Source organism: Thermobia domestica, chromosome 15 (assembly GCF_964235325.1).
Source record: "Thermobia domestica chromosome 15, izTheDome1.hap1.1, whole genome shotgun sequence".
NCBI lineage: Eukaryota > Metazoa > Arthropoda > Insecta > Zygentoma > Lepismatidae > Thermobia > Thermobia domestica.
Window position 1 is genome coordinate 177,927,074 of NC_137468.1, and position 72,089 is coordinate 177,999,162.

Here is a 72,089-nt window from a genome sequence, read left to right on the forward strand (position 1 = left end):
TCTTCGTCACGGAATCGTTGCCTTCATTCTTGAGCCTGCATAAAAACCCAAATATTTCATGATGGTGGTTTAGATGACAAGACCATTCTTCTATTTAGCTTATGGCTTGATCCAAAACATGAACAGAAAAGCCACTTTGAAAGAAATTTTTGTATCCGCAATGCTCTCATCAGTGGCCTCATATTCAAAGTGACGTTAGGTTTCCCATAGCCGTAGGAAGTAGGAGCTCGATTTCGAGAGTCTCTGCTACTTTTTTTGCGTCCACTAGTAGCTCTTCAAACCCTCTACCCCTTTCCTTCAGAATGACGTTTCACTTTTGCGATCATTTCATCAGCTTTTGAAATGTCCATTTTTTTTTCTTTTTGAAGCATTTTGCTCACAAGATTGATTCTAAGTAGGATTGTATGACAAAGTACGAGACAGCAAGTAAACCTGGCAGTTTAGTTTCTAAGAAATCAAAAGTAAGTGATGTATATACTGTTCCCCCACTACCACTTTAAAAAAAGTAACGTATATAAAATTTAATAACATTCATTGAATGGGAAAAGTTCACAAAGAACATGGCTTATTATAAACAATACCATGTCCCTCTCCACTCCTTTTTCTACATACCATGTCTTCATTTGTTGATACAGCCCCCCCCCCCGTAATACTATGAAACTCTCTTCTTACATGGTGGAATGGAAAAAGATAATGTAATTAAAACCACTTTACAAGAATATAAATAGAAGTCAGTAGAAAATACGTTATAAAATATATTTTTAAAGCTCGTTTTGGTGACCCTGGCTGTGGAGTCTCGGGCAACTGCCCAGGTTGCCCGGCCCTTGGTCCACCCCGGGTTCATCTATTTTGCGCATTAATACGGTACCGGATAGAGAATAATAAAGCAAATCAACATATATTTGGGAAATACAGTTACAAGTTAAATAGAGAAATGTGAAATGAACACAATTGAGTAATGCATATTAACGTAAGAATACGTAATTAGGAAAACGTTTAAAAATGCTTCTTCGATACGGTGAGCAATCATCAGAACCTTAGCCTAGTTAAGCAGTAAATTGTACTTGAATTCGTATCCATAACTACCTTACCATGGCCCATGCTGTGCCTTCAATTCCAACGTTAATCGTTGTATAATAATGTAGCACATAGGTGGGTATAAGAATTTATTAAATGTATGATCAAACTTAAAAGCACATTTCAAGGATTTAAAGCTGTAGTCGTATCAACAATTTTAACACAAAATTAAAGTATTTACCATTTAGTATAGCCTATATTTTAACTACTATACAAAATGAGTATTTATTTTTCCTTTTACTGCCAACACCTACCAAACCAAAAGAAATATAAATTAATATCTACGTTGTCAATAACGTCGAAATAGCAATGTAATATTTTTATCTCACATATGCTGATGAGGACGAATGATATTTTCTCGGAAACCATTCTGTTGTCCTGAAAAAAGAAGAGTTGACGATGGACTTGTTACTCAGGAACTATTGTTTTATAAGTTTAAAACGGAGCCAGCGCCCGCATTGGACAAGTGATGGATAAAAGGCGGTCATCGCACCAGATTTGGACCGTTACAAAATTATGATATTATTTTTTTTTATCTTTTCCTATTTACATTAAACAAGTAGGAGTGCATATACCAATCATAAAATATTAGAGTGAATATTGCACTTTGAATTATAACACCTATTTTTTGTTCTCTTACCAAGGCCATTCGGCAAAATAAGGCTGCTGATATCTGCAAAATCTTAAAGAAATGCAGTGTTTTCAATTATTAGTATTTTGGGCGCTATTTTGATTTCATACATTATGGATGAAGCAGGTTACCAACAACAGATGAATGATTTACGCACATTTGTGAATTGCTCGTTTAGGTTGAAGGTGATAATCATACCAAAGTATGGTTATTATTTTACCAGGGATAAAAATTTAGCAATTTGTGATTAAGATCTGGCTTATGTTTCTACATTACAAATGATATGTTACTAAATGTGACAAATGATGGCTAAATGGTAAAACTCATATCTTTGGTAAGAGGTGTCCCTTGGGTTTATTTATTTAATAATTTTAAAGAAGGAAAGGGAAGGGAAAAAGAACATGAAACCAAAATAAGGGATTGGACAAAAAATAGATAACATAAAAAAACGAACCAATAAGACGTAAAAATAGCACCTTAATATTTGCTTAATTTTACTCTCATTTCTAGTCATGAGATTTTGTGCTTTTTCGAGTTTGTTGCGTATGTGTTGTTTTGTATGTCGTATGTTTTATGTTCTTGTGTTTACCTTTTGGTCATCTTCTTCTTTCTACTTTTCTTCAGGTTTCTCTGATTTCTGCCTGCATTTCTCCCCTGTGTGTTCTATTTCACATTTGCACTGTTTACACTGGCTTTTCACTTGTATATTGTACCTCTGTTCATTATCCTGTATCAACATTACACTATACTCACTACAGATATTGACACTGACTGCTTCTGATGATATATACAGGGGTAGCCAAAAAAATCTAATACTTTTGCAAAAGTATGAAAATCATACCTAGTATTATGTGAGGCCTCGTTTTGCGTCTAAAACAGCTTGGATCCGACGTGGAATGGAGGTATACCGCTCCTGAATCATGGTGTGTGAAGTTTTGTACCATTATTCCTCCAAAACATGCTCCAGTTTCTTTATGGATGTTGGTGGAGGGTAATGAGTCCAAACACGCCATTCTTACTCAGACCACAATGGGTCAATGATAATCTGATCCGGTGATTGTGGGACCCAGGGGAGGTGTGATAGCTCCTGGTCATGCTCCTCAAACCATTATTTCACGGTTTTGCAGCGTGACAGGGTGCCATATCATCTTGGTAGGTGGGGTCACCAAAAGGAAACAATATTTGGGCCATGCGTAGAACCTGGTCCCCCAAAATGGCCTTATACGCCTTAGCATTTGTCCTTCCATGCAGGGCTATGATGCGGCCTGCAAAAAAACACAATATCTGCCCATACTGTAACAGAACCAAACCCATGCCTTAAAGTTGGGAGCAGTCAGTCTGTATCATAGGCCTGCGACGGTGTTCTCCATACGTAAACACGACCTCGACACCTAAACACCTGTTGAAAACAAAGTGAAGGTCGATTCATCGGACCACATTACATGTTTCCACTGCTCATGAGTCCACCAGTTATAGTCATTGTACTACTGGATACTCCTCTTCGCATTTACTGCTGTGACCAGGGGGTTGGTGTTAGCGGCCCTGCATGAATGTTCCTTTTATGAAGTTCGCGTCGCACTGTTTTCGATGAAACCGCGTTCTGAAGGCCGGAATTCAGTTCAGACGTAATTTTCATTGCAGTGGTAATCTTTTTTAGCACTACAATCCGTTTTAATGCCCTCCGGTCCCTCTCTGACAGTATTGTCTATCGACCACTGTTGTGCTTTGCAGACATCGTTTGCCCATGAATTGTGTATGCCCTCATGACATTGGACACAGTGTCTTTCGATACCCCCACAATGTTCGCACTGTTGCCACTGAAGCTCCAACTAGACGGGCACCAACGATCATGCCTCCTTGGAAGTCTGTCAGGTGGCCCATTTTATCGCACCACTTTCACACCACGACACGCACAGGTGAACTGTTTACTGCTGACGGAAGAGGGAAGCTCAAATGACACATTGAAGACAAAAAACGATTGGCAACCGCAACACGTGTTGTACAGTGGAGGACCAAACTTAGGTGTCCTGTATGAAGTATTTATATTTGTTGTCTATCTCCTGTCTATATATATATTATAATCTATTATAATTCCTATTATTATTGAACTTAATAATTGTAAATAAATTGTTAGTAGTTGAAAAGAAGCTCATTGGTATATCGTTCACCTCCGGTGCTTGTGGTCCCTGGTCCGATTCCACCTTGCGCCATGCGCACTTTGTGGTGGACAAACACCGTGCTGGTAGGTTTTCTCGGGCTTTTCCTGTTTCCTCCCACTTTCTTAATTCCACAATTTCACTCATTAGCCTAACCGGCTTAACATGTGGGATGTAAAACTTAGAGATTTCTTTTCATTTTTATTTAAAAAACAGCGAGAGTTAAGAAACTATGGTATATGATTTTCTTCTTAAAATTGGAAAAGTTTAGAAGCCTAAGTTTTGAAGGTAAGTGGCCTTATCCTCGACGACAATGTATTTCTGCAAAGTGTACGAAAGCTGCATTTTATAACTGAAGCATTACTGGTATGAAACCATAACAAGTGATATTGAAATATGTATGATAGAAAAGCCCACATCGTTTTACTACCCTCGGTTACGCATATACCTACCGTTCCTGACACACCTGCTCTCTTCAGCTCACCCCCCCCCCCGTGGTACTGTGCCTCGTCCCACCAGCGTCCCTGACTCAATTATATAGAATTCGTGCTTTTTAGGGGCCACTAGCTCAGGTTGGTTTGTGTTTTTCGCACTGTACTTTTTATGCCTCTAACCTAATGTAACATAATCGAACGTAACTTAATCCATCCAAACAAATATAACCGATTGGAGTACGTTTTGGTACACTTTTTTTATTTTAAAATTGGTCCTGCGATACAGCAACAATTCAGTAAATTTAGGTTTCGTTAGTTTGGATAATTTTTAGATTAAGAGCTCTTACTTACTGCTAGAGGTGATAACTTGATTTTGTCTTGTTGTGAATACTTGTTTCTTAATAAGAGTGGAAAAGTGACCCGCAACGTTTCATTATGGCAAAAATACTTAATAAAGCGAGGCGGTATACAGGCTGCACCACTATAAAACAATCAAAAGAACGCTATTTGCAAGCAGAAATCTGTACTCCATGGGAAGAACGTCAGCGCGGAGAGACGTAGACCCAGTTTGAAACTTTTCGTCACCACATACATTTTATTACAACATTTATATTTATAATTGTTATTTCATTAATTTTTACTTATGAAAGTTCTGAAAGTATATAATACTTGCATGTTCCATTCAATTTCTTATTTTTTTGGTTTAGAGTGCTGGAATAAGGCAAAAAGAAAAATAAACTTTTGTAGTGGGTCACACTAGAAATGCAAGTATTATACTTCAAGAACTTACAATTGTACTCCTTGTCGAGAAATCATAGCATTGTGGAGGACTTAGGCGAGACTAATGTAAAAGGTGATGAAATTTTTTCCTTCCTCAAGGGTTTATTTCCAGTCCGCAATGGACCCATTTTCGACGGAGGCAAGAGATCGGATGCCGCCTGTGGGAGAAGCGGGAAGCGGAAATCGAAGAGAGGTCATTTCGAGCAATCGCCTAACAGCCGGAAAGTGCATAAAATGAGCTGGCGCCGACGCTTGAAAGTAAAATTTCCGAACAGTCGGCAAAAAGCAGAAAGGGTGCATAAAATGCGTTGGCGCTGCCGTCGAATTGTTGCCTTACCGAACAGTCGGCAAACAGCCGGAAATAAACTTTAAAAGCACCGGCGCCGTGGTCGGAATGTTGCCTTGCCGAGCAGTACGCAAAGAACCGGAAGTGAGCATTAAATGCGCCGCTGTCGAAAGAGGCCTTGCCGAGCACTCGGCAAACAGCCATAAAAGCTCAGTAAATGAGCCAGCGCAGCCGTGAAAATGAGGCCGGCACAAGAGGTCAGCAGAGGGTCGGAAAGAGGCATTTTAGACTGTTTTCCCGATTCTGACGGTCAGCAAGTGTTGGGAAAGGGCCTTTTTTTTACGATTTTCGACCGCTTGGCGCCTTCGCAAAAGGTTGGCAACTTTGAACAAGTAGATCATCTTGCCCCTGCGGAAGGCGAGCCGGCTACCTACCCGCAGCCTGCCACGGTCGACGACGTCAATCTGTCTTGCCGACCGCGATTTTCTGATGGGGTTAAAATGATTTATTCAAGAGATTATGTGAAATTATCTGTAATGGTTCCGTTACTTGGATTTACGAGAGAAATGGAACCTCACCGAGTAAAGTGATATACAAACAAATCATATAGTCATCGGCAACAGTTCCTCTGAAAAGTGATAGGATTCAGATTGTCAATGTTAAGTCAACTCGGCATAAACAACCTAGGCAGCTGGCTGATATTTAATTAATCAACTATGGAACAAACAAATCACCACAGTCTGGCATAGTAAGTTAATTATATTGTAATATTCCACATGGTGTTGTGTATAAACGATTCTACACTCCAGTGTTTACAAACACCAGCACGTGGTTTAGCAAGAGAGTTTCACACACCAGATGGATCTACTATAACCTGCAGAGTTCTATAAATTGGTTGGACGACGGCAATTCTGTAACCAGTACAATGGTGACCATCCTATTGTTTGCTTCGGAACATTAGGGAAGACTCAGATTTGATCTGAATACTCCCTTACCGCACAGTATTTTTATTAACTGGAAGTGAACTCATTTGCAATAGGTATTTGATTCTCTTATCTTCTAAGTTACTTACCCGTGCTTAACTGTATTTTAGTACATGCCTCATCCTAGATAAGGAAACCACTTTTCCTTAGGACGGTGCAAACATGGAACATAAATCTCACCCTTCTTCCAAAATACCACACCCCTCTAAATATTGTAACGTACCTACTACCTAACTACTTAGTCTTCGGTATCGTCACTGGGAGAGGGGTATAAAATTCCCCCTTCATGTTATTCAGTATAATAAAGGCAGGTTTTATTGGAAAGGTAGCGCATAAAAATTCCGATGTTACCTTAGTAGTGGTATTGATCCCAATAATTTTCTACAATAAGCAAATATGATGGCTCTTATCTTCGCATTCATCTATCCGTAAAATATAGTTATATTCTAGGATACAGAAGTGAAACTCAATGATTATAATGACATAATGATTTAGTAAAAACTCAACTGAATCAAAATCATGAAAAAGAAACAATTAACAAACTGAATATCGGTATTGGACCTTACATACTGCCATAAGGGCTTTAGACTACATTGATTAATCATAAGCAAATGGTCCAATAACCAAAATAAATAATTAATTCCAAATCACTAGTTTGAAAATTCCGACCCATAGACATCAAATATAGCTGGATACGACAATATATAATATATCTCACCAATATATTGATAGCACATTAACAACTTACTATTCCCTATATATGCCACTATCAATTAGACTTTTCAGACTACTTTTACAATATATTTCGGAAAATTTAAACCACTTCACCTTTTTTAAAAAAAAACTATTTGAAAAATACACGTATCTTTTCCAACTTTCGTTAATATTTTAATATCCCAGACAAAACCATTGGTATCAATCGGAATTATAACGACGTACATTCGATAAGTGACTTGAAAATTAACGTATTAGATGAACTATTCCTGTAGTTTCCAGTAGACTTATCCCCAGTTTGGCTTTCACAATGATTATGACGCTACCGCCTGTAAAGCGCTATAAGTATAAAATAATTCTACCGGTTGCCGCTAATGGCGCCACTTGTAACTAGTGCTTAACAGCTGACAAAAGTTTCCATCTTTTTCTTTTTCGAATTTTAAATAAATGTAACTCATTACAATATTCAGGACACATTACAAAGAATCCCGATAGGTTTTATGCTATTTGATCATCTTGCGTTATTGCATTCTTGGAATGCAGGTAAAAAGAAAGAGGTATTGCTTATGTATCCACAGGACATGGTCCTAGATCTAGTGTTACAGTTAAAGTCTCACAACCTATTACATTCAATCAATTATGAACAATTAAAAACTAAATTAATCAACTTCAGTAGACTAAAATTGCCTGCATATAGGACTGAGTTTGAACTTTTTCAGGTTCAACAGGGCGAAAAATAACCAATTAATGCATATTTCTTAAAGAAATTGAGAGTTATCCGAGAAGTTCTGCCTCAGACGACCGAGTAAAAGAAAATAAATTAATTAACATTAGAATTAAAGAAAAACTTCTTTTAAAAATCGCGCTAGAAATATTCACAACCGTTCATGATTTACAGACAAAATTACATAACCTGGAAACGGCGCACGACTTATGAAAAGACGTGATTATGTACAGCTACAACGAGCAATCTACTTATTTTGTGATCAAAATTCACCAGTTTGCGGTTGTAATTTTTCGGCAGTTTCTAGCGCTTCATTCCCCGTACATCATCAACAATTAAGTTATAAGTTATGTTATTCGACACCTAATCGGAATCAATACCAACAACCAGCTCCAATATTTCCTGTACATTCAGAACAACAGATATAGTGTGGCTCATAAAATCAATTACCTTTATATCCTCCTTCCCCCTAAGTTGGTAAGGCGCAATCCTCCTAGAACCTCTTGCGCCTAGCACATCTGGTACATCGAGCGCCAATTCATCATTAGACAGCAAAATCAAATGGCCGAATTATTTCTCTTGGCACCCCAAATTGCTATTAAAAGTTTACAATTAAAAGACGGGGCTTCGTAACGACCAGCACAGAAATGGAAAGAAACACATTCTAAAAATAATAATAAAAATAGTAGTATTCCAAGACCAGAGACAGTCACAGTTTGCGGTACGTACTTAAAAAGGGTCACTTTTCTAGCACATGTTATAAGAATAATAAGCAGGGAAACGTATATGGGGCCCCAGGAAAATTCTTCTCAAGAACATGTTCCGAGGGCTGAAAGTAAGGAAAGGAACAACAAAAAATTACAAGTACTAGACCTAATAAACACTTAATAACTTCACTTTATACTGTGGCTCCAGTAACCGACAGGAGAGAAAATATTAGATTGTTAAATCAAGATCATAAATTGTTAATTAATGTAATAAAAAAGAAAGAAATGTACTCTGTAATAATTGACACAGATAGGTCCCTCAGCCTATGGCAAAAATCTTGAATTCCGCCAAAAACAAACTTGATCTCTATTAGCACCAATCTATGAGAAATTGAGAATTTTACTGTAAATTTGTGTATATAGCTCAAATTCAATTCAGGATTCGCTCAAAAACTTGCTCTCACTACTTTCTATTTTTCTAATTTTTGCCTTTATTTTTGCCTTTAGAAGACATTCTAAATCGTTTACAGGCCAAAAATGATTTGCAAAGTAATACATTATCAGTATGCAAGAAGCTACGTCCACCGCCGTGTACAATTGAAGTTAACACTCAAGAAAAATTATCAGTTAGCGCAATTCATTGAATACACCACCATAAATCCGCTAATGTATTTACTACTCGAAAGGTTACCATACCAGCCATGACACATTTCTTTTTACCCATTAATGCCAAAAACCTGAAAATGGACACTGGGTATTTTGTTATGTCTCTATTAGGAAATTTATTTGAAAAAATAAGGGGCCGGTGCTGTGCCATCAGTTGTAGCTCAGAATAATCTCTAAAAATACTCATAGAATAATGTAACAATAGTGGATGGAACTGATGTACAACACGGTACTTAACAACGAAATTATGATTGAATTTAAATGAAATTCAAATGCTTCAATTTTGAAGATGACTAGTAGGGAAAAGGTGTGTGAGAGAGAGAAATAATTTATGATTGAAAGATAAAAAATGAGCACTAGTCTGATAGATCCATCAAGACTGGCGCCGTCCTAGTCATCTGGGATGATAAATGTTTTCACTTGGAGCAGCCTGTATAGCTGGACAGTCAACACCTGGATCTCTATCCTGTTGATCTGCAAGGGGCGTCAAGTTATCTCGTCTTCATGCGTTTCCAATGATGTTTTCCCACATCTTCATTCCACTAATCTCAACTGACAAAAGTATGCAGAATAGTATTCTTTAAACATGGAGTCGGTGGTCCTCCAATGGTGAGATCTCCTTGTCTCCGATGATCCTGCACCTTCCTCAACTTCGTGACGAATACCGCATGTTGTGTTCCTCGTAGTTTTGTCCAGCTCAAGAGTGATGACCTAAGAGTCCAATGAATGGGGAAGTATCAGGCTGTGCTTGAAGGTATGTTGAAAGGAAAGAAGGAAGCTAGTCGAGTTTATTAACAAAAATGTGTTTACAAAAGATGCCTAAAAATGTCAGTTCTAATCAAAGATTTCTTTCAGTAAGTTTTCAAAAGTTCATGTTTCTTTCGTTAGTAATGTAATTTAATAACATAATCGAGTTTAGTGAATTAAATTAGAGTTTATACAATTATCTCATCGTTACTTCATATCAATACACAGTTACTTCACACCCCTTCCTTGAAACTAAAAATACACGAAAATTTTAATTTTCCGTAGTAGAAAAAATACTGAAGAAATTCAAAAAAAAAATGTTTGTTGAAGATAAAAGAGTTCTTTGTATAACATTTTGTTTGTTCTGACTTAATCCTTGACTGCAAACTGCTTAGTGTGTGTTTCTGAGACAGTTCATGTAGTTCACTGGATAACCTTTGAAGATATGACGACAGAGTCTCTGGGAAGATGAAAAGTAAGAAAAATAAAAATAAATATTAGTGCTTGCATTGTGAGTGACATGTGTTTTGAGGTTATAGTGTGGAGTTCCGTTAGTGCTCAGGGAAGGGAAATAAAAGGTAGGAGTAGTACTAAATTTAATTATCAAAACTTAGATACATATAATGAAGTAAAATCATAATCAAATAAATAAATATTTCATAGATGTAAAATCGAATGTAGACCTCTATATATATATATATATGTGTGTGTGTATATGTTCGTCTAATGCAGAAAATAACTTCAATATCACGCGTGACTAATACGCGAAACAAAAAACGGTGTAATCCTATCTAGCTAACCAAAGATAGTAAAGTTAGACTGCACAAAAAGGGTACTGATTTCAGTTTGAGAAAAATGAGCTTTAAGTTATTTAGGCTTAAAGCGTCCGTAGACTGGAAAAGAATTCCAAAATATGATTATAGCCCCATATACTGGCTGTAATCGAACTATATGAAATCAGCACGACAAAACTATTCACCACATATAACCTACAACCCTAACTAACATATAAATTCTTCTTGTCTTCATCCTCTTTCTTCTTAAATTTTGTCCTTTTCGGGCATCGAATGCTGGACATCAATCATGGCATCGAATCCTAGACATATAAAAGGATGGATCATGGTTCTTGCAATCTTGACTTTAATCTTCTTAATGTATCCATTAAAACATCTATCCATATGCGTCTCGTTGATTTTCTTCATTCTTCACACACTCACATTTCAAAAAAAACTTCTGTAGTGATACGCTGTCCAATCAAATGAAATGGTACACTTCTTGAAGATACCAACATGTTCCAAATTTCGAAGTATTCCAAGTTTCAAAGTGTGCTAATCATATAACCTACAATTTATTTGAACTATTATTTCTACAGAAACCTATTTGAATATTTTTAAATATTCCACTCGTTAACACACGCATGCCGTGTCACTTGCATATGATTTCAGATTACCACTTCCTCGTTTCACAAGTGTCACCGTACAGTGTATGACCCTATTCATAGTCTCTTTAGAGTACCCGAGGAAACTCTCAAATACGATATTGCCCTCTACACAATGGCATGGCCGGGGATGGAACCAGGAACCCCATGCATCAGAGTAAGTACTGAGTATCTGTGATCCTTTACGTGCAACTAAACATGAGTTTAATAAGAAGATATACTATATATACTACCCATATTTACAAGAGAGTACTACTTACTACTCCGAGCAGTACTTCGAGATCTTACTGTATTACCTACCTAAAGAAAGCCTGCTCTACAGAAGCACGGATCAGAAATAAATATTATACATTTAACATGATTTTTTTCTTACTTTCATAATATTCTTAAATAGAGTAATACATATATAATACATAACGTTTTACTCGCTTTTTAAAGGGCGAACGAAATACTTAGATCGGTAATTGTCAATCTGACCCTATCAATATGAATTACGAGCATAGTATTTTTATTTAAAAAATAGTATTTTTCTTCTCGCCTGAAAATAACATATCAGAAGCTCTTACTGTTCTATTTCTTGGTCCTTCCCATGTTCTAAATCGCTGTGTTCTGTAAGTGTTAATAATAGCTTTTTTTTGCATTTCTACAATTCATTTTGCACAATGACATCAACTCTGAGTCGAATGACTTTGAAGGAATTTATATATACCACATTAAAATTGACAATGCTTTAAAGAGAAAGTAAATTTAAGTAAATATTTGATACGGAACTTCTTTTAGGATTGGAGACAGCTGTAAGTTCTGCACATTTACAGATCTCAATGTTCTTGAAATTATGAAGGGAAGAAACGATTACAATGGTATGAATGTCCTTTTTTTTAAATGCAAGATATTAAACGTCACGCAAAGTTACCTCATTTGGCAGAAGATAAAGTGCAATTTTTATGTAAATTTCAACTGTTAAACTTTAGGATGTATCTTATATTCCCGGCCTTATAGAATATATGACATACATAGTTTTACATATTATCATTCCGTATTGTAACGATTTCTCGTTAAATAATAAAAAAAGAGAGAGATTAAAGAGCATTTATGCGGAGAGGGATTTACTTAACTTCTGCGTATAAATATATGGTTTATTTTTGACTTATCAGGAGGCTAGCGCGCTATCAATTTTTAATACTACTTAGAGCCCCCCTTGTAGGTGCTGGTGAAATGCCGAACTAGGCTGAAAGGAAGAAGCGCGCTGGAGTTTGCCCAGCCATACAAGTGTGAAATTGGGAACGGCTAACACTTCGCCTATGAGCTCGGATAAGATTATAGTTACATTGAAGTGAACCACGAGTTTATTAAAAGTTATGGAAGTAAAATCGTATTGTGGCAATGAATACCGATATAAAGATATAGTGCAATCCGATATCTAAATGGTGTTAAATTACACTACACTCTAAATACAGTACCCACTATTTCAGAGGTACAAAACGGCCGTTTTGTACCCACTAATTTAGCAGGTACATTGTACCCAAGAGTTAGCAGGTACAATGTACCTGTGATTTCTTAGGTACAAATAATTTTATGGGTACAAAAGCTCCTAATTTCATGGGTACAAAACCTAATTTTATGAGTACATATATAGTCAGAAATAATATTAAGTATCGAATGGAGCTATCACTTCTTATATACCTCCAATCCATACTTAATATTGTTTCTGACTGTACCTATTATATTGATAAATACAAGTTGACTCAGTTAATACCTGTACATATCTCGATTACAGAAATTAACAGTACTTGCTTTCCCAGTCAACATTAAAAGTATATGGTAAAAATGTGACCGCGCTCTGCATAAAACTTAAGTGGGTGCGGGAAAACTTTCTGGCGATATAACGTGAGTCTGTTGGCCATTTTACAAGAAGAAGTATTAGTTTAATCTAAGTTTTAAAAGCTCTTAAATGGAAACAAGGGCCATGTGCATCATCTTAGGACTAGATTTGAATCTAAATTCATAGGCGAAGTCAGTTTTTCAGTATATGTACCCTGCTGCTTTTCAGCAACGAGTTTTTAAATGAGACTGAAATTAGGAACAGCATGCAGTTGGTTACAAAAACAGTAATAATGAAATACTTCTTTAATGAATTTCTCATGAAATGCTAGCACAAAATGAGTTGGGCTTTTTTTTTATTAAAATTATTTTTAAATAAATCCTACATAGCTGTCTCCAAAATGGCCTATAGAATACATTTTACTGCTAGAAATGTCGCGCATCCACCTAAACATCTTATAATTATACCTTTTTCACTTCAGAATATACAACATTCAGGGTGGTGGCTCTAACTTAGACTTACCTTGTATCATACATGGAATACTTTGTACCTAGTGACAATAATAGTCTTACCTATTGTTAAGTGCTCCACTCATTTCGGCACGGTTGTACGCATGTAATCATGTTTTGAACAATACACCATAATTCAACACAGGGATTGCAATCCATACTTTTGTGCAATAGTGTCCAAAAGATAATTGGCAAAAAAAAAAAAAATCCACACTTATTTCAAATAGGTCAACCCTATATTGCTAATTATTTTAAACACAAATATTTATTTGACCGTTATTCAACACAGGGATTGCAATCTATACTTTCGTAGTGTCCAAAAGGATAACAGCGAAAAAAGAATCCATCTTCTTTCAAATAGGTCATCCCTATATTGCTAATTATTTTAAATATATTTTTTTTATTTGAAATGTTTGCATACATTTTATATTAATGATAGCACTATACGGGTCCTACTGGAAGGACTCACCTCCTTATTATAAAACGCTGTTTTTCCGGGTTTCCTATAAGAAGTATCCAGCAAAGAATGAACAGCCATGTGATCTTACCCATCAAACATTACCTTTGGAAAGCATATCGCCTTTTGTGAACGAACAATCGTAACTTTTTTTTTTTCTTTCTTGTGCTAAGACTGGATGCCATACAGAACTGAAACGTTTTCTCCCTTACTTACGCTTTGCATTCTGCCATAAATATGCAAAGTTCTCCAGACTGTGGGAAAATAAAAGACCTTTTCGACGTTCTGCCCTTCTGGAAGGTTGTTTAAGTTACAAGTTTAGTGATCAAAATAATTAAAATACATAAAAATGCTACCCGTGATATTTTCACATCGAAGCTTTGCTTTTATCAACCCAATTAAAACAACATAATAGCTGAGCAAAGCACTACCTTTTATTAAAAGCTAAGTGTTTAGTTTTTAATAAAACGTACTTGTTTTGCTCAGCTATTATTTCATTTTATTTGGGAAATATGCCATATATTCTTCTTCAAGGTGCGCATTAGAAATGAAGAAAAAATACTTCAATTTGCGCGTGAAGACTCACCTAGATTAAAGCACCCCAAATTGAATAAAACAAATCCACAAGCTACGGGAAAGATTTCAAAAACGAGGTCGGACTGGACAGGTTTGTTGGAAGGGTGGAGGGGACGTTCTGATAGTGGAAACTTAAAGTGTTAACAGTTTATTGTTGACAACTTTTCCTGATATACATTATATAGTCTTAGTACATAATAAAAAAATATACCGTCTTAGTACATAATAAAAAAACATTATTTTAAAATGAAAGCCAAGTATATTGCTACTGTTTAATTACTAGTCCTCTTACAACCAATTACAATTTCAGTTTTTTTATAGTGTCCACAGTTCGCTGAGTTTGATACTTCTTTGGAAATTTATCATGAGTTAAAATAATGGTTTGTAATACTCCCAGAAACTGACCAAATGAACTTGGATAAGACAAATTCTTGACATAATAAACACATAGGAGCAGCAAGCAGGCCTCTTCAATATCACAGGTGTTATCAAGCTGCACTGTTTCATCACTTCCTGTCCACAGGATTTTGGACTCGGGGGCATAGAAAATGGCTGGTCCTGGAGGTTTCAAGCTTTCTTGAAACGTTTCCTATGATATATATGGAAAAGGAATGAGTTCAGATATGTTTAGTAAAACATAAGGAATAAAGTACATTTTTACATAAAAGAATAAAACCACCAAATAAAACTGCTGTGTAAAATATAGTTGTTTTATCAAGTATAACCACATCTAAATTGGAAAGTTGTTTACTATTGTTATGTAGACAAGTTAATTAAATACGACAAACAAATAGAAGCACTCCTTAGAAAGTTTAACAATATTAATTTTAAAATCGAGTTTACAAGATAATTTAAAACCAATATTATTTTTTTTCTGGGATCTGCTATGGCATAGCGCACATGTTCCAAACAACATTCTAAAGTAAAACCACTTCAAAGGAAACATACAACGTGATAGAATAATGTGTAAAACATGGAACATATGAGGTGGAAATAAGAGAAAACTTCCTTTTTAAGAAATTAATGAACATGTGTGGTTTCGGAGCTACAAACGCTCGAAGTTATGGTGGCATCGTCGCAAATGTCGTCATACCTCGACAAATAGTGGCGGCACGCGAGGTCGGTTTATAAAATCACAACTGAAATAGTACCCAATACATCTATATCAGCAATCCTTCTGATTGAGAAGTTCCGCATAGATAGGTCTTGCAATGTGAGGATTCCATTGTAAAGCAATCAAATGGTTTGATGAGATAAGCACAGAATATCTAAACAACAATTGCCGTTCACAAACACTGCTTGCTTAAATCGATGTACTGGGTTCTACTTCGAAATGAAATGAAATGAAATGAAATAAAATCTTTAAGTTTCACGTCCCACGGTTGTGCCGGTGCTGGTGTTGAGAAATGAATGAAATGGTGGAATGAAGAAAGTGGGAGGAAACGGGAAAACTGCGAGAAAACCCACGCACAAGGTGTTTATCCACCTCAAAGTTCACTTGGCGCAAGCCGGTATCGAACCAGGAACCCAATGCACCACTGAGCCACCGCAGCCCATTTTGGGTCCTACTTCGACTGTAATTTCTAAGTCGACACGATCTATATCATTATTTGTCAAGATACGACGTCTCTTGTGACGATCTCACCGTAATATTGAGAGCCTGTAACTGGGAAACTCCGTGTGTTTTGAATGTTCTGAGCTATTTTACTTTTTTTTTTTTTGCAACTCAACTACTCACACGTTTTGAGAACTCAATACAATTATCAATAAAATTATTTTTCTTTCATCTTACTTTATACATGGTATCAAATCACGATGATCCGGCAAAAAAAACTCCGAGGTATGAATTCGGATCGGAGTCCATCATTTGAGTACATACTTTAACTTCTTCAATTTTCCTTTACGCCTTAGTGGCGAACGGTGATAAAAGTATATGAAAGAAATTTCATCTTTGTGCACTATCATAGCTTCTGAAAATTTTAGATGCAGTAGTCTAGGGGAAAAATAGATCAAAATCGAATGACTTTGGAAGTTCCTTTCCCTCCTTTTCTAATAAACGGAAGTGGGCTTAAAAGTATCTTTTGTCTTAACAACGAAAAATATGGGGCATTTCTTTTCAAAAACAAGTACTGCTATTGCTACAACTGATACTATTCTTAATAAATAGGTAGTAGCGAAAATATGAAATATATATATTGTGTCCTATGCTGCATGAATCATTATCTTTCCTTAGCAGGACGGGTGAGAATGAAAATAAAGTTACATGTACTTAAGACCTTCAAATATCCCTGCTAAATTGAAAGGGACGACATTTTTAATTCCATAAGTCTTTCTGGAGGGTGGGGGGGTAATATCGAACAATCTTCAAACTGTTTTTTCTTTAAAACAAGACAAAAGGAAAGCTCATATCACTAAAAACTCAACGTACCAAATTGATACATCTGTTGGATCCCTTTGGATGGAGATATCGTTCCAAGGCCACCAAGTTCTTTTCAATATTTAAAGCATCTAGCTTATTCACTGCAGCTAGTAATTTCTTTTTCATTGCGTCCAAACATTTGCCAAATATTAATTCGGCTTCGGTTGCTAACTGAAACAAAAGATTAGTAGATTAGCACACCGTATAGAAATATTCTTTGGAAAAATAATATACTTTGATTTTTTTTTTTTAAGTTATGACATCTTTGACATTTTAGTATGCTACAAAACTGGTAATTTTACTTTAGATATTGGATACGCTTATTCTTGTTACAACTGTATTTTTGGCAGGGTTTACCGAAGTGAGCTGACCCTACTTGAAAAAAACCCGCCGCAGTTTTTGATTTTGTAAGTATATTACTTGTACAGCGGTGGACACTTCTAAATGGTACACCTTAGCCGTAAATCTCCATATGACTGTACCATTTAGAAGTATCCCCCGCTGTGCAACTAACCTGATCACATTGAAATTGACTGTACGAAATTTTGGACTTTTCTTTCGAATTAGATGCTTTAACGTTAAGGTATACTACAACATTCAATATATACTAATTAAGTCTTTTGTAAGACTTTAATAAAGATATCAATTTCACTGAATGAAAAAAAAAACTTGAGATAATTATAGGGCCTACAGGGTGGTCCTAAAGTATTTAAACATCCCTGCATTGATCAAATATAACATTCTAGCTTATAGGTTTATTTGCTTCGGCTGTTCCGAGCTTAAGATTAAGAAACTAAGTCTTTATGCAGCAGTGAGTAGAAAATTGTTGCAAAATGTAACAATGACAATCTTGAAATATAAATCATATTTCAACACTTTTACCCCAGAAACATTTAGATATACAGAAAAATTAAAAATAAAAATTACTAACAAAAGACGAGTTCGTACATTTATTGAAAAATGTAGCTGAAGTAAACACGTTTGCAAACTATTCTTACCAGTTTATGGTGGAGCAAAAAGCATGGCATTACGCTTACTTCCTTATCTTTTCTTGAAAGGAATGTCTTTCTTAGTAAAAACTGCAATCTGGTTATATTCGTTGGAGTTAAGGATTGTATTGGTGTTGCCTGGAAAATTTAGAGAAAAATAAAAATAGAGGTTTCAAAGGGAAGATAACTACAGAAGCTGCAACATCTAGTAAGAAAATGTTCCAAGTTAACTCTTATTATTGAAATTAATCTATTTACATCTAATAACATCTTGAAGCAAACTCAGAGCATGATGAAACATAATACTATAGGTGACTGATAAAGTATACACATCACAAAGGAAGATATTTCACTTCGAATTAAAAACACTAGAAGATATTTCTACAGATATTAGTTGCTTTCATGATCAATTACTTGAACACAATATATTGCAATATACTAATATCAATTCTCCTCTTCAAAGTTAGTGGTACTTGGTTTGTAATACACGTTATCTTGTACAAAAATTCAACATGTTATAGTGTTAAGTTCCTACACGTCTATTAAAAAATAAGAACTTCTATTTGTACTCCTCCCTCATGCTGTTTTCTTTTGCTGAACGAGAAACGTCTCTCGCAATATTAATAGTTCTGTCAGTGGTAAAGCAATTTGTCATAATTATTGAAATATTGTCCATCTTTACTACGATTTAAATATTAAGTCATTACAAAATTATACAACAATACAAAAATTACTATTAAATCAAATTGCGCGGTCCCAAGCACTTCTATTCCACCGAAAAATAAAACAATGAAATCTGAGTGTAACGTCCCACAATTATACCCGTTACGCTAAGGGAGACGAAGATTAAAGCAAGTGAATGATGGAAGAATTGGTGGAATGATAAAGTGGGGGGAACAAGAGAGTATCCCTAGAAAACCCACGAGCACAATGCTGTCTACCACAAATTTATTCGGCTGGGGCTCGAACCAGGCACCCCACGAACGAGAAGTGAGTGCTATATCAAAGCCACTGTACCCCCAATAAAAATTTAATAATGCACTTCTGTACCCTACTTCCATATAATCAAATTTTACTAAAATATACGGATATTGTATAAATAGGCTATTCAAAATCTCTTCCCAAATTTACTATAATTACTGATGACGATTTTAGCGATATCCGAAACATTGATGTTGCGATTCCTATTAAATTTAATTTAAAGTAATAAAATTCGCAAAAAAATAATATGAATAATAGCAAATAATAATAATAATAATAATAATAATAATAATAATAATAATAATAATAATAATAATATTCGCAAAAGATACGAAACAGTTAAAATTTCGTAGTGTTAAACTACCACAAACTATATTAAACAGGTTAAAAGAGTCAGCACTGATCTTAAGGCATCATCACAGCATTTGCGTCGTACGACTGAGAGAAACCAGTGAAAAACTTCAGTCAGGATAGGCGATTGTTGATCGCGAACCCAGGACCTTTATAATGCGAAGCCAACGCTATACCAATTGAGCTATAGTCACTCGGTAATGTAAAACAATACTTAATATGATTACCTCTAACTCTAGTAAGCAGTCACATACATTTTCTGTTGAGCTTGTTGAAGGTGAGCTAACATCAGATGCACCTGCCAGCGGTTCATTTGGTGCGACACGGATTTCTTTATATTTTGATCTCAATTTTTGTCTCTTTCTTCGCTGTGCTAATCTTCTTATGAAAATACCCTACAAAAAAGCAGAGGAGAGCATTTTTACTTTTGTTTTACCAATGATAAGCTAATTCATACTTATAAATCAAATGCTACTCCGCTTTAAAGCTGAAGCAACTCAAATCACAGTATCTACGAACAAGTAATTGGTCTATTACATGATTTTTTTCTCTGAGGTCATTACTGAGTTGATACCTCTTGCTGTTATAACAGCAGCTAGCCTTTCCGGAAGGTTCTTAACTAGGTTCTCAAGTTCGTCGGGGTTGGACAGTTGGGCACTGGAAGCTGCTCGCATCCCCCGATACCTCACCCACAGATCTCTTACCAAACGTGTTCTTTGGGATTGAGGTTGGTTTCTCAGGAGGCCGAAGAAAGTCTTGAATACTGTTCCTTTTATACCATGGCATTATTTTGAAACTAACAATAATCCATTCTTTAAAAGTGACATAATATTGAAAGCACTTCATTGCCTAAAAATTTACAGTACGAGAGTGTTTACGTTGCCCCGAACCACCAGTGGTCCTACAATGTAGTTGGTGAAACACTAAAATATTATGTCACGACCACCAACCTTGATGGGCTTTACTTACTCTGGCCTAAAATTACCTCCACCTTCCACCTACGCAGGACGAATGTCAGAATTGGTTGGGGGCCTGTTGAACTTAGCGGCTATTCCCTACTGGACAACTCACTAAGTGATATTCCACGATTACATCCTTATCGAAGTCCAATATTTGTGCATCACGCGCCATATCCTTTATAGCTCGTTGTGCAGCTTTGCGAAACATGGTTAAGATTACATGACTGCCAAACGAAGGCAATCACCAACTACCATAGTGTGATCAATAATTTTTGGTGGCTAGCTATTCGAACGTAAATGTTTTATTTTTTATTTAAAAAAAAAACTCTTAGAATTTAGTGAACCCTTACGAAGTTTAAAATTATTCCTCTCCAAAGTGTGTTAGTTCAACTTGAACTTAGTAAAGGTTATATATTGTTACCCCACGTGCGCGAATTGATGATAACATTAAAGAATAAACTGCTGTTTCATTGCTTATGCACTAACATGAACTAATCTAACCTTCATAATTCAAATAGAAACAGAAACAATTTATTTTTCCCGTGTATCAGGATATGTGGCACAGGCATGTAGAACTGTCCTTTCACTTCATAACCACACTGAATTATTCATGATTCTTGAAATACACTACTATGATCCTTATTTTCAGAGTTAAGGTATGTCACTGGATGTTCCAAGTAATAAACCGATACTTACCATCACTAGTCGTGAAATTGCTTTCACTATAAATATGGAGCAGCGGCTCCGAACTTGAAAATTCTACAAGTTAGGAGACTCGGTTTCTCCTCTCTGTTCATTAAAAAAAAAAAAAAAAAAAAAAAAAGCAAATTAACAATAGTTAAATTTTGTAATGAGATAGACGCTTAGGAATATCTATCGACTGATCTACTTAAGGTTTGGAAACATTTTAGTTTAAGCGATAAATTTTAAAACCTAACATCATACTGTAAGGGTTTTCCAATTCATTGCCTAAATGAAGTCACTTCCAAAACTGAAGTAGTTTATTCAATAGATATTCGTACGTATGATTGGAGACGTTTTTCAAAATTTCAGTATTGTTCTTCATTTCTGCCGTATTGTTAAAAATCTAAAGCAATGGGAAGGGGGAGGGGCGTAATTACAAAAACTTTTGAATCTCTATTTGATCCATAATATTTCCAAAGAGAATCAGGTTTATTGGGAAGAATTCAGGCAATTTTATTTTGAATCTAACATTCTTTAAGTTGGCGCATTTTCTAAAATACGGTAATAATAATTGAAATATACGTACAAATACTGGAGCGTTCTCATTTATTCTCTTCTGCTGTCTCTTCCCTTCAACGTCCCATTTCATATCTGGATATTTACTGGCTAAAGCTATTCCTAAGTCTCTGTAGGCCCAGCGATGTTCTTGGTGGTTGCCGTTCACAATGAGGTTGTGATCACTGAAATCAAATGTACGACATTATTCACTGAAAGGAAGGTAATAAAAACTACAACTTTAACTATGAAATAACTTATCACTCTCGAGTAAAATCGTTGTGGTAAACTTGCGGTGAACTGAACTGAAATAATAATCAATATTGAATTGAAACAATAATCATTATGATAAGTTGTCTATCAAACTGTAACTGATAAATTGTACTTTCGAGAAATGGGAATAAAATATCAATTATATGAATATGCTGAAAACCGCAAGTTACACAGTGACGTTTCAGATAGCAAAAGAAGCATTCTCGAGTGTAGTTTTTCGATTACATTTCACGCTGAAAGTAAACATATCTTTAAAGTAGAAAAGTTCGGTTGTGATCCTACTAAAAAAAAAAAAAAAAGTTATGTCTTTAAACTTATGTACATTCTACAGTACACTGGCTAGACCAAGTGTTTTCCAAGCTACTCGAATTAATAATTACGAACGTACAACAAAATCGTTGTAAATTTGTTGTGTGTAAGTGGTACTAAAATATGTTAATTATCTAAATGCGTACATAGATCTAATCACTACAGGAGAGAGAATAGTATGTATACATTTCAAATCAATGAACACCTTGGAAGCCGAACATATTTAAATCTGGAATTACGAGTTCAATGTCACGGACTTTGACTTTATAGCTTTTTGGCATCTTTCGCTCAAGTCGAGATGGATTAGATACAGTATGAGGAAGTTATCGACTGAAACGTTACATAAGCTGCCATCCCTGAATTACAAGGCATGGGTATCTGCCATGGAAATCGTAGGAGTTACAAATGTGATCTTCATGTTTCTATATTCCTGTTGGTATCTAGAGAAACGGAGTATAACTTATGAAAAATGTGAATTCTTTGTTCCCGAGTAACTGCACTATGATTTATACCTGCCGTTCTTTTTTTAAAAAATAAATAAATTAATAAAAATATGTAAGACATAAACTACTATGTTACTAGCATGCTACTGTGGAAACTGCTTGAGATAGCCATGTTTTTGATGTCTCTAAATATCCCATCACTAAATAAGCAATAAAATTCCGCTACATTTATCTTCTAGTAACCTGAACTAAATCGCAAACATTATCCACAAACAGTTCAATCTTTGCAGAAAGAACAATTTATTCCTATTATCGTTTTAAAACCGACTGAATTCTCTTACTAAGTACCTAGGTATATTATCCTTGAGTAAATATTCTAACTTAGATATAATGTAAAACAAAGGAACAAGCAACTGTACAAAATGATATTCTTATGTAAGAAGTAAATATATCTTAGAAATACATAATAGATGTAGACAAAATAGATAATATTACTTGAGTAATATTTTAAGCAAAGGTACAAACAGCTCTACATGACGAACTATTTCTAAATACGAAATTAATGTATATTTTTAGATAGCGAGTGAATTGCAAATAGGAAAAAATAGATACTTACTTCAAATGTTCAATCAATTCTGTTTTAAAGTGACTACTTCTTTCAGCATGCTCCTTTTCTGTCATCTCGTGTCCCTCAAGTAGCTGCATAACATATTTCGATGGTTTAAACGATTCCAAACGGAAGCGGTCTTCGATGGTACTACCTGGTACTGAATGTGATAGTTCATCGCATAGATTGTCTCTATTTTGCCTAATAGGCAATTGGTTGACTGAAGCTAATTCTTCATTTTCTTCTTCTTCAACTTCTTCTACTACCAAGTTGTCATCTATATACTCCATCACCTTCATACAAAAGATACAAATGCTCACATTTTAATAAATGTTAGATGGACGTTCATTAAGATTTATCACTCATGTTAACGTTTAACAGGTCATTCAATAAGTCCGTAGGATAAGTAAGAAAAAGACAAAATTTTGACAAAACTCGATTTCATTATTCAACATAGTTGCCTTCGAGGGCGATATAATGAGTATAGTGATTTCCCAACTTTTCGATACCACTTTTATAGTACGATTTCTCTTTCTCGTCAAAATAGGCCTCAGTTTCAGCGACGACTTCATCATTGGACTTAAATTTCTTTCCAGCAAGCATTCTCTTGAGATCTGAAAACAGGAAAAAGTCGCTGGGGGCTAAATCTGGAGAATATGGTGGGTGGGTAAGAAATTCGAAGCCCAATTCATTCAATTTTGCCATCGTTTTCATCGATCTGTGACACGGTGCATTGTCTTGGTGAAACAACACTTTTTTCTTTTGCAAATGTCGCCGTTTCTTTGCGATTTCAGCCTTCAATCGATCCAAAAGTGCACAGTAATAGTTGCTGTTGATGGTGGTTCCTTTTTGGAGATAGTCGATGAATATTATTCCGTTCGCATCCCAAAACACAGACGCCATCACCTTACTGGCCGATTGTTGCGTCTTTGTTCTCTTTGAATTCGGTTCGTCGACTGCTGTCCACTCAGCTGACTGTCTTTTGGATGCTGCTGTGTAATAGTTAAGCCATGTTTCATCCATTGTCACATATCGACGATAGAATTTCCTTTTATTGCTGTTTAACAGCGCCAAACACTCCTCTGAAGCATCGATACGTTGTTGTTTTTGGTCGACTGTGAGCTCACGCGGCACCCACTTTGCACAGAGCTTTCGCATACCCAAATGTTCGTGTAAAATGGTACAAACTCTACCATCTGATAGCTTTACAATGTCAGCTAGCTCGCGCATCTTCAATTTACGATCGTTCATAACCAATTTGTGGATTTTTTATGTTTTCTGGAATAACAGCCTCATTTGGGCGTCCACTACGCTCTGCATCATTTGTACGACCACGTCTAAATTCAGCAATCTACTTCTCTACCATTTGTCTTGATGGAGCAGAGTTCGAATAATGTTTATCAAGCCATTGTTTGGTTTCCACTGTAGCTTTTTCATCAAAAAGCAATGCTTTATTAAAACTCGAAATTCACTTTTGTCCATTGTTTCTGCACTAACACAAGTTGCTTCACACAAAAAGCTATAACTCACGAATCAATAGTCAGATTGCTGTCAAATGTATACACGTATTGTTTGAAGGTTAGTACTAAATAAAAATCATATGGCAAACAGTCTAGTAACGTCATCTCTGTGTCATCCTACGGACTTATTGAATGGACTGTTAGAATGAAACATTTTACAAATTCTATTCAAGGATTATTATTAAGAATGTTTATTTTTACCATTAGCACATTCCATTAACTTGGCAAACTTCAAAGATTTTTGTGATGGTTCCTTTGTTCAAACGTTTAAAAATTTCTGTGTCCAAATTTATTGCATTTATTTTTGATCCTTCGAAGCATTAAACAAGTCAGAACACTTCATTCACTGGTTTTCACCACTAACCAAATCACTATTATACAACGTTGGCAAAATGACAAACTTCTTGCTTTCGTCTGTGTAAAACAGCATTGGCCAAGGTGTATAAAGGTCTGTGCCAAGAACATTAATTTCCATAACCGAAACATCAACTTCTACAGCATTGGCCGATTTACAATACTGTTTTACATAAACAATGTTGCAAGTAAAAATCACTTTTTCTTCACAATAAATAATTCGAGATATCATACCAAACGAGTTTCTATTACTTACCATATTCCCCACGAATATTATATCACCAAGTGTGAATGGTACGTTGTTAATAAACACCTTTTTAAGATGAAGTGAACTTTTTCCAATCAATTGTTCACAATTATCAATACCGTTAACATGTTCTTCCTCAACAATAACATTTTTTGCACCTACAGTGTGAACTTTTACAGCAGGTTTAAATGCAAAAGGCTTCACTTTCCCTGTAGCATCCCAGAAATTTGCTGTAAAATTAAACTGAAAATATTCACTAACTGAAAAGGACAAATTCTTGAAATTAAAATACTTCTTATTTTTCGATACAGCATTCTTAGCCTCAAGCCTCATTGTCCAATGATGTCGTAACGGACCATATTGCCTGATTTGCTCACACACATGTAATAGCATGTGGTGTTTTGGTATGATATTGTCAGCGCCATAACACTCAACAAAATGTACATGATGTGATGCTATTAAGTTCTCCAAATATTCTAGCATATCCATATGCACTGCTGGAGACAGAACAATTTGTACAATTTGAACCAACTCCACCAAGCACTCGAGAGAAGCAGTGAAATTATTTCTAAAATATTTTCTTAATATCCACGGTAAGTGCAAAAGTAAATTCAAACAAGCGCTACCGGATAAGCTAACTTGTAAAGAGGTATCAATAGGTCTTGGATATAATGATTTACTCACTGAAGAATGGAACCTAAAGAGCTGTAACATTTCATTAACTTCAATCCTAGAGAATATTCTAGCTTCAATTGATGCTTTGAGGAATAAAGAAATTTCCCGTGGTGCCAACCCTTCTAAAAGAATATGGAAAACATCATATAATAGATCCTTGGTTAAAGAGAAATACGGTAAGTCAGCAAATATTGATTGACTATTGATGCCAAAGTCTCTTGATAACACATTTCTCTCTGCAACAGTTTCACAAGACATTAACTGGTGTACTTGGCATCTTATTTCGTCATCAGTCCTTAAGATGCATTGTCCATGATATGTAAGCTCTTTATATTGAGCAGGAGTAACCTTACATGTCCTACACGGCTGCTTTACTGAAGGGGAGAAGCCTTCCTTGAATCCTCCAATGTTATGGCAAGCAAGAGAGTCACCGGTATAAGCAAGAAGACATCCATGGAATACTTCATCTCCTTTATCTGTTTTGAAGCTCATTCCTGCAGTTCCCATAACATTTAAAAATTGAAAGAAGTCTGCCAATAGAGTTTGCTTATTCCCCAATGTTTTAATATCCAATGAATTTGATACTGCAAGTAAATGAATATGACTGAGCTTAGACCTTAAGTGGGTAGGGAGATTAAGAAACACGACATAGAACATCGTAATTTTACCCCTATTGGCACGCTTCATACCTAAAGGATTAGCTAACTCTATCTCATCATGATATAATAGCAATTGGATCACATTTTCAGGGTACTGCTGTAAAATTGGATGATTGCTATACCGCTTCCCACTAAAGAAATCAAAAAGGACACCATCACTATTTTCAGACTTAAAAGGATTACGGAAAAACTTAAGATATTCTGGCACTTTCATTAAGTTTGAAACTAGACTGTACATCTGCACAAAATATCCTTTTTTCCCTGACGATAAAACACATTCACTTGGAGGTATATATATACCACGCTTCTCATAAAATTTCTTCCTCTGATAGTTTGTTGCTAATGCTGTGAAATCTGTACTAACATTAGTCGTTTGAAACATTGCTCCTACAGTTTCTACTACACTGTTAACTAAACACTTTTGTGCTCTATATCTACCTTCCAACTCTAAACACAAATTTGCCAACATGTCATTTTGTACTGTTGAAATGTCCCTTGAATTATCTACATTTTGATTGAGATAATTTTCAACTACCTCTGATGAAGTCTCATTTGCATAAAGATTACCACACATAAGTTTTTGGAAGCAATAACCCACATGTCGCACAAATGCAGCTTTAAATTTAAATTCAGCGTTACAATAAGAACACTTTAATTTTCCATGACTCGTTACCATATGTTTGACGAAAGTTTCCAGTTTTTTTGTGTAGAACCCACATATTGAACACTGATGTCTACACTTTTCAGTGATATTCGCGACCGTCATTACCTGTTCACCAGGCAGATGAAAACTTGCTGATGTTCCCGCTACGGTGCTGTGATCAGGTATAGCTGCTGTGGAGCTCCCACCGCTTGGAAGATGTCTTTCTTCCTGATCTGAAAATTATTTAAACAAATTAGCATCATATGTAACTTGATAAACACCTGTAAAAATTTACACCTACAGAAAGTGTTTTAATTGAAGACTCCAGAAAAAAATGTATTCCCAGTACAGAGCAGGGTGGGGTTGACCGCAGCGATAGCGTTACTTTAACTTTTACAGAGTTCCACAAATTCTGTAATACCAATTTTCTCTCCAGTAGCCACTGTCTTTCCCATAGCTATCCTCACGTCTCCGTTTTATTAGTGACTTGTTCCTACTAATAATTGTTAATATTGAAACAGACTATCATATAAATACAGACTGAACACACAGAGGGTGAAAAACATAGTAAACATTATTTCAACATTCAGATGTATTTTCTTCTGGTCAGCGTGGCTATTGAACTTGCTTTCATCCCTATCGATGATACCTACAAGAATTAGCATAGCATAATATGGGAAAAGAAAAACAGTTCGAAAGAAAGAAGTATTTTTAACAACGTCGACCTGTTCCTCAAGTAGCACACAGCCTAACAGTTCGCACTGTCGCTATTCGAAAACAAAGTCTCAAATTAAAACACTTCCCACAAGTGGGAATGAGGAACATATAGCAAGAAGCACAAAATAGAAAATTTAAGACAGAATTAAATACAGTAACCGAAATAACATCATATGGCTTATTCTGTTGACTCTTTCAAGCGACAAATTTTGTGGTTCATCTTTTCATAATTTTTCTGACCATCTAAAAATATGTATGCAAATCCCTGAAGAAATTTTCAAATTCTTCCCTGGTGAAAACTGATTTATATGACGTTCTCTGACTTTCCTGATCTGCGAGAACCGTGATTTTAGTCAAATAAAAGACAGACGGTCATTAAGACATGAAAAACCACAATTTTGATTTTCCTCATTTGTTAATATGTAAAAGTAGATTATGAGACATAAGCATTGTGCAACTTTCAGTCCTCCAAAAAAATGTCTTCTTACCGGCATGTATCCCCAAAGATCAAGGTCGCGGACTCACTTGTTAGGGAAAACATGAAGGCATATATTAATGAAAGTAGAAAACAACCGATTTAAACTTACTTTTACACACCAGATCCTCTGTAAGTGTGAATTCCATAACTTACAAAGAGTGAAAAAATTTCATGGCTGGACCGGGACTTGAACCAGTGATGTTCAGCATACCGTGCCGGTGCGTTAACCACTACGCCACCCAGTCCGCTTCCTAAAACAGTCAAACAGTCTCTCACTCCTGTAGTCGGTACTCTCCACTCCGAATTAAGTTTAAATCCATTATTTCCTCCTTTTATTAATATATGAAATCACAACTGTCAAACGGTGTTCTCAATATATGGACAATGGATTGCCCAAGCACAGCAGCTAGGCTGTGATACAAGCCATCTGGTCTGAGTGGAGAGCACCGACTGCAGGAATGAGAGAGTGTTTCGCTGTTCTGGGATACGGAATGGGCAGCGTAGAGCCCCGTAGAAGAAATTGCGAGAGAAAATTTCGAAATATAGGCGAAGATAATTTCATAAGAACACCTGGAGGTGAGAAAATTTAATATTTAAAATGTGTTCTATATTCTCAATCAATAATTAAAACGAGTCTTACCTATTAGCACATGTTTTAATGGAGGATGGGCACAATCCATGCACCACCCCATGCTGAGAACTGCCGATGCTAAACAACTCCCTTCCATATCCCCTACAACAAGGCGAACGAACTGATCGCATTCGCAGTCGCAACAGCGTCCTCGTTTCTTCCCTCGTTTATCGAGGTTTGTCTCCATGTCTGAAATGTGAAGATAAATTTTACACTTGATCTAATTATGCCGTGAAAAGTTAAGCAGTAAACTGTTTTCCAAACTTTACAATAACTATTTACTACTCGCCTAGTCATGGGTGTAGTCACACATTTGAAGGAGAGTATACCCAATCAACTACTAAGAGTACCAACTACTAAGAGTTATAATCAGTCAACAGGACCTACATCCGAAGTGGTTTGTTTCCTGTCACATCAGATTTTTTTTTTTAATTTTAACAGTAATTTCGAAGCTCCCGCCATCGATAACATTGATCACTTGCACGGAGCCTGAACCCGGGGATTGTTGCAATTTCATACCTTTATCTCAAAAACACGACGAACTAATCAATTATTACTGTGTGTTTCAGATGTAAAGCATCACGGGCAGTGGCCAATGGAGCACGATATTCCGCGCGGTGTTGCCGGATTTCGGACTCCCTTTCCCTTCTTGCTCTTCCTCCAGTTGAGATAATGACACATACATTGACAACATTATTCACAATGTAAATGTACTATTCCAGCAAACTCAAGAATTTTGACTGTGCATCCTAGAAGTATATATAGCAACTAAATTACTTGCATGTTAATTTTTCCAGTGGAAATGCTAAACACTTGTCTTCAACACTACTTTCACTATCATCTATGTCAGTTAATATTTCGTCTTTGTCTGAATCTGAGTCTTGTAAATTTATTTTTATGGGTTTCAAAAACTGTAAACACAAAAAATAATTCTTCGAGCTTGACTTCGTAGCACTTGAAAGAAAAAGAAAAAAAGGAAGACAGAAAATAAAACTTTTGCTGTACTCGGTTTGCTTAAAGACATTGTCAACTACAATTTTGGAGAATAAACGAACTACCACGAAAGAAAGCAACAAGACACTGATGATTCTCTTAAGTTAGTTCCTACACAACTAGCCTCTTTGTTTCCTTCTCAGTTTTCATAACAAGTAGCAAGCTTTTGCTTGGTGTAGGTGCCACGAAAGTAATCCATATGATTCCTAAGCAACTCGATATGCTCGAGTTTGTTTTGGATTACGATAATTTATGACACCATTCAGACGCCTGATGCTTTTGATTCCTTTATAGAGGAGAAAAGGGGGTGTTAAAAGTCGCACATAATAAGGCAGTGGAACGTGAAAGAGAAAAGAAACAGAAAAAATACTGCGCCTCTTCTGTCGAATAAGAAAGGGTCTATCTTGAAGTAAATTTCAAAACAAGTTACAAACTTCCCATGTTTTATTCTTACGATGTTAGGCGAATATACAGTATATGAATCAGATTGCAAAGGTATGTAGCCACGGAGAAAAGGGGGCTCTATCTTTCCGAACTATTTCCAGCTCCAAAATGAGGTTCGTCTGGTATATGTTTAATAAACTTATTTACAAGTTAACGCAAATGAAGGACTTTATAATAAAATATGAAAATTTAGAAAAAAATCAATCATCATCAATACGGTTTCTATACCTAATTGAAGCAACTAAAATTATTCATATGCTTTATATTCTCATTTCCCTAACTGGGTGCACTGTGAACTCACTACTATATTATTGCATAATAATATCGGAGTTAATATTTTTTCGATGTTTTTTTTTCCTTTAGTATTTTAACCTACATAAACACAAAGTTAGATAAACAGACTGCTATAAACAGCATTTATTTTCTTATGAATAGCTTATTGATTCATCTTTTACACTCCGGTTTTTAACTTCAGTACTGTCAAGATCCGTCTTTTGATAAGGAAGTATTGTGAGAATATAATATGCGCATAGTATGTATGTATGTATGGTGAGTTAAAATCCTTTTATGTTGCGAAAGAGGTAATTTGTTCTGCTTTTAATATGTGAAAAGCTTGCCTCCCCCTGAAAGTAATGTTCTCCTAGAACAACCTGCTGGCTACACTCCTGATTATCCTCTAATAAAAATTGTGAGTTTTATTTGCAAATCGAAACAAAATCCACTGGAAATTAGACGCGGGACTCAACGCTCGTTTTACTAATTGTTTTATATGGAAACCTTTCAAAGCGTCTATCATGACAACCAGTTGACATAGAAAGATGTAGTTTACACGTATTTGTTCGTAATTCTTTTCTCTACTTGGTAAAGTGAGCAGTTAATGTGCTAGTACAATATTTCTAAGTAGCGCCTGTGATATTGTCAAGATTCGCAGTAGCGCGAGAAGACAGCGTGCAGAACTGCTTGTCGTGAACTATCAACACCGCTCAATGCCAATTGGACGCCGTGTGAAGCCAACTCAAGGCCATGTCGTTTCCCATCTGAAATAGTGTGTTACTGCACCATTCAACATTAAACTCTTTCAACTGCGACATCCCTTTGTGCGTGGGGCAGCCGTCACCAACAAGGAAGGAATGCAAGTACCAATTGGAAGTTCGTACTACAAGTGGCTGTAATCAACGTGGGGCATGTGTGTTTATCATCTCAGTAATTATTATTATTATTATTATTATTATTATTATTATTAATAATAATAATAATAATAATAATAATAATAATAAACTAAAATAATTTCTGTTAATAAAATGTTGGAAACGAAGTAAAAAGGGATTTATGTTCCAGCAAGGTTGGCTGGTTTAAACCAGTTGTTTTTCTCAATTGGTTTTAAGCAAAAAGTTAAATTTAAAAACAAAGATCCAAAAATCGCATGAAATTAAAAAAAAAAAAAAAAAATCTCTCAAATGCAAACTGAATAGTGGTTTGAATGTTTAAGCCAATGGTTACCAAGCTGGAAGACATGCTTCTCTGAAGGAGAGGGGCATGAAGGGAAAGTAATTTGGATGCAAGCTACTAAGAGAAATAAACTACATTTGTAATTACAAATATTACGAATGGTGAAACCAGCAGCCATTAAATACCGTAAAACACACAGTAATGAGTAAACAAAGCTTGTAATAAAAAATAATACTGCACTATAATGCTGTGCACAAGTGTTGTTGGAAATCGCTATAAATTAGTGAGATTTTTCTTAATAGCATTGAAGCTTTGAGAATTTTCAATGTTTTATCTGAAATCGCAAGAGTCAGAGAAAAAGCACGTAATAGCAACGAGCGAAAATGAGCGTTGGGAGGAGAGGGAGCAAGAAGTATGCAGGGTTGTAACAGGGATGCTAGGTAAGAAAGGTTAGGAACCAGTACTTAAAGCAGTAGGTCACGTTAGGCTTCAAGAACATTAAGCCTAAACAAACTAGACGAAACCAAATTGAATGTAGTCTATCTGCTTGCTTGAATGCCTGTTGTTTCAGGGAGGACAAGAAAGAACCTTCCTAAATCTATAGATAAAAGTTGAGAAAATTTATAGACTGCATTCGTGGCTTATCAGTTGAATTAATGCAATGTGGCGGAACGCTCGGTGTAGCTTTAGAAATGTGGGGGAACACACTCTGGGTATCAATATTAAATTAAATCCTCTAATAGATCGAAGAACAATATTAATATCTAGGATTCCGGGGAAACGCGTTTAAGACGAAATAAAGTAGGATAACGTATGTTCTATTTTCTGGAAACTGGGGAAATTTCGTCCTAATGTAGACAAAATGCAGTTGTATCTCTCCGGCATTCCTACCAATTTTACTATCAGATTTTAAATAGTACATGAGAATCGTGTCAAATTAAAACAATGTACTGTAAATAAATTACACACTACTTTGCAGGGTTAATATAGAAAAATGAAATAAAATCTTTACGTCCCACAGTTATGCCGGCTAGGTTAAAGGAGACGCGATGATAATGAATGAAATAGTGGGATAAAGAAAGTGGGAGGAAACGGGAGAACCCCGAGAAAACCCACGCTAACGGTATTTGTCGATGACAAAAGATCACTTGGCGCGAGCTGGGAACGAACCAATGACCCCATGCACTAGACGTGAACGTTCTACCACTGAGCCACCGCGGCCCAGATTTTATATAGAAAAGCATTAAAGGAACAGTCTAATATTGGATTTATTTTCTGTGAATGCACAACCGACTACATTGGTTAATAAAATCTTCAATCTTTAAATCCTTCAAGAATTTGTACCTTTATCAAGTAAAATTACATTTAATCAAATGTTTAAACTCCGGATTATCTAATTCACAAGGAGTGTGACTAGCCTATATCATGTAACTTTCAACATTAAAAAGCAACAAATACATATTATATGGAATCAAAGGAGCGCACTACTCGAAATAATTGTTGAAAAATTAAAATTCTTCCACTAATTTTCTTCTTATTGTTTCCAAAATAATTTGTGCTGGGCGACATTAAAATATCTCATATAGCATAGTTAAAATTCAAGAAAACCATAATAAGCAATTGTTGAAGAATCACAATTCTTTTACGATTTGCGTGTAAATATAGTGTTCGGATGTACACATAAAAACTAAAGTGCAAAAAACAAAAGAACCTGTGTTAGGTGGCTACTAAAAACCACAAACGCTATTTAACCCAGTTAGGGCAGAGCGAAGCTGGAAGACCTGGGCGTCAGCAAGGGTGCGTCCGAAGGGCGTAGGCGCGTCAGCGAAGGTGGGTATACGCATATACGAGGGTAGTGATAATGAGTGTGTTTTGGCATGGCAATAACGCGACTTTCAATAACACTTGCCATGGTTTCATACTAGTAGAGCTCCACTTGTAAACAAAATACAGCTTTTGTAAGCTGTGCGAAATGCACCGCTGATGGATAAAAGTTTCTAATGCAATCATCTTTCTCTTATTTTATCCGTCGTAAAGCACTTGTAATGATTTTACACTAGTAACCCTACATCTATAAACGTTATATGTAGGTGTATTACTTTGTATTTAATTCTATCGGTTGCAGAAATTTATTATTTATAAATATGTTTTGGTAATAGTATACATGAGAACGCCGTGATCTGCGTTTCTTCTGTGTTCTATTAACACTTCTACATAAAATACCATAAATTTTCTACGTAGTGGAATAGTAAGAAGTATCCGTGTGCACAAGACATGCGATATGCGTTAAATCCCCCCCCCCCTCTTCACACACACACATAGTCATAGATAAAGTACAAGGGCACTACACATGCAGATATAAAGTACAGGTACGTTCTTTTTTATTTTCGTATCAGTCGATAAGTAAATCAAAGTCGCTTTGTTACCCCCTTGGTAAGTTTGTAGATACTCAATGAATAATCCCTAAAGGTATGAGCGTCCAGTTCCTTCGGGAACTGACACGGCTTTACGTATACTATATCCTATGTTTTTTTGATGCAAAGTATTGAATTTTACCTGTACATCTTTCAAAAAATGTGATGCACCAAAAGTAAACCAGCACTCCCGATCTCATCCTATCCAACTTATCCTTACCTTACTCTACTCTACCTACCCCCTTTTAAAGCGGCCCTAAATTTGATGATTTTTAAATCTTCGTAGCTATTAGGCTTTTTGTCGAAAACCAGACGGAATACCAATTTCGTGATAAATGCCCATAAAGCATCACTCCTTATAATCTCGTACTTATTTATTTATTTTATTTATTTATTGAACAAATTCCCAGATACAGCATAACTTTGTCATTTTACACAGGGACATGCTAACAAAAGAAAGAAAAAAAATAAGACAACAATATCAACAACATAGAAAAAAAAGAGTGTAAAAGTAAAACTATTCCCTCAAAGCTCGTTTGATTGCTCTTTCAAACACTTATCCCCAATATATAAATTTGCAAACATCAAACGCAATATTGGTCACAAGACTAAACCAAGATGCACTTATTCTTTCTATGAACATAAAATAATAGGTGCCTTTTAGTGGCCACCTAGCACAATTTGTTTTGTGTTTTTGCACTGTAGTTCTTATGCATATTTCCAGTCGCCGGTATTTATATGCAAATCGTAAAAGAATTGTAATTTTTCAGTAATTGCTTCTGATGGCCCCCTTGAATTTTAACTATGCCATGTGAGATATTTTCATGTCTCTCAGTGCAAATCATTGAGGACACAATAAGAAGGAATGAGTAAAAGTATTCTAAATTTTCAGCAGTTATTTCAAGTGGTGCTCTAAAAGTAAATCTGCGTGCAATAATATTTCAATTATATCGTACGTTTCTAATTTTCGTAAGTATTTATTTTATATTGTTAGGACATGATCACACCTCGAAAAAGCAAAAAAAAAAAAAAAATCTAGATATCACCTTATGTTATTATTTTCATCACACTTATTATACTAAACGAATTAACGATACGACAAATGTGGTGCAATAATCACATGAGTTTCTAGAACATTCGAAACTCGTAAATTTGATGTAAAATGAAAAAATAATAAAATAAAAATTCTATTTTCATTTACTTAGGCCTGCATTTCGTAATCGGTTGTATTTCATAGGAACACTGTTTAACTATGAAATATTATTACTGTATAACTATAAAATACTCTGTAGATAATTAATTTACAACATCCAAATGCAACTACAAATACAGGATATTCCACTTACTTTTATAATAATCCCTTTCGTTGGTTGCAGTAATCTATAATCTTCACTCAACTAACGAATGCACACCACAACACCACACCGACTAAAGCAATATGGCGTCTGTTCAGTTGGTTATACCTTCTACTGTTGTCATGGGTACATTCTTCGGTACGAATTTACTGTACCCATAAATCTTCCATGTACCCACTAATTCATGGGTAAGAGGCTGAGATACGGTGTGTACCCACTAAAGTCTTCGGTACATTGAATTCTCATTGGTACATCAGCGAAGTACCTTCTATTTCATGGGTACTTGTACAAAATCATGGGTACTGTTTTTAGAGTGTATAATGGATTGTCCGTGGAAGTACTTTCTTAAATTATTTGGTTAGTTCATCAATATTTCCATTTTGACAATCTATGGATTGGATTGAATTTTTCCGTGAGTGGACTGTTCGTGTGGGTGATCAAGTGAAATCAGTAATTATACCGATTATGTGAAAGTTTTCGTTAATATTGCTATTTCCTCAATCTACGAGTTAAGTATGGAATTACTCTCCCACTTCGGCAAACTATTATGCTATTTAAAGACGTACCTAGGCATAAATGTGTAGTCCTATGTAACGAAGAATTGCTGTTCGTAACTTAGCCTATACAATCTATTAGGTAAGTTAAAGACTTACTTTCTAATATTGTATTTAATCTTCTCAATAAGTGCAATTCTGACTACTAGTTGTTTCAAATAATGAGGTTATATAGCATAAGATAGATATCATTGTATGTGGTTAGTTCACATTATAATTATTGAAATTACTTTCAGAAGTATAACAGAAATAGTTGTTTTGCAATAACATTACTTATACCCTAAAAATATATCTATATTATTGAGAAATTGTATATATCTATTTTGTATTCAATTGATACGATTCTTTGTTATAAAGAAGGTTCGTTTAAATTCCTAAAAATTTTATTTTTGTCTAGTATAACCCACGACATTTCATTAGATTGAGAAAAATTAGTGGTAGGAAGTCATTCGAATTGCATTACATGTATGGAAATTAGTATTTTAATATGAAATATAAACAACGTGTGTGAGATAAGATATTGGACCGGAGTTCCTCCAACATCCGCATTTCACCTTTATTTGTATTACTAAAAAATATACCCGAGAGTATTAAATAAGATTGTGTAGTGGGCATTTGAGTATTTTATTATTCTAAGCTCACTGGCCGATTCAGAATTCGTCCCTTGATGAATTTTGTTACAGTATGCTGTTAAAAATGTGATTGTTTCTCATCTTAAGTTTAAAATGCTACAATAGCTCTGAAGAAACTGGCAAGCAAACAATAGCTAGTTATCCAACAATAGCATTCATGGAAATTCATAATTTCTTGTTAACGCAATCTAAACCCATACCCATTTGGGACTCTTTTACTCCAAAACTAGTGTGGTATACGGATGCTACTCCATCCGGTTTAGCCGTAGTGGATCAAGAAGGTGCAATTGTTTTTCAGTGGACAGCCTTAAAGTGTTTTCCCATCTTTGTGATGGAATTTTTGGCAGTTGCCTTTGCAGTAATTTTAGCATACCCTAAACGTGTTTCCATATATTGTGACAACCAAGCTGTTATATATTGTTTTTCTAAACGCATTTGTAGAGTATGGTTTCTCCTTCCTATTGCCCATGTTGTTTACAATTTGCATAACTATGTATTAAACTTTGTAAACTCGGAAAATAATAAAGCTGATGAAGCTTCACGCGCCGGGGGCGCGATCCTCTTACTGCCCTCAACCAATGAGGGCGCTCCACCTGGATCCTGGGATAACAAAACCCAGGAGACAGGTGGGGACAGCTCAGTTCACGAGAATTGAGGGTAGTCGGAGGGTCGCTGCTTAGCGCGCGTGGGGACTTCGATATTGTGTTAGAATGGTGATGAGAGCAGTGAGAGTGATGGAGTAACCACCGAACGTGAAGTCAATGACAATAGCTATGGTGGTGAATATATTCGACAGTAAATATAGACTACGATTGTTTTTCACTGGTACGCTTCCCGCTTAAAGGACAGATGTGTCCCGCGTCGCGTTCTTGCCACGCCGGAGTCAAGTTACGAATTACAAAAACACTAGAAAACACAGCAAAGCGCTGGAACACAATTATTCGTGTGTGGCAACTAAACACTGCAAATGCCCGCCAAAAAGCAATGGTATCATTGATGGTCTGCTTGACAACAAATCTCACCAACACAGCAAAGGCAATAGAAGGTCTATTAGATTAAAACGATCACGTAAGTGCTAGAAAATATACTTTAAATGCCAACCAAGACACTGGCGAGAAGTGTACCAAGATAAAACAAACGTATTCTACTTAGAGCTTATTCACAGGCCAATAATATATTTGCTTTCAAAAATTCAAAAGATCACTTAACTGTGATGGATTGACAGGTATAAGGGATGTTTGGAGAAAAATTTACAGAAAAATTATCACCTTGAATGTACGTACATATTGAAAGCAGTTTCTTTCATTCACCTGATACGATTAAGAAAATGAAAGAAAATATTCTTATGTATGTCCTAATTAGAATGGACATACTTGGGGTCTCACAATTGCACTATAACCCGTGATCTCACAATTGTAAACAACAGGGTACATTACTCACCTCGTAGTTTTAATATCTCTGATTTTCTTCTATTTAACTAAGAACGGAGGAACTACTTGGTAGAAATAGTAGTAACAATTATGTTAATTACGTCGAGTAATTTCAAAGTTTGCCAAACGAATCCAATTTTGAATGAGAGGCCAACATATTTCAAAATAATAATAACTATTTCATTTAACGTGTATTTGGGAGATATTAGTTTAACGTGAAGAACGGAAATTTGATAATTGATTACTAATATATCTCGTTGGCACACCGCTTTCTCCTCGTAACATTTTTAGGTCTTAAGGATTTACCAATCAATATAGTGATTCTGCCTTGAGATCTTCTTCTAAATAAGAGTGCAAAAAAACAAATTTAAGCCTAAGATTTTCTTGAGTGTACCCTTAGCTGCTGGTTCTTTCTCACAAGCATAGGGTACGATATGAGGACAAGAGTCGTACCATACGCGTTATTTTTACTTAAAGATCATCAAGTAGTTTGATAATTACGAAGTTCTTAGCTCCAGTCTCTCAATACGGAAAACGGTTATGGGACTTCAAAATTATCATAGGAGTCTATGGCAAACACAGAAAGAAAGCGTTTCTCCCGTCTCTCCTATGTATTTGGGAAGGTAAGATACCTTTCCAAGTAACACGTTCAAGTCACACGGTTTATGTGGAGAGTAGAAGTGATCGAATGATCCAAACAAAAGGAGTTTGTACAATGTGCACATCTTACAATGGCCATCGACTCGCAGTGATAGCACAATTCAGTGCTAAGCCCAAGTCAAAGCACTACTGAATGGGTGTCTGTTGTGCTTCTGATTTGATATCCAGATATCCGATTCTCTAGAAAGTAAATCGAACTATATTGCGGAATGTGGAGCACAGGACTAATAGAGCGTAAACGATTAGAAATCAAGAACTTGTGACGCTGGCAGATGTTCATTTAATGGGAAAGTACGATTCTGTCAGAGACGAACTTGAAAAAGATCTTGTCAGGGCGGACAAAGTGCCGTCCAGTTGCTGTATTCTGTACATCCAGCCAAGATATTCGTGCATGTGACATTCGCATGAATAAATTTGTCGGAAAACTTCTTGTCTTTGTTTATTGTTGTGAGATGTGCAAATTGCAAAATCATAAACAGAAAACATACGTATGGCAAGATAGCCCGCCTTCACGTTAGAAAATTGAAAGAATGACCAGGTCATTCATTTGTACTACGTTTGTACCGTTTGTACCGAAAATATTTTCGTTTGTACTATTTACGTTTGCAATATTTTCGTTTTCGTTTGTACGGTTACATGAGAGGTCAACTGGGGGCTATCTTGGTGCCAAGATAGACCCTCCGTATCACAGCACAAAAATGTGAAATACATCATTCGAAAGCAAATAGTTTGTACCGGTTGTACCGAAAAATGTTTGTTTGTACCCTGATAGTTTTCGAGAAAGAGGGGATGATATTTGGAGGGGCAATCTTGGCGCCAAGATAGCCCCCCGTATCACAGCACAAAAAATTGTAATACACCATTCGAAAACAAATCGTTTGTACCGTTTGTACCGAGTAAAGTTTTGTTTGTACCCTGATAGTTTTTGAGAAACGGGGGATGCCATTTGGGGCGGAGGCTACCTTGGTGTCAAGGAGCCCCCGTATCACAACACAAAAAAATGAAGTACACCATTCGATATTGAATCGTTTGTACCGTTTGTACCCGAAAAAAGTTTTGTTTGTACCCTGATAGTTTTCGAGAAACAAGGGATGACATTTTGGTGGGCTATCTTCGCGCCAAGATAGCCCCCGTATCACAGCACAAAACATTGAAATACACCATTCGATATTAAATCGTTTGTTCCGTATGCACCGAAAAAAGTTTTTTGTACCCTGATAGTTTTCGAGAAACAGAGGATTTGGGGGTCTATCTTGGCGCCAAGATGGTCCTCCCGTATCACAGCACAAAAAATTGAAAAAGACGGTTGGAAAGCAAATCGTTTGTAGAGTTTGCGGCAGAAAAAAGTTTTGTTTATACTCTGATAGTTTTCGAGAAACAGGGGATGACATTTGGGGGACTTAATGTATACTTTTTCCATGCCTATTAATATGTGTTATGTGTTTATTCATGTGAATTGATATGTATTTGGAGTTGTGGTTTTGCATATCCAAATAGAAAGAAAAATGGCAATAACTCAACGTTAGAATTGAATCGGTGAGTGGGAAAACAGTGTGAGTCCAAAATAAGCTATTTTGAAGTAAAGGCAAAATTAACACAAAAGATGTAGAACTACAAGTTGTAATGAAAAGCAGTGCAATTTGCAAGACCTCGCACTTTATAACAGAATGCTATATTCGCGACTGTACTTTTGTGGCATTAACAAACGAAAGTTCTTTTTCTAAATATCTCAAAATGCATTTTGTAGACTAGTAGTGTTTTTCCACTCACCTATTCAATTAAATTTTCTCTATTTCTGCCCTTTTCCGTAAGTAAATACGTATTATTCAGCAACGACCTACTTCCTTTCGTCTATTGTGTATGAAAGCGGCAAGCTTCTCGAGACGTTAATGTGACAGATATAAACAGTTAATTTCTTCAGTTGGTGTATAGCTGAAACGTGGAAGGACGCAGTTTAGGTGAGCAAACATTTATTTTTTTATTTTTCTTTGTTTAAGATTAATTCTGTAAATCCAGTTTCTTTCTGAATTTGTACACACTTTGTTATTCTTTTTACGGTATTTATTTACGGAAAAGGACACAAATAGAGAAAATTTAATTGAATCGTTGAGTGGAAAACACTACTAATCCACAAAACACAATTTGAGATATTTCAAGAAAGAACTCTCATTTATTAATGCCACAAATGTACAGCCGACATTAGAGCATTCTGCTATAACGTGCAAGGTCTTGAAAATTGTACTGCTTTTCATTACAGCATGTAGTTCTACATCTTTAGTGTTATTTACCTGAAAATGGCTTTTACGTTTAACTCAAAATGGCTTATTTTGGACTCACAATGTTTTCCCACTAGCCGAATCAATTTTATCGTTGAGTTATTCCCAACAAGTTCTTCTTTTATTTGGATATATACAAGCAGAGCTCTAAATACACAAATTCACATGAATAAACACATAATACTTATTAATGGGCATGGAAAAAGTACACATTAGGGGGCTTATCTTGCGTACAAGATAGCCCCTGAAATGTCATCCCCTCTTTCTCGAAAACTATCAGAGTACAAACAAAACTTTTTTCGGTACAAACGGTATAATCGATTCGCTTTCAAATGGAGTATTTCAATTTTTTGTGCTATGATACGGTGGTGCCCCCAAGATAGCCGCCCCAGTTGACCTCTCAAGTAACCCTATAAGGAAAATGGTACAAACGAAAATATTTTCGGTAGAAACAGTACAAATGTAGTACAAACGAATGAGCTAGTCATTGTTTCAATTTTCTGAAATGGGGGTTTATCTTGCCATACGTAAAATAAACCTGCATCATGAGCGTGGAAGTTTATTGTGAAACGATGAAGTCTTTTGCTCTAAAACAGGTGTATAGGGAAGGACGACGCCGAGGTTTCTCCTGGCGTGATTGGTGCCAATTGGACGTTATCTTGATTCCCTCCACTGTTAGATGTAGTTTCACAATAACTCTTACGTGCTCAAGTTGCTGTTTTTTCCTGCGAGCTATACAAACTGCTTTACATTGGATCGTCCGATCCTTTCTACTCTCCATGTCAACTGTGTGGCTTGAATTTCTCACTTTCCCAAATACATAGGAGAGACGGGAGGAACCTCGTGTTTGCAATATACCTCAATATCTTACAAGTCCTATACTATTTTTTCTATTCGTGTACTGCAATTAATAACTTGGTAACTAACTAACTACTTGCTGTGTTTTAGGGACATGTAACTCTTATTGCGTAACTCGAGTCCTGATATCGTACCCTTTGCTTGGCAGCTGGGCTAATCCATACAGAGTTGGTTTAAATATTTGTTGCAAAATTATAAGTTTAAGAGGCACTCTGCATAAATGTCTATTAGTGACAACTAGAAAAGCTTTCACGATAGGTACTACACCTCCCTTTTCTTGTATTTATAGATAATAATGTAAAGCGTATGCTCCCTTTTTCTGGTTAGTCATATAGGATTAAGGGAGAAAGAGAAATATTGTGTAAGGAAATGATCCAGATTTCACCAACCGAGAAACAAAATACACAATTTTCACTTCTCCTGACACCTCTCGAATAGGTGCATGAAATGTAACTACATTTTTGGAGTAAATAGATTGAGAACCTTTGACGTAGACAAGAACAAATCTTCAAATCTCAGGAATTGTTTTCTGTGTCCAAAGTAATTATTACTATTTTTCGAGAATATGATATTTAAGTTTAGTTCATGAAAGAGAAGCACAATCGATGTGGAATAGTATTCCAGAATATTTTGCCATATTACGAAAAGTAGTTGCCACAAATCGACATGAAATGTAGAACAGGCTGGAAGTAAACGTATACCTTAAAGCTTATAGCACAGTCTTAATGAGTTCGTTACACACTGGAACAAACTCATAAAATTAAATTGACATTATATTAAAACATATTAGGCGAATCCCGAATAGTGAAGAATAATATTTATAGAGGCTTTTGTATTTTCTAATGATAGCAAAAACATTCTGTATAACAGAAGTCCTTGAAAAGTAGAATACGTATGGTATATATTTTTACGGTCTGGTAAGCGTACAGCAAATAAATAAGTTTGACACACGCAAGGGCGTCCATGTTGTGGTTTCCAAGGGGAGGACAAGTATAAGCCATATTTCAAATATAGCTTCCAATTTTTATGTAAATAGTGTAAAAATTCTATTGGGTTTTCTATATTCCCAAGTACAATTTCCTATAGGGGCGAGCGCCCCACCTTGCCACCCTGATGCGCGCCGTTGGCCACACTAAGCAATTAAACTTTTCCAGTAAGCACGATTATATCCTATAATGTACAGCGACCTGCTGGTTTTTTCGCAACAACTGGTATAGCGTAGATGAAAACTAGTAATTATAAAAATCAAATTCCGAGTGATTTGGAAATGAGACCATCCAGGATAGTTATGCAGTAAATTGTATTTCGGCACAAAGAATACACAACTACCTTATAATACCTTGAATTTAAATTGTGTCTACAATAAATGTCTCGGAGAAGCCAAGGTGAAATTGTTACTAACATGGACAAAGTTTAGATCACATTTTAGGAATTAGAAAAGCTGGGAATGTTAACAATTTAAGAAAAAACAATAAATTATTTACAATTTAATGCATATTTTGACTACTATGTAAAAACAATGTTGAAATTATTTTTATTTTGTTATTAAAACTAAAGTTAATAATACAGTATTTTGCAGAAGTATGTAAATTTTAATCGGAATTAATCCGAATATCAGGAATTATTCTTGTAATTTCTGAATAAGGAAAAATAAATTTTTTATCCAATAAAATTTCTTTGTCCTCAGGAATTGTATCCACTAACCTAGCGATGAGCAAACAGCTCTGAGATCCCCGCCCAATAGTTCGCTCACTAAAATGAACCGATTCATTTGAATGGCTCAGTGACTCACTTATGTCTTTACAACGGGAAAATGGGGAAGTTAGAGACTAAGATTCTTTATCAGACTAAATGCATTATACAAAAATAATTTGAAATTTGTAATTCCAATTTATGATTGCAAGCATACTGGTTTTAACAAATTACCTTTTAAAAATCACTGGAAGTTACAAGTTTAGACTATTGCAGATTATATTTAATGTAAGATACACAAAAATGCAAATGAGATACAAAATGAACAAACGAATTAGACTAAATAATAGTCCTATTAATAAGTGTGAAAATAAATCAGAAGTGAAAGAAAAACTATATGCAATTTACAGCCTAAACGAATCAAAATATACAATACAAAATATTACAACTTTAGACACAATGCTACAACAAAACAATTTTGGAATTGCTGCAAAAGTGTTACAACTTGAAACTCAATGCCATAAATATTATACTTTTACTACAACGTCATAACTACATCTCTACCGCCTTTTTAACTTTATATTAACCATCGTATTGTTTACTGAGACACTTGGCTGGGAGGATATAGGTATTCTGATTGAGGTACGGAACGGATGCTCGCATATTATACCGAAATGGTGCTTCGATTTTCTGTTAAAATTGTCAGTGTCTGGAATGTTAATTCTTAGTGGAAGAAGAGGCCTATAAAAAGTTATAATTATTAACTTGTTTTGTGTGCTTCGACCTGTTAAGTGGTGATTCTAGTACTACTATCTATAACTTGCTTATTAGACAAAATTAAAAATTATAGGATTTTTTAAGAAGAATAAGTGAAGTTTCCATATTTAAGTTAAGTGGAGTGTTCAATTCGAATTTAGGATACAATTCTGGCAAATTAATGTATTTTCAGTTATTGTGGAATTGTGGATATATGGGTAAGTTTAACTATCTAATTTATTATAATACCATTATACTCCCAAATAAGATAAGAATATTTAATATCACTACGAAAAGAATATTAATATCCACTATAAATTTTATGAAGGAATTTTCATTTGAATGCTCCATTTGAACTAATAAATGATTCTGTAAAGGAGAACCCAGTTTTTTGTTAATACCTTCCTTCCACGTCAAATTTCTGATCACTCAACAATTAACCTTGTTTTAATCAATTTGTGTGGGTCATTATTACTCGGTACCAGGTGTGTCCTGTTATATGCGAGGCACGTTGCCGCAGTATCAAAACAGCTCATCCAATTATCTATGAACTTCTCGACCAGACTCCAGCGTTATCACTTTACCATATTCGCCAGTCAACCATTTTCGTGCTATTGATGAACGTTAACTGGAAAAAGGTTTCCATAACCCTGATGGTCGCCTTTACAGTCGTCATCCATACATGTACAGCGCATGATCTCATTAGTGTACTCCTTGTTTAAACAAACAGTGCCCCAAATGTCTACACCGGCTCTGAATAGCCCCAGAACAGAAAATGTCACCATTGTTTAAACTATCACATCTCTTTGTATTTTGTTCATTGCATTTCTTCTCATCATTCACATGCATTAGAAAAATAGATAATTATATTATTTAATAAATGAATCCTGATGATCAATCCCCAATGATACTTTTATAAAGTATGTTCTTGGCCCCAGGGAAGATTTTACGTTCTACTGTTCTCCCATATTCGGATAGGAATGAACATGTATATTAAGAAAAAATGATCATTAATAATAACAGAAGTATCTGGGGCTCGCTACCAAGTTAATTCTTTTTCTTGCGTTAATATATACTATTATCACTTACAAAGAGAAATTCTCATATTCATTGCATTTTCATCCTCACATTCAGTACTTTTCAAATTCACGGTAATTCCCACAGATTGGAAACCGATAAATCATTCCAAATTTTGGTATTTTGTAAATAATGTTCCGAAGTAAAAATAGCGTAACTCTTGGTCTAGTGACTAGCTTCTGTGCCTTTGGTGCACATGGTAACATGTTCTATTACCTGTGGGAGGGAAGAAGAAATTAGTTTTACAATCCTTCCTTTTCAATATCAACCAGTCAAGTCATCTTAAGCCTACAGAGTATAAGTGGGTGAAGTTAAACCAAAAGTTTACTTTTGTTCATTATCAAGGGAATAAATATTTACATTTCATACTTTTTACAATACAACAGAAGACTAGAACACGATCTCAATGCAAATTGGGTATCTGCCCCTAATATTCATATAAGAAAATGCCAATACCAGAGGTGAGAGGTGTCTCTACACCTTAAAGAATATAAAGCGGAAACTACTTGTAGTAGTGATACTTTGTATTCAGGAAAACTTAGCAAAAAACATTCCAGATTTTAATCAGAAGGTAATAGAAAAATTTGCAACTCGAGATGAAAAAAGAATAAGCTTCCATTTTAAATAACGTATCATTTATTTAATTAAATAATTTTCTTTCACTTTGTGCATGAGTATATACATTTCTTGTCCTTTATCCTTAACGCCATCATTCATGCTTTATAGCACATGCAATATATTCTATTTTACTTTTATTCAATAACATCGTTCTGTATATAAACGGTGTATAGCACATTGAGAATAGTGGTTCATTATGTTGAAAAAAAAAGAAGAATGAAATAACCTATATATTTAATCAATATTATTAAATATACTAAATCAATAGTGTACAAATAGAGCTTGAAGAGACTTTTCTCTTATAATTTTCAGAATGTCCATTTTATAAGACTCAAGAACGCCGGCTGAGAGAAACAAACACGCGTACGCATATATTATTCTCATTCAATCGCTGCTTCTGTAAACCATGAACTACTAATGTTACAGAGTAATACTATAGATGAAATCATAACCGTCATAGGTATTGTGTCACGATTGGCAAGTCTATTGCAACAAATGAGAATCTTCCATACTCCAGGGTCATCCGCTAACCTCTTTGTCTTCAAGTACGATTTTTCTGTTTTGATATCGTTTTAATTATAGCTTCCTTCGCCCTTCCACCATACTCATCGCACGTACGTCATTATACAATTTCTTCTTAGCCAATGTCCCAACCTGTTTCTCTTCGCTTTTTCAATTATATATATGGACGATCGTTTCTCTCCCACCATTTCTAAAACCCCCTCACTCGCTTTCCGTAAATGAAAAATAATAAAATTCTTATAACGTTAGAAAGGAGATCATCTACAATAGTTAAAGGTTTCTCAGATGTCCTCCTCTCTAATATGAAATTTACGGGGATGTCGATAGAATTAAAAGAAATTTGAATAATCAGACAAACGAGAAGAGTAAAAAAGGTAAGCACTATGGGGTGAGTAGTTACGGAGAGAAGTAATTTTAATCTTGAAAAATATGAAGCTATGTGCGGAGGCCATATTAATAGATAAGCTGACAGTAGAAGTTAATGTGATAATGTTTCAGAGTCATTGCCTTAGTAACTAACCTAGGAAGTGTGTGATTGAATAATGAAGAGAAAGATCCTATTTGCCTTATCAACACTTTAAAGTACCACAGAGTACAGTACGACCTTTGGGATTACCATTTCTTAAGGGGATATTATTGGTAAAATCTACGAAAGAAATAATGTGAATTGATTTCATAATAGTATCGTATATGTACTATAATAGGATCGATATTAACAGACAAAAGTCATATTCACGAAGAAATTAAATGTCGACTAAAAGCAGGGAATTCGTGTTACTATTCGGTTCAAAATCTCTTGTCGTCGCGAATTCTGTCGAAGAATTTCAAGCTTAAAATATATAAAACGATAATCATGCCTGTTGTTCTGTATGGTTGCGAAACATGGTCGCTTACTTCGAGGGAAGAACATAGACTGAAAGTATTTGAGAACAAGATCCTGAGACGAACATTCGGACCCAAGAGGAACGGGAATGGGGAATGGCGGAAACTTCATAACGATAACTACATAATTTATATGGTCTATCCAACATTGTTAGGGTCGTCAAGTCTAGGAGGCTTAGGTGGGCAGGTCATGTAGCTAGAATGGAAGAAAGTAGAAACGCTTTCAAAGTCTTGACTGGTAGACCCATAGGAAAACGACCATTAGGAAGACCTAGGATAATATTAAGATGGATCTCGCAGAGATAGGAATACAAAGTAGAAACTGGATGCAATCAGCTAAGGATAGAAGTCAGTGGAGAGCTTCTGTGAACGCGGCATTGAACCTCCGGATTCCATAGGCCATACAGTTAGTTAGTTAGTTATCGTATATGTAATGAAAATATATCGAGATCTTGCCTCTCATACGTATTATGACCATCAGAAAGGCCTCACAACTTACTTATTGGACACATTGTATATTTTCGACGACTTTAAATCATCAGCAAAATTTCATATTTTATTCAAGTAATAAAAATTTACTTTTTCTTCGGTTTAAACGCTTTGTAGTAAGAGAAGAACCTCTTTTCTTCCTTGCACATAGGTGTTCTTCAGGCAGTCTGGAGACAGTTTGAAGAATAACACAAAGGAACCACTCTTTGTTGAACTCAATGTTTATGCAATTAGAAGAATATTTCGGAGATGGAAACGTTTTTCTTTCCTTTAGTGAAGTTAGCTGCTCATGATTTTGGCTACTAAAACTATTTTGTGTATACTTTTTTATATAAATGATTATCAGCATCTGGAAACCTTATTAAATAAGAAATGTTTCATTTACACACGAGATGCAAAATCGTCACGCTGATGCTTTATTATCTAAACTATGTTGGGTATAACGCTTGCAACCTGTGTGAATTGCAGATGCAATGCTTACTTTCCGGAATTTGTATTCTTTTCTACTAAGCTGTTGTATATTAGACTAACTTGTAAGATACCCATTAGTTATAGACTGAATTTCTAAAGTTGGTCTGCAACACGTACTCCACCTGGACAACAAATTCACTTTTCCATGGGAGAGAAAGACGTATTGCGAGGACTACTTAATATACCATAATTATATTTGCATGGATTATTAGTGTAACATTTCTGGATTTTTTAGAGCAAATTCTAAATGAATTTAATACTAAAGACGTCTTTTTCATATGCTACTTCAAAACAGAGGCATCCTATAGCCAGTGGCGTAACTACTATGCCGGGAGGCCGACCTTCCAAGCAGGCCCGCATCCAGGGGGGTCTAGGGGGGGCCGGGCCCCCCCTAAATTTTGGCTGGCCCCCGTACAATTTTCACGGTAGGCTTGCAAATGAACTATAATGTGGTAATATGGTTGGATCGGCCCCCTAACTTCAGCCGGGCCCCCCCTAATTTTGGGGCTGGCTACGGCCCTGCTTCCAAGGAGGCCTTTCAACCTAGCCTCCTAATAGGCTAAACTAGCTTAAGTAATCTAGCACTGCTTTCAATGAATACGGACGAAGCTGAAAAATGTATATGCTGGAGTTTAGAAAGGATCTTGCTGCCAGGAAAGCAAAAAGGAAACCATTCAATTAATTTCTGCTACTCTTCATGAAGACTAACTACACTGACTGGAATCACGTAAGTCCATCTTCCAGTGTAAAGCGTAGTGAATAAATTATATGTATGACGAAGTGGTTTCAATTTATGAAAGTTTAGACCTAGTACTTGAATGCATTTAATTCATTATTCACAGATATAACGTGGTATGGTTATTTAACATGTTACCTACAATTCCACATAAAAATGTGATTATAGTGGGGGGACTAGGTATTCTCTTGAGGGGAAGACCTTAAAAAATATTTATGCAACTGACTATAGCCTCACTTCAGGACATCGAGTATTTACTACTTCACCCAATATTAAAACTAAATACCCGAGTAAATTTTCTTATATTGTGTATGACATGTTTAACTACTGTGTGTTATATTCCTTGAGGGTTATATTCTAAGTTAATTTAGTTTTCCATACCAATATTTTTATTGTTTTATTTTTCTATTGTTCTTTGCACCAAGCGTTTCATATTTTCGCTATATTCACGTATATATACGTAAATATTCGACAAAGAAGAGTTTCTTTAAGATCTTTTCTTCTTTTTCATTTGCGTGTATGCGAACACGTATGATTGTTCCATAAGTGTTCGCATAATATATATATGCGTAGACGTAAAATACAGTGACACCTAGATTTCCTATCCATGACGTATTACTTATTATCTACTTTTATGAATTTGAGCTTGAACAGTACGTGTAATCTGAGCCAGTTTGTTATCAACTGTTTCTTTCTGGAACATTCCAGGAACTAGTATCCAAGAGAGACGGAAGGTGGCAATATAATAAGATACAAATAAAAATGTGAAGTGTCTTCCTTACAACCACAACCTCATTAGGAAATCATGATAAATGGTAGTACAGTAAAGGTGTACATCAAGAAAGACAACTGTTTTTATTCTAAATGAAGTGTTGTTCAAATGAATCCAACTGATCTGTTTCCTGAAAGAAAGACTAATAGGCTACAACAATGTAGAAAACAAACCGAGATTGGTTACAATACATAACATGCAAGGGCTGATTTCATGAATCGTGTCATGAAATACATCTTATTATTAGATACTGTTGATCTTTTTCAGAGCAATTGCTAACACGATCGCTCACCCTTGTTTGAACTTGCTAACACGATCGCTCACTCGCCTGTTCCTTACAGACGTACCCACGCGCTGCAGAGCGCCCCCTTTTTGGTACGTGCACTTATCTGGTTGCATTATTCGTCCTATTTGTGGCATCGAAACAAATATTGGTTTGTGATTTATGCACTGTAGTTCTTATGTCAAGCCTCATAGTAATAAAAATACGAAAACAATTATGTAATTCCATTGAAACAGTGTTTTCGTAATTTCTTAGTTTCTCAGAGTATACAAAATTGAATGATTAAAAGGTTCTACCTTTGCACAATAATGGATATATACAAGTGAAGTGCAGAATAAAAAAAACAGCAGAAACTAAACAGATATTTGCGAAATTCAATTATAACTAAAGTGATGACTAATTATGGCTATGGTATATCAACGTTAGCATAAGTAATTAGGAAACAGCTTTATGTTTCTCCGATCACAGGCAGCAAAAAGAGAATCTTTAGCCTTGTTAAGCAGTATGTACAGCATGTTGCAAAAGAAATATGTTACTGAAATTGAAGTACGAATGGCGCGCAGGTGCAATGTCATATGAGATGTGAGCTCATCAGAGGAGAAGGCTTTTATTATCGAGCAACCTATTCACTCACGCGGTGTGGAGCAGCACCTCACTGGAGAAGAAGAGCGCGCACGTCTACCGTATTGGTCTAAACTATGTCATATGAAGATCAAGATTTCATCGGGAATATATGGTTTACTATTCAAAGTATGTCCACCATCATGGGTACGACGATCGATACTCGATTATTGACCCATTCTTGCATGAATTGCCCGGTATTAGCTCAACCAAAAATCTGTGGCTACAACAACAATGGGTGCAACGAAACGAAGCTACTCCGCACACTGGAAGTTGGTCACTTGCCTTTTTGCCCACGAGAGTTTGCATATCACTTGATTTTCCGTGAAACGGATTTTTCATATTCTTCGCCGATCGCCTGACCTCTCCGATTCACTCGCCTACATATAGGTTATGCTGAAGGAAGCAATTTTTAAAAACAGATAAGCTCCTGCCAGGCCCGTATCCAGGAGGGTCTAGGGGGGCGGGTCCCTCCCTAAATTTTCGCTGCCCCCCTAAAATTTTCATGGTAGGCTTGCAAATGCACTATAACATGGTGATGAAATATAAATGGTTGGTTCGGGCCCCCCTACCTTCAGCCGGGCCACCCTACATTTTTGGGCTGTCTACCGACCTGGCTCCTACTTCTTAAGAGAATAGATTCAGTCATATGCTTTGTCATATGCTTGTTCACTAAGATGTGCTTTGATCTACAGGACAGCTGTGTACAATATGTATTGAGTAATGGTCAACATTTCAAACGTATTATATGCATTCGCGATTTTTCTTAAATTTACAGTATTTGTTGATTATCGTTTTTTTGACGTGCATTTGTAAACATGTTGTACAAAAAATAAATAAATGAATGTCATCGATTTTATTGCACTGTTTTTGTGCCCACATACTGCACTGCCTAGTTAAACACAATTACGGATAAAGATAGTCAATAAGAAGATAACTTACATTCACATGGATAATTAATGTTTGTATAATAAGTTATCTTACAGATGGCTGAGGAAAGTTATTAAAGAAGAGAACACAGCTTGAATTACATTTCAAATTTTTCCAATGTTATGGATATTAATCGTTTTAACCCTCAAATTAGTTTCTTAACATTTAGTATCATCTTGACTACTCTGAAAGAACTGCAAAAATTATTTTACTTCTGTTGTCAGCAGTACCATATATAACATTTCAAAAGTGTATTTATATTGTCTTGGGAATAATATAGAATTGCTCAATGTGATTCCACTTGGAGCCGAAAAAAATTTGTTTCGAAAAGATTTCATCGTCCTTGAAATGCAGATGTTATCTTCATCAAGAACTGTATGCTAAAACTGAGAAAGGATTTACGATTAAGGCTTTTTAAGTAGCAACTAAAGAGTAAATATTGAAAAACGTAGCTAGAAAATGTTTAGATCACTGATTGCTGAATGGCGACCCTTTGAATGGATCTGGCTCGCAAACAAAAATATATGACTTTTCGTTTTTAACTTCACCACACAAGATAGCGAATATCTCTTTATTTAGAGGGGACGCTAGCTTACATTGAGCATTCAAAATTTTACCGGATATAATGTTTATTCTATGCTGTTAGCCATATGTTGATGATACCAGAACGATGGTGTCATGTTTCTAGGTGGTGCAAATCCAAGATGTCGGCCGAATTCTAATTCGGCTACCTGCACTTCGATAGAATTGCAGGCTTTCATTTACATATACACTCCTGCTGTATTAATTATTGTACAATTGCGTGTTGCACATAGTTTTCTTCACTTTTAAACAATCTTTCAAGTGGTAATACTTATGTTACACTTCGAGATAAGAAAGAGCAGCTGTGAGGGAATTTCAACAAAAATGCCCTCCGAAATTTTCCTTTTAGCGAATTTCGTGATCCATAGCTCTACTATCATTGTAGTTATCATTAATCCAAATATTCATTAAAAAAACACTTTATTAATGAAAAATTTGCCAACTTTCAGTTCATTCGGAGTAATGTATGGGAAGAGAAACACTAATATATCAAGTTCTAACTATTTTTGATTTTCTCACTTCCAGTGTAAGGAAGTTTTATTTTTACAAACTCACCTATTCGTGCAATACTTTACCAGAGCTAATGTTACTTCGGTTGTATCTCCTTTTCGATGGCGATGTCACAAATCGATTACTTCATGTTCGAAGATACTGCAAATCCGACATAGCGGTCAAAATCTAATATTACTATGGCGAGGTTGAGTATTTCGTTAAAACTGAAAATAAATTATGAAATTTTTGAAAAATTATTGATTTAAATTGGAAAATAGAGTTAAATCAATATAACTACACAACAACCTTTCAACTGGCAAAACACAAACGAAAGGAAATTCGAGGAAGTTCAACAAATATGTCAAAATGTATGTGCATACTGTGTACAGAGGCTAAATGTCATTTCACTTTTTTTATATAAAAACTAGTTCCCCTTTTTAATACTCACGACCACTGGTGATTCAGAGCCATCAAATAGTTTGGTTATTATGGTTTGACAAATTAACGAACTGTTTCTGAACTTCTAGACCAAATACTACATTTATCAGTATTCAACATTTCCACATTCTCCTAAGTTACAAGCACAAAATGTACAACAAAGTGTTCTTTATTTTTTACATCCACAATTCTGAGTGGTGCACTTTCGGCATTTGGAAGCCTGCACAAGATCAGGTGGACTCGTACCGCTTGCCATAAGTGTAGGTTCAAGCCCATACACATCGTTTAGAAAATCCATGAAGGGCTGGGTCCGAATTGGGAATAATCGGTGTTAAAGCGTTTCGCCACAAGATGTCTGGTACACAGAACGGCAAATGTGATATCAAAAAAGAGTTTTAGGTGAATTTATCAGTGGTCCTGCTAAGCTCACGGGAAGATAGCGGGAATACAGATAAATGTCGACAAATTTGTATATTTTTCAGGATTAATTGTTTGTACTGCGTTTGAACCGGATTGTACTGTAAGTTTTTTGTACCGATCTCAAATTCGAAAACAAAAATCGAAAAATAAGTGGTCCTGCTAAGTTCATGTGAATATAGCAGGACCAGAATACTAATTTCTACAAATCTGAAGATTTTTCTGTGCGAAGCGTTTGTACGAGATTGTACCGCAAAAGTTTTGTTTGTACGAGTCACAAATTCAAAAAATAGAAAAATAAAGTAGTCCTGTTTAGTTCACGTAAACATAGCGGGACCACTGATAAATATCTACAAATTTGAATATTTTTCTGCATCAATCGAGTTTGTACTGCGTGTGTACCTGATTGTACCGTATTTTTTTGTACCGGTCTCAAATTCGAAAGAAACGAAATATAAAGTGGTGCTGCTAAGTTCACGTGAAAATAGCAGGACCAGTGGTAAATGTTTAAAAATCTGAAGATTTTTCTGTGCGAATCGTTTACTGTGTTTGTAAAGGGTTGTACCGTGAAAGTTTTGCAATGAATCAGTCTTGAATTCGAAAGAATTGAAAAATATTATTATTCGTGATAAGTTATTGATAAGTAAGATTAGAAATAAGGTTAGAGATTAGATATAAGATTAAAAATAAGGTATATCCTAAACTTTCGATAACCATGCTTATAATTGTTGCAATACTGAAACAATTACTGACATTATATTGGCATTAAAACGAGCGATCTGACTATTATCGGTGCCGTACAAATGAGAGAACGGCAAGTTATTGTTTGTGTTCAGAATGGAAAGTAATAGAAGATTCGTGTTAATATATTCAAAACAGTACTTTCACAATTGATAAGGCAAATGCCACCATGTAAAATTGCCACATTAGTTTTATAATAGGAACCGAATTTGTATATGGAGTTACACTGTCAACTTGTTCTCTGAACTTCTCACTGTCACAATAGAGAGCATTAAATGCATACAATATAGAATGAGTAGCACATATTTTTTTTGTACGTATAGGACGATATTCCATACAGTTCCCCAAGGACCTATTTAAGTGTTTATTATCTTGCTACTTATAAAGAGTGTTAGATGTGAATTTATCTGTGTTATTTATTGTGTATAATTCTTTCAGTTTAGTTTATGAGTATTGTTTGCACGTTAAGTAATACATCCTATATAGCATATTCGATGTAAAAACAGGTCTTACTTTTACAATATAAATAAAGTTTGTTTTGCAATCTCTTTCAATTGACTTTTTGTTTAATTATTATTGGAATATTTATAGTTTTAAAATTTGAGGAAATTAGTCAATAGTCTTGCTGTCCACACGTGAACTTACCAGGACAACTTTTTTCGAATTTCTCGAATTTGACACCGGTAGAATCGAAAACGTTTATGCTAAACTCGGTTCAAACGCAGAACAAACGATTCGTACAAAAAACATTATTGTGTGAGAACTAACTGTCCAATGCATAAGCGAGTCAATACCTCTCCATCTGAACAAGTTGTGTGCGCCAAGGTCTCTCAACAACCCAAAAGAGTTTTAACAAAGAGGAAATTATTATCGTTTGTCTGGTTCCATTCTTATTACCAGTGAGAGAGTATATCTTGGAAGTAAGGTTACAGGACGGAAAAGAGTGATCCAGTGCTAATGTTGCGTTCTTGATGGTTGTGTTAACACATTAATTTCTTCGAATGCCCACATTTCCCGGCATGTCTTTCGAGCTACCCGGTGTTTGAAAGAGCAATGGAATGCGTGCTGGCCAAATAATATTAGACTACTTGTGCACTCTTTGTTGATATTATTGATGTTATTGTTGTTGTTATTTATCTTTTTATCCTTTTTTTCTTTTTCTCCCACTTGTTGACATTCCCTGTGTAAAATGGCACAATTATGCTGTATCTAGGTATTTGTTCAATAAATAAATAATAATTTGATCCTAGGACTCCATGTATTATGCAGTTAGTCCTCTCCCGTCAAGAACAAATACTTATCAAGTGATAATGTACCAATATTTTCTAAAATCAAGCAGGCAGGGTAAACGTAAGCAACCCTGAGTGCCTTTGAAAAATATGAACCTGCAAGTAAATTTGCAAGATATAAGTAAGTTGCAAAAACAAAGCGTATTTAAGAGTGAAGGCAAATCAAAATCTTCAGAAATATTCAAATTTGATTTTGTGATTGAAGTTAACTCATTCAGATGTTCACGTGTTTATAACTCACCTTTGTACTAATTTAGAAGGGAAATTTATACTAGCGATCTGACCGAGATTTGGTTTTATATTAGATGGCTACTTTTAAGTAAAAATATATGAACTATGACTACCATCTATTACATTCCAAAGAATATCATTGAAGGTTTTTGATTTTCCGGAAGAATGTAATTCATTTTATATAATGTCATATCATTAACCAAACAGTAATTTTAGAGGTTTATTATACGTTCAAAAAGAGGTTTAACTCTGCTCTTGACTTAAGTAATATCTCAGATCCTGTGTCTAATGTCTCTTTACAATAGTGTCTCCTTACAATAATGTAAGGAACAAAACAGTACATCTAATTATAACACGATCAATACGTTTCAAAAATAATAAAATTTGAGTTATTGTGATACTTATAACAGAAACAATATTATTGTCATTTTTTTTTTAAATTGGGTACAGTGCGAATTTTATATTGAAAGGGACCTAAAATCTTTGGCTATATTACAGAGATGTGTGGGAGATGAAATCTCTTCATCTAAAACTGAATAAATATCCCAAAAAATGCATGCTATATTTTATCACTTAGCTATATAAAAATCAATATTTAACCCAAAAGTTTCACTATTTCTTCTTGTAGCTGGATACCAAAAGGGCACCGTTTTAATTGTATTTATAACTGAGCGTCCAGGATTATAGTATTTTAGGATATCATAAGAATAATAGAAAAGAGTAAATATCGAGAAAGTGTACAAAAACCTTACAAACTATAAAAATTAAACACAAAGTGAAATGGTGTTCTTGCATACAAGAAATTTCGAAGAACGCCAGTGTTTCATCACAAGCGAAATTACCACTATCACGCATGTAAACATGAATTTATTTCAGGGGAGTTGAAAGTCTTCCAAGGGTTCAAATTTAATATGAGAGTAAATTACAATATATTATGTTAAATAATACCTAAAATTAAACTACATTTATCGAAAAGTTGGAATTTTGTGTTGTACAGGAACCTGACCCACCTTTTGCGAGAATCCTTATCCACTATTGTTGAACAACAACAAGAAACATTATACACTAAATAGGTAAATTCCTCTGACAAAGATCAACAGTATTTAATAATAAGAAGTATTTCATCAGACGATTCATGAAATCAGTCCTTACATGTTTTAAATTGTAAAGAATCTAGGTTTGTTTTCTACATTGTTGTAGTTTATTAGTATTTCTGTCACGAAACAGATCACTTGGATTTATTTGAACGAATGCCACAATTATATTAAAGCTTTTTCTTGCAATGAATATTTTGCTCCTTGTTTTCAAGTCGTATCCTTGGCATTGAGACAATTTTGTAAATACTCGTATGGTTCCACTAACTAACACTTCTTATAAGTTTTCGTTTATCTTCGTGCCAGACTGAATTAATTTAATTCATGGAAAATAAATGAATTCATCGAAGTGTGACTGCTCTGAAGGTATAATTGCTGAAGAGTTTTGAAAACACAATTGAAACGTTGACAGTTTGGTGTTTACTTTTTAGTTTTTGCTAGTTCATTAGCCGCCAATCCAAATCCTGCATCTTCTTGATGAGAAAATCCTGAAGTGGTAGTGCTTGAGGCAAATGTTATGTCCAGGCATACTGTAGGTTTGAATGGATATGTTCATGCTTTCTTGATAGCATAAACCAAATTCTAAAGGTTTGAGGTCTGCAAACAAGCTTCACTGAATAACTACGTAAACTGACGCTCTTGTTGCTGTACTAGTATAATGAAATTGTAGGTGCCGACTATTTTCGTCCAGCATGATTCAAGGGTTTGAAAAATTCTTAGTCCATTGGCTAAAATGTGCTGATAAACATAATAAATCTACTGTAACACAGCAGCACTAAGTTTCTACCTATTTTCACAGTATTAAATGAAGTTAACAATCATCACGTTCTATCCACAGACCACGCATTCCTCTAATTTAGTAGGGTACCATTGAACCGTCAAAAGATATAAGCGTATCCTGAAAACTTATGTAGCGCATAACGAGCCATATAATGCCTTCCAAGTAATAACTTTTAGATTTTAAAACTATAATTCGCAAGAGGCGTTATTGAATCCATATACTCTATATCCCATAACGCCGAAGCTGCGCTGTCTGAACCAAGTGTAAGAAATGAACTCAGGAAGATACATTTGGATTCCGGATATTTAAAAGCACCAGAGATACAATTGGGTTGATGAGAATTATATCAGAAGGACTTCGGAATATAAAACAAGTGTTGCGATTGTGATTCATCTCTGTCAAAAATGTATCGAGAGAGTCATTTGGAACAAAGTTTGGAAAATATTTAAAGAAATTGGAGTCAACTGGAGAGTTCAAGTACTTTTTCGCAACGTGCACATAGGAAAAGGAGTGAGCTTGCGTTTGAATAAAGAAAAGCTGATAATGTGAAAAAAAGAAAACGAATCAAACAAGTATATAGTATGTCGTCTCAACTATCCAACAATTATAGTGAATGATTATAAAATTAAGAGTAAAATAGAATTGGTGATTTCAATGTTATAGGATAGAGCAGTAACAAGATTAGTTATGATAATTTGCAAACTATGAAAGTCAATATCGAAAATTCGAAAGTCATGAAACGCGTTGTAACGGGCTGGATTAAAACAAAATGGACTTGAAAGGGCCGATAAATTCAAATATTTGGCAAATATTTTGCAACAGGCGTTTATGCAAAAATGAGACGCGTTTAGGAATTGTCTTTTCAAAGAAGCATTCTGTTGGAAAAGATCACCCTTAAATAGCAGGTTTAGTATTTGGGTAAGGAAGGAGTTGGTCAGATAATATATATGGAAGGTATGGTTCAGAGACTTGCTATTACAGAAGTTAGAGAAGTTTTAGAACTTCGAAATGTGGTATTACAACAAGATGGAGAAGATAAAATTCACATATAGAGTAATGAACAAAAATGTTATGTAACATATAGGAGAAAAGATAACGTTGTTAGCATCCTAGCATTCTTCAAAGGAGGGCCAATTGGATTGGACTCGTTAAATCGCATTCCAGCTGAAAAATCGGAAAGTACCTGTTCGTAATGTTTATAGAGGTCGATTAAAATTAGATCTAATGTAGATGTAATTATAAAGACTACATTTCCTTATATTAGTAAACGGAATATTGTTTTCGATTATAAGTGGTCAACGATATCACAAATAATAATAATAAAAGACGTAGCCTACAGTCATTTACCTTACTGACATCTGATATAATTGGAAATTGAGTTAAGATAACACAATCATTGGTGAAGGTTTGGGACAGAACACAAAATTTGTCTACACAATCATTTTCCATATTTAATCCTAGAGAGTATTACTGGATTTCATTAAGTTTTAAAATAAAGTAATTATAATTTTAAAAAAAACATAATGCTTATTGCAATTTATCATTCTGGAATACAAGTCGTTTTTAGTTTAGTAAATAATAAAATTTAGTTCACTAATTACAATGCTTTTTCTTAAATTTCATAATATGTTTTATACATAGCGTTTATATAGAGATAGTAATATTTTAAACAGTATGTTATTATTTATTCTTTTAGAAACGCATGTTTACACCAAATTTACCATTATATATTCTTTCAATTCGGTATTAATATCTTCATCGAAATTAACAATAAACTTTGATTATAAAACTAGTAAAACTCTTTCCTTGAGTATAACAATTGTACATAGTAATACTTCCCGGTACTATATTTCAGTTGAACAATTTTTATGTAATAAAATGTCTTTTACAGTGGTTGACTGCAAAATTATACCTTAGAACTGTTTTTCGTACGAATAATAATAACACATTTTAATTAGTCTTTCACTAGTCACATGTGCTGGTAGGATAAGTGTTTCTTCCAGACATTTTCTTTGGGAAAGCACTGCCCCCAGGAGGCCTGAGAGTGGATCCCGGAGGAGACCAAAATAATACGTTTATAATATAATAAATAATAATAAATAGAATACAACAGTGTGAAAGAACAGGGGATCCTCCAAATAATAAGTGTGGCCCCGTAATGTTTTTCTGAATGAAACATTAAGCACGATATATTATTTTCAGAAGTAATGAGTTTAGCTGAAACATAACTTAAATAATTTTACCTTCAAAATCATTCCTGATATACATAAAACATTTTTCATTGACTGCATACTATGCAAGATATCTCAAGAGTTTTTGATTCTACAGCTAGCAAAGGCAACTCGTTCCTGGAGGTAAAAGCAAATGCAGCGAACAGACACCATCGTGTCCTTTTTCTTCACTGAAATTCTTTCTAATAGCACGGCATACAATTGGTTGCAATTCATAAACATTCGCAAAGATGAAGTAAATGAAAAATCACAAACATGTTTATAAGTTTTCAAAACACATAAGAAAGAATACCATGCACAAGGTTACAAAAAACAAATTAAAAGAGACACGAAACTAATTAACATACAAAATGTTCAAGAACTGCTGATGAAAGATTGAACTCTACAAATCTTATAGAAATATGCTATTTTGAAACTTTATGAACTCGGTATATCCAAAAAGCCACATAGAAGTACTTTGTTTCACATGCTGAAGCTAAGGTAAACCTAGAAAGCATTCGAGTTCAATTCCGTAGCCACGAGTAGTAGTTGTATAACTAGCAGTTGCAATAAAGGAATTATTTGAGAAATGGAACTAATATTTTAGATCCCTACCTCATATCAGAAAGTTTCTCGCCTTTTCATTACATTATTACTCTATAGGAAATAAAGTTGAAACCGGAAAATGTATTCGCTTCTACTCTACTACATCATATAAGGGGAAGAATAATTGACCCTAAGGTGAAGATCTCAAGAAGTATTTGATGGTTCACCAAAATTTTTGGGCAGAATGTTAGAGGATTGAAAGTTTGGAATGTATTCGGTTGATGGAGGTTATGCATCTACCGGAAGTCGTAGAAGTCAATCATTTCTAGTTTTAAGGTTTATCACCATAGAGCAAAAACGGTAATAGATAGCTAGAAGGAGTTATTGAAAACGATTAATCGTCCCAACAATACATTTTGTGTCCATTCGTATCTCTCCAGTAAAATGCAAAGTGAAATAAATCCACTACAACTTTCGGTTTTACTATTCATCTAAGTACAAAAGAAACAATATTTTCTCTTTTAGAAAATCAATTTAACGTTCTAATAATATATACTGTACCATCTTCTCCCTTAACAAGGTACCTAAACTGGAATGCAGCGATCAATCAGCTCCCGTTTAAACGTTGATCATTATATTGCTATAGAGTGAACAGAATTTTCAAATAGCGAGAAACGGTTCTGTGAATCAATTTACTACATCAAGAATATAATCTATCTGCACTCTAATCTCTTAATTATAACTGGAGCTCATAGAACACTCCCACTTCCGGTTTCAATATTAACTGAAAAAATAGTCAGTTAAGTAAAAGCGTGTACTGCATAACTAGCCGTTGGTATCACAGATCGCTCTATTTCTTTCATGAGTCAATAGAGGGATCCAACGTCTGTGATACGTTGTTAGGAAAGATTCAGTTGGCCTTCAATTTTTTGCGAGAGAAACACTTAAATCGCCATGAGTACCGCCTACCCGTCGCACTACGAGGCTGTGTTCCTCTGTAATCACCCAAAAGGTCCAACATTTTCTTATGCAGTGGCTGCTAAGTAGATGAGGAAGTCGACATCATTTCTACATAAGTGGGGTGAGCTATATAGAAAAACAAAAAGTGTTGATGACTTCCCAGAAAGTGGCTCGACAGGCGGAGTAACAACTAAAATCGAAAAGCAGATCCTGAACTTGTTTCCTCGGAACCCAACCCTAACGCAGCGTCAAGGAGCAGCAAAATTGAAACAAAAGGTATTGCAGTATCTCGCGTAGCTATACACTAATTCTATCATAATAAAAAAAATAACCATTAACGTGCAAACAGAAAAAATGTGGTAACTTTTGAAGGAGGATTTCATTTAGCGAGAACCATTCCTTAAATTGATTTTGGGTTCAAGGTTAAACTGTACGATCTTTGATTCATCCATTACATTCAACCTGATTCAACATTGTCATTGATAAAAGTACAAAAGTCGCTGACATTGGCGTCGAGCTTCTTCTTTCCTCAGCTTCTGTACTGGCCTCAGAGCTATGAGACAAAAAAATTTGAACACTTGGTCATACGTAAATAATTGAGTAGAACCCGATAAATTTACATTGTCACAATGAATACCGTTGCACTACATAATATCACGAATAATGCTATGTTAATTAACAATGTCTAGAAGGGGTGATATTTGTGCTTCTTACAACAGTGTTATGTCGTTCGCTGCGAGCACTCCCTCAAAGCAATTTTGATAAACGCTTATCAATTTTTGATTATTTCACACTTTTTTTTTGGACGAAACTAACTAACTAACTCTATGGCCTATGGAACCCGGAGGTTCAATGCCGCGTTCACAAAAGCTCTCCGACTGACTTCTATCCTTAGCTAACTGGATCCAGTTTCTACTTTGTGATCCAATCTCTGTGCGATCCATCTTAACACGTAAAGACCCGGAGGGGATTTAAATGTAGAAACGCTTGGATCCCGGCCATTTTAAATGTATTTTTAAAATTTTGTTACTCAGAAACTACCCTTTTAAAGTGAATGAAACTTTCAGATTCAATCGAATAAAAGTGTACTAATATAACAGAAAAGCAGTAATGCACTTAGCATTGTTACCGTTGAATACACAGTGTTGCAAACTTTAAGGAATATTTTTTGTATGTTGGAAATCCAATCGAAAGATAGATTGTCCGATAATTTCGTGTAAATTGCAAACGACCATACAACTAAATATAAATAAGTTTAAATATACACTACAAATCACAATATGTCACTCCGCCCCCTCATCTCCCTTTTGGTGACATGTTAGGTGCGAGGACGTTTAGAAGCGCAACGCGATGGTTGAGATCTAGTGCTAGGAACAGCATTGAGTGTTATTTTCGTGTCACTGTCGGAAGATTCTAGATGTTCTAATATTGTAGCAATGTCTAAATATTAGATTCATCGTCCGTTTCAAAAGCATCGGAGTCGCTATCATCTATTATTATCGTAATTTCTCCGGGCAAAAATACGCCACTATCATAAGAACCACGACTTGTTGCGGTGATATTCATAGCCAAAAGCTCAACTAAAAAGAGGAAGTGAAGCCTAAGCAAGTTACAAGAAGGATGTTGAAACAACCACACACACTTCCACTGGCTCATAAAACAGGAGAAAAAAATAACTACATGATTTTTTTTCCTTCTGAGTACGCATATCTTTTTGGGGAATATACACTTGACACAGCATGTCATATAAATTTACGCAGTACGTGACATGTAGGCATGAAGGTGATAAATATTAGTGAAAAGTAAACAGAAGGGGCTAGCTGTATGAAGCTGTTGGCTTCTTTCGTCAACTGCGTGCTGAAGTGCGGAAACTGACCTTGATGGGTGCACGACAACTAAAGTTGTCTCCGGAACTGAACGCCTCGTAACAAGAGGGCAACTATAGTTGTCCATGGGTCTTTCCGTCATCTCATCTGCACCTAGGTCCGTCCTCCTAGGACTTTAAAAGCGTTTCTTCTTTCTTCCATTCTAGCTACATAACCCGCCCACCTAAACCTCCTAGACTTGAAGACCCTAACAATGTTGGGTAAACCATATAAATTATGTGTTTCCTCCTTATGAAGTTTCCGACATTCCCCATTCCCGTTCCTCTTGGTTCCAAATTTTCGGCTCAGGATCTTTTTCTCAAATACTTTCAGTCTATGTTGTTCCCTCAGAGTAAGCGACCATGTTTCGCATTCATACCGAACAACAGGCATGCTTATCGTTTTGAATATTTTAAGCTTCAAATTCCTCGACAGAATTCGCGACGACAAGAGATTTTGAACCGAATAGTAACACGAATTCCCTGCTTTTAGTCGACATTTAATTTCTCCGAGAATATGATTTTCCTCTGTTAATATTGATCCTAGATATTTGAAACTATCCACTTTATCAAAAGTATTATTTAATACTTTACCTCATCCATAATTTGCTGTATTCCGGTCCCGACGCACTTCCATGTATTTAGTTTTCTCTGCATTTACTTCTAAACCCATGTCCCTGCAAGCGATTAATAAGATCTCTGCATTTCTTTCTATTGTTCTCTTATCATCCCCTATTAAATTTACGTCAACCGCATATGTCATAACCTGGTGAATACCGTTCAACTCTAGGCCCTGGTTGTTATCTTTGATTTTCCTTATAGCATATTCCAGAACGAAGTTAAACAATAATGGCGAAAACGCGTCTCCTTGTTTCAGGCCATTTTCGACGTGAAAGCTAGTGTACAAAAAATTTCCGACCCGGACTTTACTTTGGGATTCATTTAAACATATCTTAATTAATCTAAGTAGCTCTCTCGGTATTCCAAGTTCTGTTAGAACGTTGTAAAATATTTCACTCCTAACCGAGCCTTTCTAAAATCAATAAATAATTTATGTACTGGGGTTATGTATTCCCACTTTTTTTCGAGTATTTGGCAAATGGTAAATATTTGGTCGATAGTTGATCGATTTCTCTAAATCCGCACTGATAATCTCCAATAATTTCATCTACGTATGGGGTCAGTCTTGCTAATAGAATATTTGAAAGGGTTTTATAGGATGTTGAAAGAAGAGAAATGCTTCGATAATTATTACAGTCAGTTTTGTCGCCTTTCTTGTGAATTGGAACAGTGGTTGATTCTTTCCACTCTTGTGGTAATTCTTCCTTGTTCCAGATAAGGAGAACGAGTTTGTGTATCTTGTTCCATCTACAGCCGGAACTCAGCCAGAATTCCATCTACACCCGGATATTTGTGTTTCTTTAATTTCTTTAAAGCGGTTTCTACTTCTATTCGGTTGGGTTCTGGAATATATGGTTCTGCGGTGTGTATCTCCTTCTCTCCACGCACATTAGTTTTTGGTTGCGTATTCAGCAAATCGTCAAAGAAATCTGTCCATCTATTTAAGATGCTATCCGTGTCAGTGAGAACTGTATCGTCAGATTTCTTTAATATATAAGCACGAGGTTGATAGCCTTTCTTAAATTCGTTGATTCCCTTATACATGTCCCGGATGTTTTTATTTTTACTATTATCTTGACGTTCCTTAGTTTTAGCTTTCAGCGTTTCTTTGTTCCTAAAGTTTTGGAAGTTTCCGGCCTGATATCTGCGAAATTTTGTGTAGTTATTTCATTCGGATTTTGTAGCCAGAGTAATTTTGCCTGTTTTCTCTTCTCTGCTAGTTTTATGCTTTCCTGGTCGAACCATGGTTTGTTACTACGTATTTCCGCGTGTCCTAATTTTTTCTTTTGCTCAAATTTTAATGCTATCTCTAATTTCAAACCAGGTATCCTCAACACTAGTGCACACCGAATGTCCTAAAGCCGAGAATCTATTCGCAACTTCAATCTGGTGTTTCTCTCTTACCTGGCTCTCTTCTAATTTCTTTAAAGTGATTATCTCCGTTTTCGGACAATGAATATTACCTTTATTCAACGATAACCTCTCTCGTATTATCGCTGCTACAAGGTAGTGGTCAGTGTCACAATCAGTTCCTCTAAACGACCGGACATCAATTATGCTAGATTGCCTTCTTCTATCTACTAAATCGTGATCGATTTGATTATGTGTTTTTCCGTCTGGTGATGTCCAAGTGTATTTGTGAACGTCGCGTTTTGGGAATTTTGTACTCTTCACGATTAGGTTTTTGGGATTTGCAAACTTCACGAGTCTAACACCGTTCTCATTACTTTCCTTATGCAGACTTTCGTTCCGTATAATCGATTTGAAAATATCCTCTGGTCCTACCTTTGCATTGAAATCCCCTAACAGAATTTTCATATGGTATTCCGGGAGTTGGTCATATATCCGTTCCACTTCTTCGTAGAAACTGTCTTTTATATCGTCATCCTCATCTGCAGTTGGGGCATGTGCTTTTAAAACAATAATAGGCCCTATCACACCACCGTCCCTTAAGAGTAATAAAAAAGTCTGTCAGTAACAAATTCAACCTTTTTAATTGCTGGTAATATACGTTTATGAACGAAAAACCCTGTTCCTAACTGATGATTTTTATTTCCTTCCCCGTAAAAGAACGTAAATTTTCCGGAATTCACAGATCCATTTCCTTCCCACGTAACTTCTTGAACTCCTACTACGTCCAATATGTATTTCTATAACTCACTCGTTTCGGATTGTAACGCCTGCCCTATAAAGACTCCTAATATTCCATGTTCCAAATCTCATGTACATTTTCTTTTGCTGAGGTCGTGCCAAATTACCATTCCTTGTAGGAGGCTTTTGTGAATATTACTGAACAAGTGCTTCTTTTTACAGAATGAGATTGTTAGCCCTACCCAAACTCCAAGCTGGAGGACCACTCCTAGTCGGGTGTCCGCGACTGCTTATTCAGTATATGCGCAGCTAACCTCTATATCTAGAGGCCTTCTCCTCGATCCGCAACCTGAGGACGCGAGATGCCGTGGTGACAGGAACCCACAAACTCTGGTAAAAACAAATCAAGGGAAACTTACCTAAAAATCGTTAACGTCACCGTTACCATCTTATATATTAATGGAATGAATTCATGAAGGAAATTGGCCAACATAATCTCTCTAGTTGTCTTTCTCAATTATAGAATTTAATTTTTGCTTTAAGTGAACAGTTATCACAATGACTTAGTGTACTTTCATACACTGCAACTGAGCAGCGTCACAGAGTTGCGGCGATGGTATAAACAGATATATAAAAAAGCAACTGATAGTAGATACCGACACCCTCTTTCGTTTTTTTCTATCTTGCAACAACCACGTATTTTCTCGGCAGTGTGACAAGGTTGCTGGGACACATAGGAAATACAAAGAAACGCATATAGTCATACCTTTATTATGTACTAGTTATACCTTAATACGTATGACTATTAATTATTTTTACAACTAATGACGATGTAGTAGCAAGTATTTATTGATCTTGTTTAAAATTAAATTTATATGTTGAATATTCTTGACGTGGGCTCATATACGAAAAAAGATGTATTTCTATCCTGGGATGTACTTATTATTTGCTCGCAATATTAATATTAAAGTTACTCTATTGTTTTTAGCTGATGTAGACAACTAACTAACTAAATCTATGCCCTATGGAACCCGGAGGTTCAATGCCATCTTCACAAAAGCTTTCCACTGACCTCTATCCTTAGCCAACTGGATCCAGTTTCCACTTTGCATTCCTATTTCTTCGAGATCCATCTTCTTCCCATCTTCTTCGAGATCCATCAATACTTTGTCCTCCCATCTGCGCCTAGTTCTTCCTAATGATCGTTTAATTTGGTCTTCTAGTTAAGACTTTGAAAGTGATTGTACTTTCTTATTTCCTGGTCACATATCTGTCCACCTCTGCCGCCTAGATGTTATGAATCTAACAATGTTTGGTAAACAGTATAAATTATGTAGTTCTTCATTATGAAGTTTCCGCCATTCCCCATTCACGTTCCTTTTGGGAATGAATTTCGTCTCAGTATCTGGTTCTCAGATACCTTTAGTGTACACTATTGCCAACAGAAGCAAACATTTTTTGCAACCATAGAAGCAACAAGCAAAGAAAACATACATGCATTATATTATTGTTATTATTATTTATAAAACGTAGATTATTATCTATAATTGTAATATTATTCTGTAAAATCTTTCTATATTATATAAAACGTAGAATATGATAATAAACAGTTATTTAATTATGGTTTCTTTTAATCTTTGTAATTGACACGCCCTTCCTACTTGAAAGAGTAGCACTAGTATGAAACAGAACAAAGTGTAATAATTTCTAATAAAACTCTTCTTATTGTGTAGAAGATTATATACAATAACATTAAGATATACATGTTACCTAACCTTGCCCCTGCAGATTACTACTTATATCGGTACATGGAACAGCTTTTGAAATCATGATTCATCAATAACCACCAGAGGATGAAAACTGAACTGAGTGCTTTTTGTTAGCTTTGGAAACAAGAGAAGGTAGAGACGTGGAATCGAGTAATTGCCAAGATGTTAGGTGAAGAGAATCCAACGTCAGAGGCTATTGTTTGAAACTTGATCTTCTCTCATTTCATTGGAATAAGTACAGGTATGTTATGTCTAGAGTATTGAAGGACTTATGACTCATTTTCGAATAATTATAACAATAGGTTTTAATTCGTAGAAACGTTTCGTAGATTATCAAACCGGTTTCAATGATTTTCGGTACATACGTGAATCCTAGAACACCATAACTTATTGGTTTGCATTAACACAATTTATCCAAAATTTTTAGTGAGAAAATATCAAGATGTGAGTGAATTTCATGAAACATGTGTTTGATGGCTATACTCCTTTTAATAGCTCCACATTTTTTGACGATTTTATGCACAAGAGTTAACAAATGCCTGACTTAGGATTTTAGCAAATTTTCTGAATGCGATGATGGGATAATGAGTGTTTGACATGAAAAACTAAACTACTAATATTAATATCAAACACCTAGTTGTCAGGTGTGCCTGTGTTAACAGTGAAACTAACAATGAAGTTTAAGTCCAAAAGCGTCATTCGTATCTATCCTCGTTGAGGAAAGATTCAAATACATTTAATGAATATAGTCTCCCCATAAGAGGAGCGAGGATTTCAGCTAATAATTAATATTGTTAATCGCAAAATGCATAAAATGCATTTTGATTTTGAGTAAATAATATTTTAAAATATTTGATTTCAATTAGATGTTTTGATATATGATTAGGATACACGTCTTTGGCGTTAGATATTTGGGTTTGATTTCCGAGATGAGTTTATGTGGTTCTGATCCAACAATAATCTGTAGGCCCCCTTTTCACATATTGCCCCAGTACTGAAAGAGACTGGTGTAATTAAACGAATACACAATCTATTATGAATTGCTAATAGTATACGTAAGTGCTCGTCACTTACCGAAGACGCACGAAGTGCAGTCTTTTACAGATTATTCATTGACCATCTAGGAACTTAAAAATGGGGTAACAAAGCGAGTGTCGCTCACTTTCCTGGCATACGAATATAAAAAACAACATACGTGTATTCACCTTTGTGATCGTACTCCTTGTTGGTTTTGTTTGACGGCGAATGCTCTTCAACTGTTTGAGAGTTGTATGCAGTAGTAGCAGGTCTAGCGTGATTGCTTCTTGATTGTGTGAAGAAAACTGGATTCAGGGGTTATTCCGTAGAGGTTTGCGTCAAGGTTTGAGGTCATTCCGTAGAGGTTTTTGTGAGCTGAACGCAACGCAAAGTTTGTTTTTTGTTGTTGAATTTCACCTACTGGTAATTTGCATTTCCGGGAATTTTCTTGCGGGCCCTTATCGCCCTGCATTTCTAGCCAGAGATTCCGCAAACGTGGATGTGCCTTTTTTTTGGTTTTGCGTACATTGACGTAGCTTGTGCTTTGTGTTCTCCAGGTAGGTGGCAGCACGCTGGAGTACTATGAGCAGGAAGGAGAGAAGAAGAAAATGGTGGTATAAGCACGTGTAAGTAAAGTGCGTGGATCGTGAACCAGGTGTACGATTTTTATCTGTTTTTATATTGGTGGTTTGAAATCTTCTATTCTACTTAATGAGTGATTCTTTTGTGCGGATTGAGTGTTTAATATTCTATTAAAATTTCATCACTTGGGGGTAAGGACTTGTATGTTGCTCAGTGGGTCATTTTAGACATTAAGTTTTACAGTGCTTTATATTTCTTGATTAAAAATAATATACCCCTTGTACTTATTCTGTGCCCGTTTTCGCTTGGTACTCCCTCCCTTATTTTTATTGCATTCTTGGAATGTGCCCTTGTACTTAAAGTTGTTTTTTCTAGGAATTTGTTTTTATATGGTATACGAAGAATAGTAATGTGCCCTTGTACGTTTTGTATGAGTATATGTGGGGCATTTGAAAAACATATCGCATATCCCGTGCACGTGGATGCTTCTTACTGTTGCACTACGTATAAAAATGATTTTATTTGATGTAGAAGTGGTAATGGAACACACAAGAAACGCATATCACGGTGTATTCACACTTCATGTTGGAGTGTGAATACAACATGATCTGGGTTTCTTGCGTGTTCTATTACCACTTCTAATGTAATAAAATCATTTTTTTATACGTAGTACAACAGTAGGAAGTATCCACGCGCACAGAAGATGATGAGGACCCGTTGTATACGATTACCTATAAATGTTATTAAGTTTTAAAACAGGTGTCTTGTTCCATGCATGCAAGGTTCATAGAGTAGTTATGCAATTTTATCCATACATGCAATGTTGTGTAATTTAGTTCATTAAACGCTGATTTGCTAATTACATTGTATCACTATATGAGCATATGCAGAGAAGCGCATAGTCACAGACCTAAAATGGTTGGCATTTGCAGAAGAAATAATAGGGTGTGATATTAACCGTTGCGCAATTATCTGTTGCTACTAATTAATTGTTTTCGGCTTAATATTAATTGGCGTTATTTTCTTCTTTACCTAAAAGTGCTTTTAAATGTTATTGTTCCTATCGATGTATTTTATTTGAAAAAGCATCATAGCTTTCACGACGGTAATTGATGCACATTAGGGTATTATTTACTTATTTTTCCGATTATTCTATTTTAACATTTTGTACTCATTAAGATTTCATTTACATAATTAAAAATCAGCTCGAATCCTCTGGCTTTTGTAGCTTATTTCTCTGAGAGAAAGTGGAGATCACCATTGGTGCCGAGGAGGGTTCATGTGCATAATTGTCACGTAACTATGTGAAAATTCAAGCAAACAGAATAACCAAACTCTCAGGGTAGAATCAAACTTTGGCGGGGTGGATTCTTGCAGGCCCCAGGTTCAGCGCCAATGGAAATTAACACGTGGCACAAAATCTCAACTCTAAAATACCTTACCTAACTGGAACGAAATACATTTCTAGATGATATCGATTAAAGTGCCATATTTTCTATTCAATTTACGATGTAGGGCCAGTAAGAGATTCAAGCATTTTCACTGGTTTGTTATTTTGAAACTAATAGTGGAAGTTGAAACATTGAAGTGATCATTCCTTCGACAGAAAAGAATTCACGTTTTGTAAATAGCTCTCACTTGCAGTACAAAGGGTCACTGGTTCGATTCCAGTCTATGTAAGCTTGTGGTAGACAAAAGTGAATCTGTGGGTTTTCCCCTGGGAGTCTCCCACTCTACATTCGATATTTTTTCAGAATAATTCATTTTCGTTAATTATCATACTGCTTAAGTCTATATAGGTCATAGATGTGAAACTTGAACCTGAATGATTTCACTTTCTGTTTCTAAAAACGGGCATTTGGTGTGAAAAAGAAAACGTTTGCACTGGAGCTCCTTTATAGCTATATGGTGGTAAGAGTAAATGTTTTTTTTCTGTTTTGACTGCTGGTGCTGGTGATGGATGTCAGTTATGCTGGTGGAGATGGTGATGATGAGAAATGAACGCAATGGCGCAATGCATAAAATGGCAGGAAACGAGAGAATCCCTAGAAAACCTGCACACACGATATCTGTTCACTACAGAATCCACTTGGCGCTAGGATCGAACCACAGACCCTCACACCAGAGAGGAACGCTCTACCACTGAGAACTGTATGGTTAGTGTATGTACCTCTGCGCCAGAGGTCGGGGTTAGATTTCCTGCGAGCACGTGTTGTTAAGCAATGTCCACTCTCATATGGCCTTCATTT

General features: G+C 35.5%; 1 protein-coding gene across 4 annotated transcripts; it reads right to left on the reverse strand.

Moving 5' to 3' along the window:
* Positions 1-14,861: 14,861 nt before the first annotated feature.
* LOC145671375 (uncharacterized) lies at positions 14,862-36,168 on the reverse strand. Of its 4 annotated transcripts, none has more exons than XM_081740451.1 (9): positions 35,848-36,077; positions 29,211-29,390; positions 27,502-27,608; positions 23,287-23,570; positions 21,677-21,830; positions 19,702-19,842; positions 18,125-18,253; positions 17,136-17,297; positions 14,862-15,296 (listed from the first exon to the last, which is right to left on the reverse strand). In XM_081740451.1, exons 2-9 carry the CDS (start codon positions 29,386-29,388, stop codon positions 15,006-15,008), a joined length of 1,446 nt encoding a protein of 481 aa, XP_081596577.1. In that variant the 5' UTR covers positions 29,389-29,390; positions 35,848-36,077; the 3' UTR covers positions 14,862-15,005. The 4 variants fall into 4 exon arrangements, with proteins under 4 accessions (XP_081596577.1, XP_081596576.1, XP_081596578.1 ...); XM_081740450.1 differs by having other exon boundaries at positions 19,675-19,842; positions 35,848-36,076; XM_081740452.1 differs by lacking the exon at positions 19,702-19,842 and having other exon boundaries at positions 35,848-36,078.
* Between the last annotated feature and the right edge of the window lie 35,921 nt (positions 36,169-72,089).

What these genes read in the sequence shown, in the direction of transcription:
- LOC145671375 (XM_081740448.1), bottom strand. Translation starts at nt 29,388, where the DNA reads ATGGAGACAAACCTCGATAAACGAGGGAAGAAACGAGGACGCTGTTGC. An exon ending in ATTAAAACATGTGCTAATAG is followed by an intron (nt 27,609 to 29,210) that starts GTAAGACTCGTT and finishes AATAATTTTCAG; the next exon opens with ATCAGGAAGAAAGACATCTT.